Genomic DNA, 72089 nt, shown 5'->3' on the forward strand with positions numbered 1-72089 from the left:
CAAGATACTACACTCATTGCCAGGACCATTCAGTGCACCGCAGCTTCGCATTTTCTATCCAGAAAAACCGAGTCAACACGACAAGTTTCGGCAGCATGCTGTCATCATCAGGCGCTTTACAGTTACATGTACCTCAATCTGAAGTGTGATGAGCTTTATCTGCTTGGTGTGCCAGTGAGTTTATGTACTAAAATTCAAATTTAGTGTACAAGTTAAATGTGTTGTATGTTCAAATCATCTCACTTGATATTCGTACTTAAATTTTTGCTGGTTATATATTTGCCTGACACCCGAAGCACAGTAACAAACGGGACACCATCACTTAACACTTTCACGTTCAGTAGTTTACATTCCAAAGGCTCTTAACTGTTAAGATAAATATATTTCAATTGCAAAGATACCATAACAATAAAAATATACCATTTTTATATAGAAAATTAATTGAAGATTCCAGTTTTAGTATCGTAGCAAATATAAGCTTATTTATACTTCTGTATTAATAAATAAGCAAATAGATAAGCATATATTGCTAGTCCTACTGCATTATCAGATAAATATGAGTACTACAAAAAACTTATTGCCCAAAAGTAAATAAAAAATATATATATATCAAGTAGATAGCTACCAGGAAGACGTTAGGCAGCTTGGCTGTTTTTCTTGTTTTATTTATAGAGGTTCTAATACAAATACCATAGAGGCCTATATCTTCCCTGACGAAAGTCGAAATATCTGTTAGCACACCTTATTCCATTTGGCATGAACACATATTCTCTATAAGCAAGTCTAAATTGTTCCAACAACTCTTCCAAATTGGGTTTATAATACCAGAGTTCTTCCAGTACAATTACTGCTGCAGAATAATTAATTTTATTTCCATAGAACGTAATCGCCAACTCGTCGATGCGTTGCTCCGTAGTAGGGACGAGGAATGCAAGGCGGAGATCATCAGGATAATTCCTTATGTGCTCCCAGTTTGCATAGAAAAACGCCAACGCAGACATAGACTGTAATAAAATAAACTTTATTCAGAACGTGACCGTTCCTTTACGCTTACAAAAGGTCATATATACACGGTTCCGTACATTAAATGTAACATATTTAACTTCACTCAGGACAATATCATTTTTTTCAGGTTCATCACCAGCAACCTGAACACCTATATAATATGGATTAGTTCCTTGAAACATTTTATTTTTACATTTACACTGGTTTTCAAGATCAACCCATGACTTTACTTTACTAATGTCTGCACTACTCTCCGGTTTACTATATGTAACAAATTTGAATGCAAGACGCCTACTATACTTCCTCCACGGTACACCCGCGGATTTATCCGGTTTCAGACTGAAGGCACCAAGCTTATTACTACATGCAATCCTCACCCTTTCTAGGGCTCCTTGATCTTCAAATATTTTTTTGTTAGCTCTCTCGTCTAATGTTAGTCTTTCTATCCTTACATTTACTCTATAGATATATGTTACAACTTTATTAATAATAACACCAGCATATTTATTAGCAAAAAACTTGAATTCATCAGATATGTCATAGTGCTTCAATGTTGACAGGTTCTTTGCACTCTCATCACTCTTCTCCTGACTACCCATCTTCCCATACTCAAATGCTTAGTAGACCGTATTTCTCCCGTATGTGTAAATGGCGTACAGAGTACACGCAGTCGGATGGCGTTAGATTTGAGTATGGGAAGATGGGTAGTCAGGAGAAGAGTGATGAGAGTGCAAAGAACCTGTCAACATTGAAGCACTATGACATATCTGATGAATTCAAGTTTTTCGCTAATAAATATGCTGGTGCTGGTGCTTAGTAGACCGTATTTCTCCCGTATGTGTAAATGGCGTACAGAGTACACGCAGTCGGATGGCGTTAGATTTGAGTATGGGAAGATGGGTAGTCAGGAGAAGAGTGATGAGAGTGCAAAGAACCTGTCAACATTGAAGCACTATGACATATCTGATGAATTCAAGTTTTTCGCTAATAAATATGCTGGTGTTATTATTAATAAAGTTGTAACATATATCTATAGAGTAAATGTAAGGATAGAAAGACTAACATTAGACGAGAGAGCTAACAAAAAAATATTTGAAGATCAAGGAGCCCTAGAATCTATCTTTTTTAAGACCATTTCAACAGCTGTAAGCCTTTTTTTTAATAGCATACTGTATATTTTTATGCTATAATCCACCTCCTATCCTCAAACCCTGTTCAAAACCGTGTATCAGCGTACCATTCACGTAAACATGTCACTGAATCCGGAACACAGAACAGACTTTGACTCTGCTGTACTAGTTCACAGTGCAGGTTCCTGGGATACCGTAACCAATCTACTTGTTGAAATTGACGGTACGCAAATGGAAAGGTAATTACGTTTCTGCTAATTCACATTCTCCACACATGAGTATCTTTTCTGTAAGGTGCTTTCAAACGAAAACAAGACAGACGGAATGAAGTAAGTAAACTATTTATATTTCAAAAGCAATCACTGTAACTGTTAGTATGTTTATCTAACTGTGAGAAAAGACGACCAGTGTCTTCATGGAAAAAAGTTTGCGGTTGTCTACGGAACCGTTATTGTACCCAGGCGTACACCTCTTCTTCATAAGAAAATCGACGGCCGTGAATGTCTTTCTTTAGGACTCCTGAAATACAGAATTCGCTCGGGAAGAGATTGGGACCGTATGGAAGACGTTTAAGGGTTTCCCAGCGAAACTTCTGCTGTGTAGTCGAAACAGTCCCTTACACATCCTCCGTACAGTCTTGATTTCTCCCCAGGCAATTTTCACGTTTTTGGAGCCATGAAGGAAGACATCCATGGCAGTCGACTTGCTTCTGACGAAAAGGTACATGCCTGGGCACAATGATCGCTCCGTAGGGACTGCAAACATTTTTCCACGAAGACAATAAGTGTCTTGTCTCTCAGTGGGATAAATGTAGTAACACTTATGGCTATTACTTTTGATGTAATAAACAGTTTACTTACTTTTTCCCATCGGTTTCGTATTCATTTGACTGCCCCTTATGCCTTGTACATTGTACTCACACCAACCTTCAACTGAAGACATTTGACTGAACGACCGGTTTGCTTTATCCTCGGGTTTGGTATCAATCTTTTACTTGCAAGGTTTCTAGATTAGTTTTAGAATTCAGGGTCTGCGAAGCGAGCTCTATGTTTTCCCTCGATGTCTCATACTTCACATCTGCAGTTTGGACATTTTTCAAACAGCAGTCTTATTAGTGGATCTATTACATCAACAGAGGTGCTGAGAGCAAGCACTGTGACATTTGGTTGCCAGTTGCATTGCCGTTGCTACAGCACTCTTTGAGAAGTAAGTGAGTTAGTCGGGTATTGGTCACACTACTGAACGGTACGAAAATTGCTAACAGGGCGAACAGAGGATATTGAATTTTGGAAATATGGTATGGTGAAGATTAATTTGGTAAGTGCGAAGATTTTCAGGTAACATTGTTTTTCCGCTGCTTCCTTGGGCGTAAATTATGTGTGTTAGAAAAAAGGGAAGTTTTAACAGAATTTCTTCTTTATTGGTTCAGCTTACTGTGATTTTTGAGACGAGATCAAGTAAAATTATCTATTCACATGGCCTGCATTCGGAAGTTACTGATTTAGCATTCCTTTGGCATTTCAGCATTAATTTCATGGCACAGAAATAATTTTGTAACGATGGTTGTGATAGTCAAAGAATAAGTTTCATTATTCACAGTATACTTTTTGAGTAATGGTCTCTATTTAATCATTGAGTAAATGCAGTATCTTCCAACGCCTCCTCACGAATTTCACTTTTTGGTTATGGGTATCGTCGCATTGCCCTGAGTGGGACACAGTTTCTTAAAAGTGAAGTACCACTTGCTTAGCACTGTTGCGCGTCCTTGTATTGATAGCACTGCTCGAGACTTTCTTGTATTTAGCTGGTTTGCTGTTGCGCTGTATTCATCACTCTCTAGCAATACTGAATTTCTGTTGCCACACATAAGCAACATATATTTGTTAGTGCCAGTTTAAATTACAGTCAGAGCATAGTAAGATCATTTACTTAAGCACTGCATCTCAAAATTAATATCAGGTTTATTTAAAGTAAAGTTCAGTGCAGAGTTCACTTACTTTGTCAGAAAGTCTCATTCTTACAGTGCAGTGTTACATTTACTCCTGTTCTAAACAGACTGTCTACACCACACTTGTCCATCCTGTTTTGGAGTAGTGCTGCACGGTGTTGCATCCTTACCAGATAGGATTAACGGAGTACATCGGTAAAGTTGAAGGAAGAGCAGCACGTTTTGTATTACCAAGAAATAGGGAAGAGACTGTCACAGATATGAGACAAGAATTGGGGTGGACATCACTAAAACAAAGAAATTTCCCTCTGAAATGAGAAAATACTTTGTTGACTCCAATCTACATAGGGAAAAACGATCATCATAATAAAATAAGGGAAATCGTAGCTCGCACGGAAAGATATACAAACCTACACTGTTCGAACTGGCCTTGAAGGCCATTGTGTCATCCTCAGTCCTTAGGCATCTCCAGATGATGGCAAGGAGGGGCATGTGGTCAGCACACCACTCTCCCAGCTGTTGTCAGTTTTCGTGAACGGTGTCCCTGCTTCGCAACAGGTACCTCCTCAAGTGGCCTCACAAGGGCTGAGTGCACTTGGCAGACCCGGACGGTGACCCAGCCAAGAGCTAGCCAACATCGACATGCTTAACTTCGATTGTGTGTAGGAATTGCAAGTCACGTACTGTGACGTCACACACTGTAGCACTGTTCACTGCACTGTACAATTCCGAACTGCAAAGGATTGTTTCTTTAATTCACAGTTTTGGTTTCTAATTCATTTGGTTGATGTTAATGGCAACTGTTATAAAGCTATACAGTCTCATGTAGTTTAGCGACTATAGTTAAATCAGATAGCGTTTCCATAAGAATACCACCTGCATTGTTCAGGATTACAATACAGACATACAAACGAAGATAAAGATGGGAAACGAGTTAAGTTCAGTACAGTTATAGTTTACACTATTCAACTTACAGGGAGTCCCACGCAAACCTTCCTGATTTTGAAGACCCAGGGGGGGGGGGGGGGGGGGGGAACCAGACTCGATGCGACAATGAAAAATGCACCACATTGTAGACCATCTCAAAGAATTTATTAATCATCAATACACCTTTACATGTGAACCATTTTTAGCATGAAGAATATCGAATATATATTCAATTTCTTGCCAAATTCTTTGTAACATTTTCTCTGTTATTGTTGCAATTGCATCAGTGATACGTTGTCGCAGTGTAAGAATATCGTCTACTTTGGTGGCATACACGCGGTTTTACGAATCCCGACATGAAGAAATCAAGCGATGTAATGTTGGGTGAATAAGGTGACTAGACAATGAGTCCTCCGCTTCCGATCCAACGATTAGGGAATTTCCTATCCAGGAACTTGTAAACAGCTGTTGACCAATGCGGTGGAGCTCCATCTTGTTGAAAAATGATATTGGGTTGCAAGTCTTGTATCTGATGGTACACAAACTGCTATAACATGTCCAGATACACTGACCCATTCACTGTTTATTCCACAAGGAAGAGGGGTCCAACAATCCTGTCGTGCATTAGCCCGCACTAGGCATTTAGTTTATTGCTATCACGAACATGTTCACTGACAACGTGCTGATTTTGCGAACCCCAAATCCGAACATTATGACTATTAACCCTTCCTGATAGATGAAAGGTTTCCTTGTCTAAGAATAAATATCTTTCCAGGAAGCTGGCATCCATATCAATACACTGCATCATATCCGCAGCAAATTGTTCTGGGCGTGGTTTATCGTTCGGCTTCAGATGTTGCGGAATTTGCACTTTGTAAGCAGACATACGAAGACGGTGGTGAACTACACGATGCAATGTTGATCGAGATACACGAAGTTGCCTAGATGCTTGACGAATTGAATTACGTGGGCTTCCGAGAAACGTTTGTCTGATATCTTCCACTGTCTCTTCTGAAACTCCGTAAGGTTCACCTCGAGAATGTTTCAGAATACTTCCTGTTGCCAGAAGCTTCCTGTACCATTCCTCAGTTGTTTTCACATCAGGTGGACCACATTCATACTCATGACGAAAATTTCTTCGCACAGTAATTGGTGATTTTGTTTCTGCAAACTACACTACTGCTTGCGCGTGCTGCTGTGGAGTCGCCATTTTCACTTCATGCGACGATACTTGAAACTTCTCACACGGGAATATAAATTCTTTGAGACGCTCTACAATGTGGCGCATGTTTCATTGTTGTATTTACTGCGATTTTTCCCTCCTGGGTTCTTGAAATCAGGAAAGTTTGAGTGGGACACCCTGTATTATTTAACATTTATCAGAAAAATTGCATACTTTATGGTAAAGCGTAGAGTCATAAAGGTTTGTTGCACATTCGGCGTCGACGGTATGTATCGTGACCGCATACGTCTCGCCATGCACAACTCCGCGCCGTCGTGTTTTCAGCGCCACTCCAGCAGCGCCGGGCCGCGCGGGATTAGCCGAGCGGTCTCAGGCGCAGCAGTCATGGTCTGTGCGGCTGGTTCCGGCGGAGGTTCGAGTCCTCCCTCGGGCATGGGTGTGTGTGTTTGTCCTTAAGATAATTTAGGTTAAGTAGTGTGTAAGCTTAGGGACTGACGACCGTAGCAGTGAAGTATTTGGAGACCCTTACCTTCCTTCCATGTAATGAGATCGATTTCGTTGTAACAGAATTCTAATAAAGATTTATGACTATTTCTCTTTCCAAACTTGAGAAACTCTTATTCGTTTACTCTCGCTTAATTACCTCTTTCGTCCTTGAATGCGTGCATCAGCTGGTGTAGATGTTTCGCCATCGACAAAGCATATGCACATATGAGCACCGGAAGCGACAATTATTTTAATTGAGGTAATAAGCTAAGAGGGTGTGCGGACGCAGGGGCGGCGCGGCAGAAGAACACGTGCTCTTTAGCGGACGGCTGTCAGCGCGGCCATCTGATAGCGCGGGAACAGCGCGCCGTGACGGGCCACGTAATTTGGGGCGCATTCCCGGACGCCGTGTTCCCGTGTGACGCGCGCCTCGCTCCCTAATGACGTCTAAATTCAGGCCCGGAACCCGGCGCTCCGCACCTGCACCAGATACGCGGCCGACACAAATCAGTCAGGGCCCTCTGCCACCTGGTAATGACATCGCAAGCGGAGCCACCAACGTCCGCTCGCTACAGTAACGACGTTCGTACAGCACTGAGCTCAACAACATCAGCCACAATAGTGTTTGGAGCACTATTTTTTCCACTTTGGGGCAAAGTGAAGAGGCATTACGGCAAGGAATAATTTCGCGTATGTACCAAACACAATATTAAGGACACAACTGCAGAATATCCACTATACATGACAAACTGAATCTGTGACTTAAAACGGCGATTTATCTGGGTTAAATATGCAACCAGTCGCTTTCTCGGATTTTAGGTGCCATTTATTAAACCGTTAACTACTTTTCGAGCTGCTGCAGGCTCTTCATCAGACGGAGGTATTACAGGAACACTATATCGTGGAGCAAGTGTAGCTAGGCGTTGTGGTGCTGAAGATGGCGAAAATGACGGAAATTTAGCAATCGATGAAGAGACGCTTTTGAAACGGAAATGTTGTTACGTTTTGGATGCCTACAGAGGACTGCACCGTAGTACCCATAGCAGATGTATTCCCGTATGCTCATTATCAGATGAACACACAAATATACATAGTATTTCGCTGCATTTTTTTCACACTTATTCACAGAATGTAAACACTGGATGCAAGTTCAAAAATATGTATGCAATAGATATAACACTTTGGTACATCATTATCTTTGGCCTGAGATGCATTGTACAACAAAATAAATATTTACAAGTACATATAACATACCTAAGTGAATCTTGCAGGCTGTGGACGTGTTCCTATATTGACGACATGGTTAGGAAGGGAGTGAGACAGGTTTGTAGCCTATCCCCGATGTTATTCAATCTGTATATTGAGCAAGCAGTAAAGGAAACAAAAGAAAAATTCGGAGTAGGTATCAGAATCCACGGAGAAGAAATAAAAACGTTGAGGTTTGGCGATGACATTGTAATTCTGTCAGAGACAGCAAAGAACCTGGAAGAGCAGCTGAACGGAGTGGACAGTGTCTTGAAAGGAGGATATAAGATGAACATCAACAAAATCCAAACGAGGCTAATGGATTGTAGTCGAATTAAATCGGGTGACGCTGAGGGAATTAGATCAGGAAATAAGACGCTTAAAGTAGTAAATGACTTTTGTTATTTGGGGAGCAAAATAACTGATGATGGTCTAAGTAGAGAGAATATCAAATGTAGGCTGACAAAGGCAAGGAAAGCGTATCTGAAGAAGAGAAATTTGTTAACATCGAGTATAGATTTAAGAGTCAGGAAGTCTTTTCAGAAAGTATTTGTATGGATTGTGGTCATGTATGGAAGTGAAAAGTGGACGATAAATATTTTAGACAAAAAGAGAATAGAAGCTTTCGAAATGTGGTGCTTCAGAAGAATGCTGAAGGTTAGATGGGTAGACCACATAACTAATGAGGGGAGAATAGAAATTTGTGGCACAACTTGACTAGAAGAAGGGATCGGTTGGTAGGACAAATTTTGAGGCATGAAGGGATCACCAATTTAGTATTGGAGGGCAGCGCGAAGGGTAAAAATCGTAGAGGGAGACCAAGAGACGAATACACTAAACAGATTCAGAAGGATGTAGGTTGCAGTAGGTACTGGGAGATGAAGAAGCTTGCACAGAAAGAGTAGCATGGAGAGCTGCATCAAACCAGTCTCTGGACTGAAGACCACAACAACAATAACAGGGAAATGGGTTAAAAAGTACAGAAAAGATAGATAAATAGAGTGAAATGTTTACTGTCTAATGAAAGAATTAATGAGTTAAGGCATAGGCTAAATGTATCAAACAGTGCACAGTACCAAAGAGAGCGCAGTATGTGTTTCCGACAGTTGACTAATTTATCAGCTCGCCAGTGACGTAGCTGTGTTCAGTGTGGTATCAGAAACACTTCGTAGAAATTGTGTGAAGAAATCTCGTGTTTCCGAAGTCAAACAGGTTAGGATCACTTTTCAGCTTTCTTGATATAACTCTGGTACTCAGTTGCATAAGCTATACACGAACAATAGTCTTCAATTCTTTATTGCATTTTGAAAGGCTGGCTTACAATTTAGCATACTGCATCCACATGTTTTGCAAATGCCACGTGTGCCGCCATCTGTTGACTTCGCTTGGAACCATTGTTCCTGTACGAAAGAGCGCATATGTAAATTCCCCAAAGAGTGCGTGCGTTCTCTATAGGATTGGTGGTTTGGTCGATTTGGGGGAGGGGATCCAACAGTGAGGTCATTGATCCCATTGGATTATGGAAGGACGGGGAAGGAAGTCGGTCGTGCCCTTTCAAAGGAACCGTCCCGTCATTTGCCTGGATCGATTTACGGAAATCACGGAAAACCGAAATCAGGATGGCCAGACGCGGATTTGAACCGTCGTCCTTCCGAATGCGAGTTCATTATGCTAACCAGTGAACTACCTCGCTCGGTCTCTCTTAGGGGACAACTGCAAATTTGTGCCCCTTGAGTGCGTAATGCAGTCTGAAGGATAGATTTCATTTCTGAATTATTTCAAATTAAGTACGAAAATCGGACAGGAAGCTCTTCTAAACTGAAGAGATGCTTAATGAGACCAGACAACGAACTGAAAATGGAGAAAGCAAACGAAGATTGCCGCTGCTATTGGTACGAAGGAGTGTATTTTAAGGAAAAGACTGGAAGCCGTGAGTAGATAACATAGATTTTGGCATTTCAAGAGGACTGGATCCAGTGCATTAAGTGTGGAAGATGGTGGCATGAACAGTGCTCTTCATTTGAGTGTGATATTGCGAGCATTTGTGACATCTGCTAAATGCGTACTCTTGTGGGTAGGTCTTGCGTACTCTTAAGCGCAGGTTTTTTGTACTTTTGAGAAGTTCAATAAAAGTATTACTTCTCTGCAGCAGTAGTTTTCTGAGTATTTAGATTTTGTATTAATAAATATAAACCTAATATGATTTTGTTTTCCTATTGATTATAACCCAAATATTTACCGTTATTCCTTAAATGCGCACTCTTAGGTGTGGTCCCCTATGACTAAGAGAGTGAAAAAGAGTGAATGAGTTACAGAATGCCTTGTTGTAACGAGATCGAAGAAAAACAATTTGTGCAAGTGAGTGAATATATCATAGTATTGTCTTTTTTGGTGTCTTGGTGCCAGGATGTCTTGGAAATTCTGGAAGAAAAATTCTACATTGATTCATTTTGCTCCTTAAGAAGTTTTCCGGGTGACTTTCGGTTGTGAATATAAACCTCTAATTGTTCAGTTAGACTGATTTGTAACACTTTTCCTGCAATGTGTAGAGCAGGAAGATTGTTGTTTATATTACCAACTGAGTGTTCATGATGAACAATATGTAATGCAAAGATGGAATAATTTAAGTTTTTGAATCGAAAGTCTTCACTTTCTACTTGTTTGTCCTACATAGAGAATACAGAAAAAATAACAGATAAAGTAAAAAAATGCCGTTTTCTGCTGATCAGTAATGAAGCCCAGTGTTGTGCTGTAATGAATCCACAAGCTCCCAATCTAAGTCTCAGCCTAAGTTTCACAAATGCTGTTGTCCTCTACACCAGAATCTAAAGCCATAAACAGTTCAGGATGCAAATTTACCCGAAAATTTCAAGATAGAGTGAAAACTTACACCTCTGAAAATAGCTTTTCAACTAAGAAAACCTTTAAGTTAATCAGCAATATAAAAGATTTTATAGTTGCAGATACAGCAACTTTTGCTTCATTTGACATAGTAAACCACTACACAAATATTCCCTAGAAACACACACTCTCAATAATATATAAGAATTTAATCAAATACAAAATGCCAACAAATATGGAAATTTATGAACTCATGATGTTACTCAATCAGTCCTCTCACATAAATACTTGTCATTCAACTTCAAGTTGTACACGGAAAACAGTGGTCTAGCAATAGGTAGAGGCCTTGCAGGCCTGCTTGCTGACATATCTATAAATAGCCTAGGAAAAGTTTTTTTCTCAACTCATCCACAGTTTACAGATAGAATTATGTACTACAAAAGATTTGTGGATGGAACAAGAATACGACTGTTTCGAGTCACAATAACAACCATGTTTTCCAGTTATATACAATAGCCACTACCAGTGATGTTGAGATTAACTGTATCTCATGCTACCTCAAACAACATAAAACTACTTTCATCAGGTCATCCATAAACTGTATGCTACACATCCTCATCAGTGAGGCAGACGCGCGTAACGTACTTTAAACTACAGCCCAAAATAATGGGTACAACACCTCGCTCATAAACATCATATATGAAAAAATGGTAAGTAAATTTAAAGCAACCACCATCATCAATAAAAGATAAGAAAGAAATACCACATCTGTCAGTCTTTCATTCCTTGGCAAAGAGTCATATAAACCTACAAATTTTTTCAGACCATTTAACATAAAAGTACTCTTTTACAGAGACAAAAATATACAGAATAAAACTGTTCTCAATAGAAAATCCACCGAAGATTGGCATTAGATATCTTGCCCACTATATAGGACAAACTGGCAGAAACTTTGTAACCTACTTCAAAGAAGATATGCAGGTCCTTCGAATCAAAAACTTAAATAACACACTTCAAAAAAAGCTTTGCGTCACCTCAGTTCAACAAGTTCCGGAAACTGTACAGAAAATTGTAATAGAGATCAACATAAACATCATTTCCGCCCATGAAAACCACACATTGCATGTTATACCACCATTCAGCGAGACTTTCAGAGGTGGTGGCCCAGATTGCCGTACACATTGGTACCTCTAATACCCAGTAGCACGTCCTCTTGCATTGACGCACTCCGGTGTTCGTCGTGGCATACTATCCACAAGTTCATCAAGGCACTGTTGGTCCAGAATCTTCCACTCCTCAACGGTGATTCGGCGTAGATGGCTCAGAATGGTTGGTAGGTCACGTCGTCCATAAATAGCCCTTTTCAGTCTATCCAAGGCATGTCGATAGGGTTCATGTCTGGAGAACATGCTGGCCACTCTAGTCGAGCGATGTCGTTATCCTGAAGGAAGTCATTCACAAGATGTGCACGGCGGGACCCGAATTGTTGTCCATGAAGACGAATGCCTCGCCAGTATGCTGCTTATATGTTTTCACTATCGGTGGAAGATGGCGTTCACGTATCGGACAGCCGTTAGGCGCCTTTCATGACCATCAGCGGTGTAAGTTGGCCCCACATATGCCACCCCAAAACAGCGGGGAACCTCCACCTTGCTGCACTCACTGGACAGTGTGTCTAAGGCGTTCAGCCTGACCGGGTTGCCTCGAAACACGTCTCCGACGATTGTCTGGCTGAAAGCATATGCGATACCCATCGGTGAAGAGAACGCGATGAAATTCCTGAGCGGTTCATTTGGCATGTTGTGGGGCCCATCTGTACCGCGCTGTACGGTGTCGTGATTGCAAAGATGGACCTCGTCATGGACGTCGGGAGTGAAGTTGCGCATCATGTACCCTATTGCGCACAGTTTGAGTTGTAACACGACGACCTGTGGCTGCACGAAAAGCATTGCTCAACATGGTGGCGTTGCTGTCAGGGTTTCTTCGAGCCATAATCCATAGGTAGAAGTCATCCACTGTAGTATTAGCCCTTGGAAGACCTGAGCGAGGCATTTCATCGACAGTTCCTGTCTCTCTGTATCCGCTCCATGTGCGAACAACATCACTTTGGTTCACACCGAGACGCCTGGACACTTCCCTTGTTGCGAACCCTTCCTGGCACAAAGTAACAATATGGACGCCATTGAACCGCGGTATTGAGCGTATAGACATGGTTTAACTATAGGAACACGAGCTTTGTACCTCCTTCCTGGTGGAATGACTGGGACTAATTGGCTGTCGGACCCCCTCCGTCTAATAGGCGCTGCTCTTTCATGGTTGTTTACATCTCTGTGCGGGTTTAGTGGCGTCTCTGAAGAGTCAAAGGGACTGTGTCTGTGATACAATATCCACTGTCAACGTCTATCTTCAGGAGTTCTGGGAACAGGGGTGATGCAAAACTTCTTTTGATGTGTGTATTTCAGCTTTCACATATTGCTCATCATGAACACTCAGTTGGGGATATCAGCGACTGTGTCTCCGTCCTACACATACCTGAAAAAAGTTTACAGCTGGATCTCTTTGAAGAATTAAAGATTTACCTTCACAAGCTACAATCAAGCGTCAAGGAAACTGCTATGGGCATACGTTTTCGAATGCAAAGATATGCAAACAGGCAGGATACGGCGCTGCAGTCGGCAACGCCTATGTAAGACAAATGTCCGGCACAGTTGTTAGATCGGTTACTGCTGCTAAAATTGTAGGTTATCAAGACTTAAGAGCCGGCCGGTGTGGCCGTGCGGTTCTAGGCGCGTCAGTCTGGAACTGTGAGACCGCTACGGTCGCAGGTTCGAATCCTGTCTCGGGCATGGATGTGTGTGATGTCCTTAGGTTAGTTAGGTTTAAGTAGTTCTAAGTTCTAGGGGACTGATGATCTTAGCTGTTAAGTCCCATAGTGCTCAGAGCCATTTGAGCCAAGACTTAAGAGAGTTTGAACATGCTGTTACAGATGTCGCACGAGCGGTGGGTCACAGCATAGCTGATGTAGAGATAATTTGGGGATTTTCCCGTATGACCATTTCACGAGTGTACCATGAGTATCAGGAATCCGGTGAAAACATCACATCTCCGACATTGTTGTGGTCGGAAGAAGACCCAGCAAGGATGTTGTCCAGTGTCCTATTCCCTTGTAATATGTCATTTCTGCACTCAACAAGAAGTGCATGGAGTTGTGGGAGGAAGAATGGCTGGCGGTGACGGCCAATAAATTGCGATTGGTGAAGTCGGTCATGACGTTCCTCCTGCCGGTTGCTCAGGCGGGAGGAAGTGACCCTCACGCGTCTTCGGATTGGGCACTGTCCTCTCACACATAGCTTTCTATTACGGTGCGAGGATCCCCCGTTTTGTGATGCTTGTGGTGTGCACATGTCTGTCTTCCACATTTTAACAGACTGCATTTTATACCGTGATGCAAGGCCGGAAGCACAAGTTGATGGGGATCTGCCCTGTGTTTACCTAATGATGAGATGCGTGTGTCTAGGGTTTTTAAGTTTTGTGATGTGTCTGGACTCTCGCCTGCACTTTTAGGCTGGAGGTTTTAGTGTATTGCAAAGTGGCTGGCTCCTCCCTTTTTTCCTTGCGGTCAGCCGGCCACTTCCATCTGCTATATTGTTTTAGCTCCCTCTACCACTATCTTCTTGTGTTGTCCACGTTTTACTGCTGATGGCATGCTTCGTCCCACGTTTCGGTGTGGGTAGGCACATATTTTTCCAACCTTGTTACGTGTGTTTTACGTTCTGTTTTATCTTACTGTTCTGATTATTTTCTTGACACCCGTCCCAATCTGTTAATGAGCGGGCGCTGAAGACCTTGCCGTCGTGCGCCCATACAACCCTCTCCATCATCATCACCATCACCTCGCGTGGGCCCAGCAACACCGACATTGGACTGTTCATAAATGGAAACATATTGTCTGGTCGGACGAGTCTCGTTTGAAATTGTATCGAGCAGGTGGACGTGTACGGGTATGGAAGAGGCGCATGAATCCATGGACTCTGCATGTCAACACAGAACTGTTCAAGCTGGCGAAAGCTCTTTAATGGTGAGGGTGTGTGCAGTTGAAGTGATGCGGAATCTCTGATACGTCTAGATACGACTCTGACTGTTGACACGTACGTAAGCACCCTGTCTGATCACCTGCGTCCATTCACGGCCATTGTGCATGCCGACGGACTTGGACAATTCTAGGACAATGCGACACCCCACATGTCCTGAATTGCTACAGAGTGGCTCCACAACCACTCTACTGAGTTTAAACTTTTGAACTGGCCATCAAACTCCCCATACATGAACATTCTTGAGCATATCTGGGATATCTTGTAACGTGCTGTTCAGAAGAGATTTCCATTCCCTCGTACTCTTACGGATGTATGGACAGTCCTGTAGGATTCCCCATACATCAACATTCTTGAGCATATCTGGGATATCTTGTAACGTGCTGTTCAGAAGAGCTTTCCATTCCCTCGTACTCTTACGGATGTATGGACAGTCCTGTAGGATTCGTGGTCTCAGTTCCCTCCAGCACTACTTCAGACGTTAGTCGAGTTCATGCCACGTCGTGCTACGGCACTTCTGCTGCGAGATGAGAGGAGGGGGGGGGGAGGGTCTCACACGATATGAGGCAGGTCTACTAGTTGCTTTGGCTCATCAGAGTAAAATCACCTCAAAAAATCCTTTACGAACAAACTGAATCAATTCTGAGCTTTTTATTCCAAAATTTCCGAGACATTCTTGCACCAAAACACCAAAAAGCAAAGTAATAATATATATTCATCCTCCTGAATAAATTACATTCTCTCAGTCTTATAAGCCGGCCGCTGTGGCCCAGCGGTTCTAGGCGCTTCAGTCCGGAACCGTGATGCTGCTATGGTCGCAGGTTCGAATCCTGCCTCGGGGCATGGAAGTGTGTGATGTCCTTAGGTTAATCAGGTTTAAGTCGTTCTAAGTTTAGGGGACTGATGAACTCAGATGTTAAGTCCCATAGTGCTTAGAGCCATTTGAACCATCAGTCTTGTAACAACAAAGTCTTGTAACAACAAGGTATTGTGTAACTCGTTCATTCTTTAATTACATAGTAAACTGACTCCATTTGTTTATCGTTAGTGTATATAATGCATATTACTTGTATAGTGTCAATATAAAAACGAACCTACAGCCTACTAAGATTCACTTCATACAGATAACATATTTAAGTTAATCTTCTAGCTGTAGGTGCTTTCTTATATTGACAATACAAAAGTAACGTGCATTATGTACACAAAAGATAAACAATTAGAGTCATCTATTTGCTCTTTAAGTAAAGAGTGAAAGAGTTACAGAATTCCTTGTTGTTACAAGACCTGAGAGAATGTGATTTATGCAGGAGGATGAATATGTCTTATTATTATCATTTTTGACATTTTGGTGCTAGAATGTCTTGGAATTTCTAGAAGGAAAAGATCAGCATTGATTTAGTTTGTTCGTAAAGGACTTTTTGAGTTGATTTTACTCTGAAGAACAAAAGAAACTGGTACACCTGCCTAATATCGTATAGGGCCCCCGCCAGCACGCAAAAGTGCCGCAACACGACGTGGCATGAACTCCACTAATGTCTGAAGTTGTGCTGGAGGGAAGTGACACCATGAATCCTACAGGGCTGTTGGTAAGTCCGTAAGAGTACTAGGGCGCGGAAATCTCTTCTGAACAGCACGTTGCAAGGCATCCCAGGTAGGCTCAATGATGTTCATGACTGGGGAGTTGGGTGGCCAGCGGAAGTGCTTAAACTCATAAGTGTGTTCCTGGAGCCACTCTGTAGCAATTGTGGACGTGTGGAGTGTCGCATTGTCCTGCTGGAATTGTCCAAGTCCGTCGGAACGCACAGTGGACATGAATGGATGTACGTGATCACACTGGATGCTTACGCAAGTGTCAAAATATTTATTTTGTAATACAATGTATCTCAGGCCAAAGATCATGATGTAGCTAACCTTTATATCTTTTGTATACATATTCTTTGTCTTTACATCCATTCTGTGAATAAATGTGAAAAAGAGTGCAGGCAGATAATGTGCATATTTGTGTGTACACCTCATAATGTACATTATAAGAAAAGATTTACTGTTGATACCACGGTGCGGTGAGCTGTAAATGTGCAAACCGTAACAACATTTCCGTTTTATAAACATATCGTTAGCGATAACTGAATTCCCGTCATTTTCGATAGCTCCATCACCACAGTGTCTAGCTATAAATGTTCCACGACATTTAGATAACGTGTGCAAAATTTTCGTATTCTCTCCGTTGCTACGCGCAAAGTATTAGTTCAACAGAGAAAATGAAACTGATCTTTTTGTAGGAAATTTAATGTAGTTAACTTTTTTACCGGGGTACGTATTCTCTAGAGGACGTACTTCTGGAATTATTGAAGACAAACGTGCAAAAGTTATCTACTTAAGCGTTTTTTTTTTAATAACTCAAGAACTGTGGCCATCAGCGAAAACGTATCCGAGCACCAAATTTCCTACAAAAAGTACCGTTATTTTTCGTGGAGGACTAGCAGTTTGCGCTCAGTGAGCGAGAGAGTATGAAAATCTAGAATGTGGTTTTTGAAGGTATCGCAGGTTGTATAAAACCAATACGTAGGGGCAGTTGAATCAGCTTGTATACTTCCTTACCAACTCAACAGGAAGCATTCAATCCCACCGTTATCAGTGGTAATATCGTTCTACCTCATCAGTGTGCAAACGTTGTAATTAAGTTACTGTTTTAATTTTATTTTCAAACAGAATGAATAAAAATAATTTAAATAATATGAGTTAAGATGGGTGGTATGATTTGCACTTCAGCGCCACAGTCACAAGCACTAGGCTCTTACCAAGTATACTGGTAGAAAACGGAAGTACATTTCCGTACACCATAGTGATTGCTGTTAGAATAGGTTCTGGTAGAGCGAGTGAAGTTGATAACTGGTTTTACACCAAGTTTATCTGATGACGCCCACTTTCAACACTGGCCGACATGCTAGATTAGCAATTACCATGACGACTTGCAACTTTTTGCTGAAGATCACAGATGTTGATGTAGCTCTGAGATTTGAGACCATTTTGGTATCCACGTTTCAGCTGGCGCGAAAGGCGTGCCAATTAATTATAGGCCGATCTTCTAGGCAGGTTCACGAGATTTTTTGGTGTCATTGCTGCTCTTTCCTAGTCTATAGGATGAGAGTAGTGCTTCAGTATAACGAAATTTGATAAAGCATTTTGATGGAATGAGGCTGAATCTATCTCAATAGAAGTAACCACTGGACAGGAAAAAAGAAGTGTGTGAAATCTTATCGGACTTAACTGCTAAGGTCATCAGTGCGTAAGCTTACACACTGCTTAACCTAAATTATCCTAAGGGCAAACACACACACCCATGCGCGAGGGAGGTCTCGAACCTCCGCCAGGACCAGCCGCACAGTCCATGACTGCAGCGCCCTAGACCGCTCGGTTAATCCCGCGCGGCACAGGACAGGACTAAGGATTAATAGATTACGTAGGATTATCATCGTATGTTGTAGTTGGACATTAACCACCGGGGTGTGAGAGTTATTCAACCACACAAAATATCAATATTTAGCTGGCGAATATTCTAATGCAAGTGTGGTTGTCCATTGGAGGCTCAGATGCTATGTGTATTGGCGGAAACATATTTAATTGTTAACCAACAATATGGGCAAACTTCTTAAACTAACAATACAAATACAGCATGAAGTCAATGGTTCCTATGCTTCATCTAATCACTAATGTACGTTATCGTTGCTCCGACACCTACGGAAGCTTCTAGCAGTAATGGTCTGTTCCTTCCAGGGAAGGCGGGATTCAGTGAATATGTGCGCATATTCCTAACAAAAGGTGTTACTCATAGAAACCAGTGAGATGATATAAATTGTAAAAAGTTAGCTGATGGGCTTTTTCCCATTCTGTAAATTGTCAAAATTAAAATTGGAGACCAGCTGATTATACACTCCTGGAAATTGAAATAAGAACACCGTGAATTCATTGTCCCAGGAAGGGGAAACTTTATTGACACATTCCTGGGGTCAGATACATCACATGATCACACTGACAGAACCACAGGCACATAGACACAGGCAACAGAGCATGCACAATGTCGGCACTAGTACAGTGTATATCCACCTTTCGCAGCAATGCAGGCTGCTATTCTCCCATGGAGACGATCGTAGAGATGCTGGATGTAGTCCTGTGGAACGGCTTGCCATGCCATTTCCACCTGGCGCCTCAGTTGGACCAGCGTTCGTGCTGGACGCGCAGACCGCGTGAGACGACGCTTCATCCAGTCCCAAACATGCTCAATGGGGGACAGATCCGGAGATCTTGCTGGCCAGGGTAGTTGACTTACACCTTCTAGAGCACGTTGGGTGGCACGGGATACATGCGGACGTTCATTGTCCTGTTGGAACAGCAAGTTCCCTTGCCAGTCTAGGAATGGTAGAACGATGGGTTCGATGACGGTTTGGATGTACCGTGCACTATTCAGTGTCCCCTCGACGATCACCAGTGGTGTACGGCCAGTGTAGGAGATCGCTCCCCACACCATGATGCCGGGTGTTGGCCCTGTGTGCCTCGGTCGTATGCAGTCCTGATTGTGGCGCTCACCTGAACGGCGCCAAACACGCATACGACCATCATTGGCACCAAGGCAGAAGCGACTCTCATCGCTGAAGACGACACGTCTCCATTCGTCCCTCCATTCACGCCTGTCGCGACACCACTGGAGGCGGGCTGCACGATGTTGGGGCGTGAGCGGAAGACGGCCTAACGGTGTGCGGGACCGTAGCCCAGCTTCATGGAGACGGTTGCGAATGGTCCTCGCCGATACCCCAGGAGCAACAGTGTCCCTAATTTGCTGGGAAGTGGCGGTGCGGTCCCCTACGGCACTGCGTAGGATCCTACGGTCTTGGCGTGCATCCGTGCGTCGCTGCGGTCCGGTCCCAGGTCGACGGGCACGTGCACCTTCCGCCGACCACTGGCGACAACATCGATGTACTGTGGAGACCTCACGCCCCACGTGTTGAGCAATTCGGCGGTACGTCCACTCGGCCTCCCGCATGCCCACTATACGCCCTCGCTCAAAGTCCGTCAACTGCACATACGGTTGACGTCCACGCTGTCGCGGCATGCTACCAGTGTTAAAGACTGCGATGGAGCTCCGTATGCCACGGCAAACTGGCTGACACTGACGGCGGCGGTGCACAAATGTTGCGCAGCTAGCGCCATTCGACGGCCAACACCGCGGTTCCTGGTGTGTCCGCTGTGCCGTGCGTGTGATCATTGCTTGTACAGCCCTCTCGCAGTGTCCGGAGCAAGTATGGTGGGTCTGACACACCGGTGTCAATGTGTTCTTTTTTCCATTTCCAGGAGTGTATTTTCTCGTGTTTTTATCGTGACACAGTAGTGTAGTGTTGCTGTTACCATCCAGGATAAATCATAAGATTAGTTGTGTGGCACAGTTAGATGTAGCGCTTCCAGAGGATTCTTATCTAGAGCTTCAGTTATTTTTTCATATATTTCTGACGTGATCTATTTTGAGCCTCAAACGGACAATAAAGCCTGTTAATCCAACTAAGAACTTCACAGGTTTTGACAATAGAAGTTTCGTCAATGCCTCCGCTGATGTTAGCTGTTTGTTAATTACGGATATCTTTAATCGATCGACTAATCGCCTAATAGCAAGTCATCGGTCAAATGAAGACTGACAGGCAGTGACTGGCGTGCGCCCAGCGGGGCACGGTCCCTTCTGTCACGCCGGCTGATTACGCTGACGAAGAAAAATTGAGCTCCTTAATGCGGCCCTAATCCCTGGCTGCGAACAACATACGCACCGCAGCGGCGACTCCAACAAGCGCCGGCAGTCCGCCGCGTGCTCCCGAAATTAAAAAAAGGAAAGGGCGCGCTTTAATCAGTCCCTCAAAGAGCAGAGCAGCAGGGATTATGACTGTCTCGCGGGGCCCGCCCACCGTGACGGTCGCAGCACTTCACGCTGACGTTGACACCCTGACGAGATGGGAGTTTCGTGTTGCTTTTGATGCCCACTAGGTTGGACGCTCATACTGTTAACCACATTCTAGAGGTATGAAAAGTTGGTGTTACGGTTTCAGCCGCACGTCATTTCAGTGGTGATCGCTGTCTTATGTCCAGTCTTCTATACTCAAGATATACCGGGTGATCAAAAAGTCAGTATAGATTTGAAAACTTAATAAACCACGGAATAATGTAGCTAGAGAGATAAAAATTGACACACATGCTTGGAATGACATGAGGTTTTATTAGAACAGAAAAAAACCAAAGTTCACAGAATGTCCGGCAGATGGCGCTGGACAGCAAAACGTCAGTAACTGCTACCATGACGGGTGAGAGGTACACCGATATGTTACAGAATCGCATCATTCCCAAGGTCTCTGATAAACACCTGCTGGAACGTACGATGTTTATGCAGGATCTCTTGCGCGCGCCGTTTGGTGATGATCGTGTGCTCAGCCGCCACTTTCGTCATGCTTGGCCTCCCAGATCCCCAGACCCCAGTCCGTGCGATTATTGGCTTTGGGGTTACCAGAAGTCGCAAGTGTATCGTGATCGACCGACATCTCTAGGGATGCTAAAAGACAACATCCGACGCCAATGCCTCACCATAACTCCGGACATGATTTACAGTGCTGTTCACAACGTTATTCCTCGACTACAGTTATTGTTGAGGAATGATGGTGGACATATTGAGCATTTCCTGTCAAGAACATCATCTTTGCTTTTTCTTACTTTGTTATGCTAATTATTGCTATTCTCAACAGATGAAGTGCCATCTGTCGGACATTTTTGAACTTTTGTATTTTTTTGGTTCTAATAAAACCCCATGTCATTCCAAGCATGTGTGTCAATTTGTACCTCTCTATCTACATTATTCCGTGATTTATTCAGTTTTCAAATTTATACTGACTTTCTTGATCACCCGGTACATGTAAACCTGAAACTTTTCTGTGGCATATAACACACTTGTAGAAGCCTCATCAGCTGTGCAGTACTGTTGCAATTTTTATGTCCAAACTCTCTGTAACCTATTTTTAGAACGAAATATGCAGATCCCAGTTGTCAGTACAGTCAGTTCATTAACGCTGCAAGGTAACTGCAGACAATATTCACTGTTGCCTTGAACATCACCGCTAATTACCTCTTCCTCTCTTTTCTTTTAATGTTGAGAGGGTGCCTGTTATTTCAGCAGCCTTGGGAACTTACTTCAGCTGGCTCGTGACAGGAAGTTAACTTAGAAGCGTCACAAACTCGGTGTGCGTATACAACAGGGAAATGGTAGTCTCCAGTGCCCTCGCAGACTGCGTTCCATAAAAACTGTATTGTGCAAGATCTAAAAGGAATCCTTTTGGCTTGTAAGATCTGAAGGCCAAGTTAAAACACAGAGTTTCAGACCGTACCGCGAGCTGTTGGATGCTCCTGTGCCACACAAGAATATTTGTCTAAATCCAAGTAAGAGCTTCTTTGATTGACTCACTGTAATTATTTCGATAGCAGGAGTTATTTCCCACTTCTGTCTACGTGCAAGGTTTTGGTTGGCTGTGGCTGGAAATCTGTCACGCATTAGAGCAGAGTTTCTGCCTTCTTTCCCATGCCAGGCGTTTGGTTAAAAATGACAGAAGCCGCAAAAGCAGGAAATTGTGAAACTTTTTTATGAAAGTATTAGTGAACAGAACTCACAAGATCTCCTGCAATTGGCTGGCGCGATTCAGACTCTGGCAAAAACCAACTAAGATGAAGTGAAGTCATAGTGTACTTGCTGCCGGGTCATTGAAGACTACTATTGGTTCAGGGATATCACTGCGAACGCACTTCAGCTTAGGCAGACGTAGAAGATATTCGCACAGAGAGATGTCTCCGACTTCGAGAGTAAAGTAAGAGGCTGGGCTGACTCTGAATTTCCATCCGTCTTTTCCACCAACAGCGTTTAAGAGTGGGAAGTATGTGCCACTGATGCATCCACAGAGGTATCTCCTCAAAACACAAGCAGCTACGTACGACAATTGACAGCTGAAACCAGTTATACCGTGTTACTAGCTTGTGATTATTGCCCGTTATTAAACAATATAAACAAAATAAAATACTTGAATTAAGGGAAATAGTGAAGTATTCAATAAACTGAATCCTCATCTCGATACCACAGTATGATTGCAGATTGAGAAACATGATGAAGACGAACCCACTTCCTTATTTAGAATGAAATTTATTTTGTGATAGCCGCGTGGTTTGAGACACCATGTCACGGATTGTGCTTCCCCTCCCGCCTCGGGCATTTTTGTGTGTATTGTTGTTAGCATAAGTTAGTTTAAGTAGTGTGTATGTCTAGGGACCGATGACCTCAGCAGTTTGGTCCCTTAGGAATCCACACACACACTATTTTGTGATAGTTTGTCACCGTGTTTCCAATTTTATTCATCACACCGGAAATGGAGCCTTTGTCATATTCTGAGTAATACACGGTTATGGAGGCAATCATTTCCTCACTTGATCTACACTGTTTCCCTATGAGACAAATTTTCAAGTTTGCGTGAGGCAGACGAATCGCCGGCCGCGGTGGTCTTGCGGTTCTAGGCGCTCAGTCAGGAACCGCGCGGCTGCTACGGTCGCAGGTTCGAATCCTGCCTCGGGCATGGATATGTGTGATGTCCTTATGTTGGTTAGGTTTGATTAGTTCTAAGTTCTAGGGGACTGATGACCGCAGATGTTAAGTCCCATAGTGCTCAGAGCCATTTGAACCATTTGAACCAGACGAATCAAGAATCGTTTAGAATCTCCGCTGATGATTTTTATTCAACTGATGAGACACTTGTTTTTATGGCAGTAAGAAACATTGGAACCTGATTTTACTTGCGTGATACTTTAAGACTATTATATTAAAAATGACGATGAGAACGATAACAGCAGTTTTGAAAACATGATTTGGCGTAGTTTTGGATGCATCAAAGGAAGAAACAATTTCAGTAGTTCCACTGACAGTACAATAATTGATGTCACTTGGAATAACAGTAATAAGAATTGGTAATAACGATAGTCATGTTCAAGCTACAAGACGTCCTGGTTTGGCGGGTACATTTCCGACTTTTGGAGTCCATTTCCCTTATCCCGTCCGCCTCTGCTGAGACCCCTTCATTTTCTGATTTTTAGAAATTTGATCAAATTGTTGGTCATGTGATGTTTGAACGTAACTGTTTTCTATATTTTTAGCATTGTAAAAGTATCTATACTTTATTTCAGTATCGGCCAAACGCAGCAGTCAAGCTTGTCTTTTCTTTCGTACGGACATCTGAGAAAACTCAAATGAAAGGAGAGCCTTCGAAAGAAATACTGATTGTAAAAGTTAATCTGAAATACAATTGTTAATTCTATGACTTCTTAAACTTAAAGGGACGTCAACTTCTGCTTTATCAAGTTCTTTCATGATGGAAGTTGAAACGGCCCCTTTGAAAAATTGTACAAGACTGTGCTTAAACTGATATACAATATTTTTAGCGCAACGCAATCTGACTTGCAAAAATCCCTGCAAAAGAATGGCCCTGAGTAACATTAAACTATACCTTTCAGAAATCACTTACCTCACAAAAATCTTCATTACTCGAACTACTGCAGTACAGCGAGCGCCACTACTGCCAGCTAAATAAAAGATTCAAACTACGGAAGGCACTAACTACTGATAGGGATAGTTAGCAAATGAAAGATATTAATAGAGAACAAACAATGTATTTACCTTAGTATCATCAAAAGTCATAATATATAGCAGTTCATGACAAATTACAAAACTCCGCCATCTCTGTCCCCACATCCACCACTGCTGGCGGCTCACCTCCAACTGCGCAACGCTACGCGCTGTTCACATCCAGCTGCCGCTGCCCAACACTACAATGGCGAGTATTACAACAATGAAAAGCAGCCACAGACTGCACACAGCACAGCCAGTGATTTTCATACAGAGGTGGCGTTACCAATAAAAAAACCTAAACAGCCTACTTACATAGCCCCCATGCTCCCCACAAAAAATTTTACAAATTGTTTTGGGCAGTGGGCAATACATATTTGTTAAAATTTTTCATAATCGTAATTACAATAACAAAGAAATCAAATGCACACACTTATTGATACAATGTTGGTCAAAAGCTAAAATTTTCTCACAGTCCATAAAGACAGTTCTGATCATTCATCATAATAGTAATTACAGTTTTTTTTTACAAAGTCTCGTTAGGAAAAGAGAATGCACACAGAAGTAGTGGATTTCCATGCAGTCTTGAAGAAGTAGTGTCCTTCCATCGGAAAGACAGTGCTGACTCTTGACATGCTGACAGGTAATGGGTCACAACAGAGCAAACCCACAGCAGAGTCATTCGACGTTTTGAAGCACATTGGTAGGTAGGTCATCACAAAGTAGACCCACTGCAGTCCTGGTAGAGATTACGGTATTGGTGGGCCATCAAAGATGCAGACCCACTGTAGTCCTTGTAGAGATAATGGTATTGGTGGGCCACCAGAGGTGCAGACCCACTGTAGTCCTTGTAGAAATGTTCAGCAGCCATCTGTTGCGATTGTGCAGGTGCACATTCACCACCGAAGAGTCTTGCAGAGAATATAGCAAGTCCATAAACCACCACTTCTGCACTCACGAAGTTTTTGGAATTGTCCTTAGAACCAGCAATGCTGTTATCCAGTCCCTTGCTGAATTAGTAACACACGTGCAAACACTAACAGTCCCAACTTCTCACATATTGTCCATATACTATGACCAACAGAAACGTGTGCAGTGAAATGTAACTTAATTTGAAGAACTGGTGTCTATACAATTATAAATTTACAACATGAAAATAAAATTACAAAGGTACAAAATACATCATTAAAGAACATAACAATACAGATAATATTTGTAGTACAGGCTTTACAAAAGAATCGAAATAACATATCCATCAGAGTTACAGGAATTGTGACATAAGTAAATATATAAAATAATGAGAGTAGTTTTCGAAACATTAATTTCACACATGAACATTGAAACAGAACAGAATTGTAAACAACTTTACAAAGAAAATAACATATTATTAACGCAACTTATATTTGAGGATAACAGTATTCCTCCTCATAGTGAATATAGCTTAGTACTAGAAAAATTCTACAACATAAATCGTATTAGCTAAACACATAAAGCCAGGAATATGAAACGTCCCCTTTGAAAAATTGTACAAGACTGTGCTTAAACTGATATACAATATTTTTAGCGCAACGCAATCTGACTTTCAAAAATCCCTGCAAAAGAATGGCCCTGAGTAACATTAAACTATACCCTTCAGAAATCACTTACCTCACAAAAATCTTCATTACTCGAACTACTGCAGTACAGCGAGCGCCACTACTGCCAGCTAAATAAAAGATTCAAACTACGGAAGGCACTAACTACTGATAGGGATAGTTAGCAAATGAAAGATATTAATAGAGAACAAACAATGTATTTACCTTAGTATCATCAAAAGTCATAATATATAGCAGTTCATGACAAATTACAAAACTCCGCCATCTCTGTCCCCACATCCACCACTGCTGGCGGCTCACCTCCAACTGCGCAACGCTACGCGCTGTTCACATCCAGCTGCCGCTGCCCAACACTACAATGGCGAGTATTACAACAATGCAAAGCAGCCACAGACTGCACACAGCACAGCCAGTGATTTTCATACAGAGGTGGCGTTACCAATAAAAAAACCTAAACAGCCTACTTACAAAGTGTGGGGTATAAACAACTGAATGCTATAAGTTGGGTGCAGTTACTGAAGCAAGTCGGTCCTGTTCACAAACTTTTATGATTTAAAGATGTTATAATTATTCAGTAACTGTGAATGTGGTTCAAATTGGTTCAAATGTGTCTGAGCCCTATGGGACTTAACTGATGAGGTCATCAGTCTCCTAGAACTTAGAACTACTTAAATCTAACTAACGTAATGACATCATGCACATCAATGCCCGAGGCTGGATTCGAACCTGCGACCGTAGCGGGCGCGCGGTTCCAGACTGAAGCGCCTAGAACCGCTCGGCCATTCCGGCCGGCAACTGTGAACATGCCTATGTTTTAGATTACGTTTGTTGTATTACTATTTGGTGCCTAGTATTCACTGTGTTGTAAACTTCCGTAATCAATAACAATTACAGAGTGTTGACGCATTCCGAGCAGTTATAAAATTGGTTCCAGCTTCCAGTCCCAGAAACATGGTCACCTTAGCTTTGTTAGTACTAGTACCGACATTGTATAGTAGCAGTAGGTCGCTAGAGTAAACAAACGTGACAGTTCGAATGGTGAAGATGGGCACGAAGAACCAAGCCTCTTGCAAGGCTGGCAGCGCACGTGCTGTGCTCGCGCGACGCAGGTCTGACATAGTGGCCATATGGATCTCCGATTCCTTTTAATGTTGTGAGGGTACGTATAGTTATCTCACTCATTTAGAAGTAAGGAATTAAAATAACATACAAGGCACAGCAAAAAGCAAAGCGGGATACATAAAGCAGCCAGTAACACCTCAGTTCAACTGTTTTCTGAGCTACGCAGCGCCGTAAACGGAGTAGTGCAGGTCCACTACCTTAAACAGCCCTCAATCGCTCAGTATTCACTGCGCAATGGAAATGCCGTGTGGCTAGGGCCTCCCGTCGGGTAGACCGTTCGCCTGGTGCAAGTCTTTCGAGCTGACGCCACTGGGGATGGGGATGAAATGATGATGATAAGGACAACACAACACCCATTCCCTGAGCGGAGAAAATCTCCGACCCAGCCGGGAATCGAACCTGGGCCGTTAGGTATGACATTCCGTCGCTCTGACCACTCAGCTACCAGGGCCGGACACATTGTGTTAATATGTTGCATGAATGTACGAGGATAAACGGCGATATATTAATGCGCAGTATTTGTGCCTGGGATGCGTTACATGGAATTCTGCCTTCGTAGGGAACAAGGCTGCGCTGGACGGTGTTGCGATTGAGTTGTTTGCCTTGCGCAGCACAAGCAGAAATAATGCTGAACGGGCGAAGCAAGTCTGAAAAGTTTCCATTAAACATGTAAGTGCACCAGGGACTCATTCACAGCAACAAACATTCGTAAAGCACTACGACAACTAATTCCGTAATAAACGAGTAAGTGTATAATTTTTCGTGTACATGTGGTGTCTTCTAAGCGTTTTTCTACTGCAACAGCTGCTGCAATACGAAATAAAACAATTATTTTTTGATTACTGGTTGAAAGCTTACATGTCCGGTCTGTGACAGCAGCTGCAAGAGAAAAAAATATATATTCTCACTGGGCAGATTGACCTGATCTTATCTGCCCATCCTGAAAACTGTTCCAAATAAAATAAACATTTCCGCTTATTGTCATGACACCATAGTCTCCAGCTTCCTCTACTATTATAGACAACAAGATATCTGGCGTTTACTAAATCAAGCCGGCCGCAGTGGTCTAGCGGTTAAGGCGCTCAGTCCGGAACCGCGCGACTGCTACGGTCGCAGGTTCGAATCCTGCCTCGGGCATGGATGTGTGTGATGTCCTTAGGTTAGTTAGGTTTAAGTAGTTCTAAGTTCTAGGGGACTGATGACCACAGATGTTAAGTCCCATAGTGCTCAGAGCCATTTTTTTGAGCCATACTAAATCAATAAGAAATTTCGTTTCTCAAACTTCCACGTGGTGTCTTAATACACGTCGTCCACCTCACTTCCTGATCATTTGTCATTTACTTCTTTTCGGTTTTTTGTGAAAACTCGTCCCTAGCGAGCAGAATTTCGGTCTGCATTGGCAGGAGCCGCAGCTATCTGCGCAGTACCACACTTACACTATGGCCATTAAAATTCCTACACCACCAAGATGACGTGCTACAGACGCGAAATTTAACCGACAGGAAGAGGATGCTGTGATATACAAATGATTAGCTTTTCAGAGCATTCACACAAGGTTGGCGCCGGTGGCGACACCTACAACGAGCTGACATGAGGAAAGCCTCCAAACAATTTCTCATACACAAACAGCAGTTGACCGGGGTTGCATGGTGAAACGTTGTTGTGATGCCTCGTGTAAGGAGGAGAAATGCGTACCATCACGTTTCCGACTTTGATAAAGGTCGGATTGTAGCCTATCGCGATTGTGGTTTATCGTACTGCGACATTGCTGCTCGTGTTGGTCGAGATCTAATGACTGTTAGCAGAATATGGAATCGGTGGGTTCAGGAGGGTAACACGGAACGCCGTGCTGGATCCCAACGGCCTCGTATCACTAGCAGTCGAGATGACAGGTATCTTATCCGCATGGCTGTAACGGATCGTGCAGCCATGTCTCGATCCCTGAGTCAACAGATGGAGACATTTGCAAGACAACAACCATCTGCACGAACAGTTCGACGACGTTTGCAGCAGCATGGACTATAAGCTCGGAGACTATGGCTGCGGTTACCCTTTACGCTGCATCACAGACAGGAGCGACTGCGATTGTGTACTCATCGACAGAAATGGGTACACGAATGGCAAAACGTCATTTTTTCGGATGAAACCAGGTTCTGTTTACAGCATCATGATGGTCGCATCCGTGTTTGGCGACATCGCGGTGAACGCACATTGGAAGCGTGTATTCGTCATCGCCATACTGGCGTATCACCCGGCGTGATCGTATAGGGTGCCATTGGTTACACGTCTCGGTCACCTCTTGTTCGCATTGACGGCACTTTGAGCAGTGGACGTTACATTTCAAATGTGTTACGACCCGTGGCTCTACCCCTCATTCGATCCCTGCGAAACCCTACATTTCAGCAGGATAATGCACGACCGCATGTTGCAGGTCCTGTATGGGCCTTTCTGGATACAGAAAATGTTTGACAGCTGCCCTGGCCAGCACATTCTCCAGATCTCTTACCAACTGAAAACGTCTGGTCAATGGTGGCCGAGCAACTGGCTCGTCACAATACGCCAGTCCCTACTCTTGATTAACTGTGGTATTGTGTTGAAGCTGCATGGGCAGCTGTACCTGTACACGCCATCCAAGCTCTGTTTTACTCAATGTCCAGGCGTATCAAGGCCGTTATTACTGCCAGAGGTGGTTGTTCTGGGTACTGATTTCTCAGGATCTATGCACCCAAATATCGTGAAAATGTTATCACATGTCAGTTCTAGTACAACATATTTGTCCAATGAATACCCGTTTAACATCTGCATTTTTCCTTGGTGTAGCAACTTTAATGGCCAGTAGTGTATATTGTACAACATATTGTGCAATATACGTATTGGGCGAGGGTCAGTATATATTTAAAGCTCTGCAGTGTTCTTCAGTATTTTAAGCAAACTGTCAATGCCGCCTTCTGACGGTCAGTATTACTAATCAATAAATACTGAGCGTGAGAGAGCCCCTTTCGCCAACATGTTTCAAAACACCCCACCTAAAACAGTCACGTTACAGTGTCCACGTAACACTACTACTGCTATTACTGCTAGGAATAATAATAACAGATTGTTTCAGGTAACGTTTTTGCTACATATGAAAGTATCGTTGCATACAGGAGTAAAATCTTCTGCCGCGCGGGATTAGCCGAGCGGTCTTGGGGGCTGCAGTCATGGACTGTGAGGCTGATCCCGGCAGAGGTTCGAGTTATCCCTTTGGCGTGGGTTTGTGTGTTTGTCCTTAGGATAATTCAGGTTAAGTAGTGTGTAAGCTTAGGGACTGATGATTTTAACAGTTAAGTCCCATAAGATTTCACACAGATTTGAACATTTTTTAAAAAATCTTTTAGTGACGTGTATTGTGCTTTCAAAATTGACGGTAGATATTATTTTCGCTCAGAGTAAGTGAAACCAGCCTTCTTTCGAAGCCAAAGATCTGTTCTGGCCCTGCTTACTGCTGTGCTCTTGCTATAGGAAATGATGGATCTCGGATGGTTATGAGGACGCGTGAGAAGGAAAGGATTTTGCTCGTGTGGGAATGAGCGTTTCCGCTATGGTGATCAGACAGAGTGATTAAGTCGAGGGGGGTTAAAATGACTAAACAGTTTGGTCTGACGGTAAAACAGTCAGAGTGCAGGATATCTGTATGCTAGACCGTAGATAGCCGTGTTTAATAGCGCGAGACAAGATCAAAATGAAAAACTCGTTACCTAGTGGTACATGTTATTTTGTTTATGAAAGAAATCCTAAGGCATTCGATGGTGTGCTTCTTGACGTCTAGAACGTGTTTGAAACGTCACCTACTGAAGGAAATACAGTTTTATGGAACAACTTCTGCAATGTATACTTCTTTGCAGATGTCGCATTTACGTATTTTGTATTTGTCCCTGAACCTTAAAAATATGTAACGAAAAGTTCACAACGTGCCAGAATGCTGCAAAACTTGACAACTGACTCTAAATGAATGAAATAATCTGTACTTGAAGGCAAGTAAGTATAACGGCATTTGAAAGACTCTCTACAAGCAAGAAATATAAGGTAATACAAATACCTGGCAGTACACATGCGTGAAATATAGTACAATATGATGTCACTGCTTCATTGTGGGCAAAACAAATTGTGTCTTCTATCTTCTTGCAGCGTACAGGATAATTACTGCAGTTCGTCCTTAGGCAGATTGTCTTCAGAAAAATGTTAGAACTTAATTGCCGATTAACACGGGGCCTCTAGCGTGGGTAAAGTAGGACAGCACACATTTCGAAACGGTTTGGTTCATAGAACGGTTTGATTCATAGAACGAGTTGAAAGAAATGTACCAGAAAATGGACAATTATGCACAGAAGGTAGGGGTCAAAGTGAATCGAGACAAATCAGAGTTCATGCAATTAGGAAGAAGACAAGAGCGGATAGAATTTCTTGAGATAGATGGCAAGAGGTTCAAGAGAGTAGACCAGTTCAAATACTTGGGATCGTGGTTTACCACGGACAGCGATATAAAAATGGACATCAAGGGAAGAATAGCAGTGGGAACGAAATGCGTACATTCCCTCAGAGAGACGATTGGCTCTAAATTGATCTCAGTGAACACTAAGATGAAAATCTGCAACACAGTGATATGCCCAGCAGTAATGTACGGTTCAGAAATATGAAGCATGACTAAGCAAGAAAGGGAAAAACCATTAATATTTGAAAGAAGAGTAATGATGAAGATATGGGGACCAGTTTTAGGTAATGGAGAATGGAGGAGGAGGAAAAACGAGGAAATATACTTTCTGATGCGACAACAAACTATCCTACAGAAGATAAAGATCAAAAGAATACAATGGGTGGGTCATGTAGCCCGTATGCCAGATGGAAGACAGGGAAAGATGGCACTAGCGGGGAAACCAAAAACCAAACGCCCCATTGGACGACCAAGGCAGCGCTGGATGGACGACCTGGCGAAGGACCTAGCAGCCCTGGGAACTGAAGACACCTGGAGGAACCTGGCTCAAAACAGGAAGGAATGGAGGCAGTTTGTGGAAGCAGCGCGTGTCCTGCAGGGCTTGCGATCGCTGAATGTCTATCTTGATTCATAGAAGATATGGCGTTAATTCCTTACTATACGTACAAGTTTCTTTAAATATCATCGGCAACTTGCGTATAAAATTCCAAGAACATATTAAAATAAAAATAGGAATATTGTTCATCTTTCTTCATATAGCTCCCTTAGATTTGTAAGGGGAGGGTCTGATTGTGTGTTGCCAATTTTGATCAAGTTTTACAAGGACGTTCTACATCGAAAATAAAAAGACATGTTTTTCGCCTTTTGGTAGACACTTCCTAATTTTTGAAAAAATGTGGGTCAAAGTTGACGACGGAAAATCGTATTTTCAATGTTATACATCGAAAGATCGTCTAAAAACAAAGGTTTCTATCCTGTGGTATGGGGTCCAAAGAAAATAAAGTTCTAGTTATTAACGTTTCTGTGTCTTCATGCTGTAGCTTGGGTATCCATCATTCTATACATATAGCACGACGAGGTCGGCGTTCGAGTTGTAAGTGGGCTGCTTCTGTGTTGGCAGCGCTGTGTAGCACTATGCATTGGATCTCTGACTGCACTTTGTAGGAGACTCTGTGGCTGGTCGGACTCGTTATTGGAAGTTCAGCGCCAGTACTGTTGGGCAGTTGGAAGTTAGCCGCCGGCAGTGATGGAAGTACTGTTGGGCAGTTGGAGGTGAACAGCCAGCAGTGATGGATGTTAAATGTGAGAAGTTAGTACTGATGGAGGGTAGAGGTCTGAAGTGTTAGCGTAGGCTAACGATCTGGATGTATCCGACTTGGAGATTGAAAATTATTCGTGATCATATATCTTTGTATTGGATGTCGATGACGATTATTTTATATTCGTGTTTGAATTGGATGTCACATTATTAAGGTAAGAAAATATATTATTTGGTTTGCAACAAAATGGCCCCTTTGCTAACCACATGCCTATTAGTAGTTAGTGGCTTTAGTAGTTAGACTCTTATTTAGCTGGCAGTATTTACGCTCACTGTATTGCAGTAGTTCGCGTAATGAAGACTTTTATGAGGTAAGTGCTTAATGAAATGTATAGGTTTATTATTAAAATTTCCTTTTAGTCGGGGCCATTCTTTAGTATTAATTATTGGAAGTCAGGTTGTAATTTTATTTGAGGAGTTGCATTGTGTTGCGCTAGAATATTGTCGGTCAGTGTTGACATGACAAGAAAAAGTAAAGAGAAAGTAGGCTCAGTAAGTTCAGTTTTACTCAGCTGTTTCAGAATCAAATAATGTAAAAGTTTCATCTTCTCAGTCATTCAGCAATTTAAGTACAGATTCACAAATTTAAATAAAGAAGTTTGAGAGTGGTGACGGCACATTAATTCAGCGCGTTCGGTCAGAGGGTTAGCTGCTCTCTGTAATAAAAAAGCTGAATGAATGGATCAACAATGCACTTGAACAGGTGTTGTAAGTAGCGTGAATAAAAGGACGCTATGTGCAAGAAGCATGAAGCGCCCTTTGAATGTATCCTGATAGCTAAAAGAGCCACGCGCACTTTGAATAAGAAAATGCTACTTGACACTGAAATCAATATAAAAGATAGGGTCGCCACCAACCCTAGCGACACGACAAAGAAGAAGTAGCACTGAGTCGGAAAATTACTTAATTTATTAATAAGAAAAACTCACAAAAGAACATTCATTGTAAGGTCATTGATAAAGAATGGGATGTAGTTATTAATGTGATCCAGGCATTCTTCCCGTGAATCAAATATTGAGTAAAGTAAATAGGTCGTGAACACCATGCGTAAGTGCAGCCTGCAGCAAAATTCGTGAAGACACGATCTATTCCAGAGCATTTGTTTCAGATAAAAAAAGGGACACTAATCACTACACCTGTGCACATGGAAACGCTATAGGTGGGCCAACAAGGAAAACTACAAGGTAAATGGCGAAGGTAACGGCGACGTAACATCGGTACACAAGATAAGATTGAAGGCAAAATTATTTATTCCTTAAAACATTGATGTAGTGCATCTATAGACTGCTGTTGCATGCTAACTATGTACAATTGCTTGTGAAATACTATACGTTTCATAACAGACTCGCGTGCCCACTCGGTCCACGGAGACAATTTCTATGGACCGTGGCCAAATTTTAATCACATGAGACAAAGAAAATTCACAAATACACAAAAATTACCAAGATCCGGAAAAGATTAGAAGCATACACACACAGTTGTAGGCACATAAACACTCACACTGAACCGAGGGCACTTCAACATATGCAACTCCCTTGTGCTGCGTTCCTCTCACGGATCAAAGTCAAGACTGCATTGGGAATCAAACTGAAAGTCTACAAAAGCCTTGCATTCCCTGCTGCAACCCAGCAAGTAAATCTTTATAAGACGAAATTCGACGCCAAAAGCTAAAAGCTCCCCTCTCTATGTGACAACGCGCCACGCGGTCAGTCCAACTCACCCTTCTTCAACTGGAGCACAGCTGTGTACGCTTCCCGTACCGGCGGCAGACTGCCTCCCGCTTCTCCAGCCTCTTCCACGCTCCGCGTGGACCGGAAAACCCCAGGATGCCATTTCTGCCACCAACCTACCGCAGGTGGATTTCTCCCAAGTAGCGGAGACCTCTTTGCCGACTTGACCACTACGAGAGTTGGCAATGAAAGGTGGCTACAGGACCCTTTCAGTGTCACGGAACGTCCGCCGCGAACTAACAATAACGAACAAAATTTGTGCGGGAAAAGTAAGTGGTCAAGGCGATAGACTACCAAAGCACTGATCCTTGTTAGGATATTGGTTAACACCTTTTTTTCATTCGATATTTTTTCGCTGTACCTTAGAATATTCTGACAACTGAAATACATTTATTTGCCTTTTTTGAATATGAAACATCGGGAAGTATGATTAATTATCAAACAACTATATATAATTCATTGACAGTTATTTTCTTCGTGATAAGTACATGACGCGCTACAATAGGACTTTCATAGGTAATCATGCTCAACCATCTGCATCGTGAAAGTGATAGCACCGAAGTGTACCTCTCTTCGTCATCCATGTGACGTTTACGTTTTCCAGGAGGTACAGAATTTCATCGCAAGACTTCAGATTCATGTGACATCACCGTGGGACAGAGAATTGCCGGCCGGTGTGGCCGAGCGGTTCTAGGCTCTTCAGTCTGGAACCGCGCGACCGCTACGGTCGCAGGTTCGAATCCTGCCTCGGGCATGGATGTGTGTGTGTGATGTCCTTAGTTAGGTTTAAGTAATTCTAAGTTCTATGGGACTGATGACCTCAGATGTTAAGTCCAATAGTGCTCAGAGCCATTTGAACCATTTGCACAGAGAATTACAATACTGTGCGGAAGCTATAAAACTTCATGCCTTATTGCATAACGAGTTGCCCGCGACTGTCTTTCAAGATGTGGTTTTGTACGCTTGGTACGCATGCATATTGATGTCTGGCAGATATGGTTTTAGCAACGTGAATCAGATAAGTTTTTCACTAACAACGTACCGGAAAACATGTCTTTGCAGCGAGATTTCGTTCGTATGTTGCGCATAGTGCAAGAAATATTTATGTTTTGGCTGCTCTTACAATAAGTTTCATCCCACTGATTGCGATAACGCTCACCAATAGACGATCAGTGAGGATTACGCAATGGTATACTTAAGGTGTGTTTTTACACAAAGTATCACGATGAAAATAACTGTCAGTGTCTTACATACACATAATTGAATATTAATTGCACCTCCCTACAGTGTCTTACATACACATAATTGAATATTAATTGCACCTCCCGACGTTCCACTTAAAAAAAAAGCAAAGGAAAGTATTCAGAGTATCAGAGTATTATGAGATACGCCGAGAAAAAATATCTGATCAGAAACGGCAAACATCAGGAATCGAAAACAGATCAGCGGTTTGGTAGTTCAGTGCTTTGACCTCTCGCCCGCCGACTTCGCTTTACTAGACGGGTATTCAAGGTACAGTATGAAAACACAGAAATATTAATTACTCGAACATTATTAACTTTTAACCATATATTATATAAATAAAAAATTGTTTTGGGCCTATATATCGATGAATAGCAGTGAAAATACGATTTTCCGTTATCAACTTTGACCTCGATTTTTTTCAATAACTAGGGAGAGTCTAGCAATAACCTGAAATACGTGTCTCTTTATTTTATAGAACGTCCTTGTGAAACTTGATTAAAAGCTGTGACCCAAATGTCAGACCCTCTCCTTGTTAGATCAAAGCCAGCTCTCACATGCTTACGAAGTTTCTACTTTCCATCAAGATAAGCTGCGACATTCATGTAACTATTTGTTAAGATGGAAAACTTTCGTGATGTTTGAGACTTATTAAGCAGCTGAGCATTTACAAACAAGTATCGAACAATGCAAAACTAGTCTGTGAAAATGGTGTGGCTATTTCCAGTTGACAGGTTTCGTAATCCCAACAACATTTTGCAACAGCTGCAGCTTTGCTTCGGACATAATTGCAGTAGTGAAACAAGTGATCGATGTTTACTGCTGTCATTGCAAAGAAGACAGCTACATCTTTTGCGCTAAGTGATCCATGTCCGACGCTAATTTACTTGTTTTTATTTGATCGTCGTGGTAACAATTTTACAGCAGACCAGGCGAAACAGCTCGGGCTCTCCGAAGGGTCATGAATCATTCGCATACTTACGATGTGCCCGTAAGAGGGCCATCACATCTTTTTCCCTTTTTTCCACTGGTAGTTCCTCAAATATCCATCAAGCTGTCGAAACCAGCCGGTGCATTTGCTAGCGCTCTCACTTAATGGAAAGCAATTTTCTCGATTTCTGTGATTAATTAATTGATAACATAATTTATGGCCCCCTGTAAAATTAAGACGACATCTTAATGACAGCGAACAGCCACGGCCGAGCTTGAGTTACGACCTCAATTAGCTGGCGGCCTCCGCAAAAAGGCTCTTCCGAAGCGTTATTTATGCGTTTAGAACAAACTTGGATGTGTCTGGATATAATGCATTCACTGCCTGGAAATAATAATTATAGATCCGGCAGAGGAGATAAATCAGGGCACGCCGATCGACGCCGGGCCACGGCGGTAACGATGTCATTCATCATGCTCCAATTAAAGCGGGCCCATGAATAATCATGGTGGGCCTCTGGCTCGCCGCGCCGGTGAGAGCGAATACGTGTGCGCTACTCTGGTAATGGTCCGAGCACCGGCTGAGGTAGGGCGTCCCGTAACGGCTCCACCCGAAACACAGCGCCGTGTTCGCACCTCTCCGCTACAACTTGCGGACCACCCTGCGAGATAAAAGGAAAAAGAAATAGGGTCCCTTCACGCCCGCACTTGCGTGGTTACCAGCACAAAAAATTCCACAGCGTCCTCTGCGAAAGAGTTAGTTTGCTATTTTCGATTCACAGGATATGGGACTGGGCGTTGTCCATGTTGTGTACGACTTCGTACATAGTGTTAAGGAGAAGTGAGCAACAGAGTTGTGCTGCATCTGTCGTCGTAGGAAAGCTGGTCAGGAGCAGTAATGTTTAGAGAACAAGTTAACACAGTAAACAAAAGATTTCATTAACTTGTCTTTCTCCAAGCTGACAAAAATCCGTTACAGATAACGCAGCAAGAAATAAAATCCAGCTCTCAATTCAACAAAGATGAAGCACTATGCAGTCTACAAGAAAGTAGCAACATCAGAAGACTCGTACGTACTCCAGGAGGACCTGCAGAGGATTAATGCATGGTGCGACAGCTGGCAGCTTTCCCTAAACGTAGATAAATGTAATATAATGCGCATACATAGGGGCAGAAATCCATTCCAGTACGATTATGCCATAGGTGGTAAATCATTGGAAGCGGTAACGACCGTAAAATACTTAGGAGTTACTATCCGGAGCGATCTGAAGTGGAATGATCACATAAAACAAATAGTGGGAAAAGCAGGCGCCAGGTTGAGATTCATAGGAAGAATTCTAAGAAAATGTGACTCATCGACGAAAGAAGTAGCTTACAAAACGCTTGTTCGTCCGATTCTTGAGTATTGCTCATCAGTATGGGACCCTTACCAGGTTGGATTAATAGAAGAGATAGACATGATCCAGCGAAAAGCAGCGCGATTCGTCATGGGGACATTTAGTCAGCGCGAGAGCGTTACGGAGATGTTGAACAAGCTCCAGTGGCGGACACTTCAAGAAAGGCGTTACGCAATACGGAGAGGTTTATTATCAAAATTACGAGAGAGCACATTCCGGGAAGAGATGGGTAACATATTACTACCGCCCACATATATCTCGCGTAATGATCACAACGAAAAGATCCGAGAAATTAGAGCAAATACGGAGACTTACAAGCAGTCGTTCTTCCCACGCGCAATTCGTGAATGGAACAGGGAAGGGGGGATCAGATAGTGGTACAATAAGTACCCTCCGCCACACACCGTAAGGTGGCTCGCGGAGTATAGATGTAGATGTAGATGTAGATGTAAAGCACGAATGATGGTGTCAGAGCCGAAGCTAGGTGGCATCTGCATAGCGTCACATAGCGAAATGGCTTCGAGTTTGAGTGGGGTGTGTGGCTTTTGCTGGCCGTCTTATATTGTGACAGCAGAGTGCGCTCGTAGTCCAGATCTGCTGGAGGTGTAACAAAATGGTTCAAATGGCTCTGAGAACTATGGGACTTAACAGCTATGGCCATAAGTCCGCTAGAACTTAGAACTACTTAAACCTAACTAACCTAAGGACATCACACAACACCCAGTCATCACGAGGCAGAGAAAATCCCTGATCCCGCCGGGAATCGAACCCGGGAACCCCGGCGCGGGAAGCGAGAACGCTACCGCACGACCACGAGCTGCGGACGAGGTGCAGCACAGCGGGCGTGCACCGCTGGGGCTGCCGGATCCCGCACGACTGCTATCGGCATCTAACGGAAACTTTCAGTTCCATCGCCAACTCTGAGAGGCCCATGGAATGGTTTCGATACGTGATAGCACAGTCCATATTTCTGATTGTGGTCACACACCAATATGGGCTGGTCTATGAGGTTTAAAACGGACAGTTTTGAAGGGTATAAGATGGTGTCTCCTGGCCCTTTATTCTCACGGAACAGCGAGTGGTATCGCCAAGAGTGAGCAAATTGATTCCGTATGTCCAGAGTTCCAGAAGGCTTTTGATACTCTTCAAAAATGGTTCAGATGGCTCTGAGCACTATGGGACTTAACTTCTGAGGTCATCAGTCCCCTACAACTTAGAACTACTTAAACCTAACTAACCTGAGGACATCACACACATCCATGCCCGAGGCAGGATTCGAACCTGCGACCGCAGCGGTCGCGCGTTTCCAGACTGTGCCGCCTAGAACCGCTCGGTTTGATACTGTTCCTCAAAAGCGATTTTTACTCGCATCACATACCTATGGAGTATCGTCTCAGTTGTGTGACTTGATTCGGGATTTCTTGTCAGAAAGAACACAGTTCTTAGTAACCGATGGAAAGTCATCAAGGGAAACAGAAGTCATATCTGGCGTTGCACAGGGAAGTGTTATAGAACCCTCCGCTGTTTGTTATCTGTTTAAACTACCCAGCTGGAAAAAAAAAAAATAGGCAGCTGGAAAGACGAGGTCAATTTTGATCCGATGGTGGCACATGCCACCTGCGGGATAGTAGACGTACTGATAATGATTTCAACGTTGTCCGCCAACAGATGGCGTAGTGGTGAAGCTAGCAAAGCGCAATCTGTGTCTACCCTTAGAAGGGAATGCTCACAGCCTGAAGACTATATGTGGTGCAGACGTGTGAAGCAAGCAGGCAGCTATGTCGCAGAGATGCACTCGTGCTTCCTGCAGCCCACTGAGTGAGCTTCAAAGGACTCAAATTGTAGCCTGCTGACGGGTGGGATGCCAGCACAGACAACCGCCAGGATCGTCGCATTGTGGTGGTTCGTACAGGTACCACAACTCTGATAAGAGGGCTTGTGAGCCCAGATGTGTCAATACGAACTGTTACTAACTGGTTATTAGGAGTGGGACTACCGGCACGCACACCTCTAGGCCATCTTCCGCTCACGCCACAGCACCGACATGCACGGCTCGACTGGTGCCCTTAGAGCATCACTTGGAATGTGGAATGGCGCGCCGTTATCTTCAGATTCTGCTTGCCCGCAAGTGACGGTCATTTATATGTGACGTGGTGAACGCTGTCTTGTAGAGGGTATTCATCCAATATACACTGGCCCGACCTCATGCCATATGGAGTTCGATAAGCTACAATTGTCGTTCACCTTTGGTATATCTGGTGGGAACACTAAACAGCGCTCCGTACATGCAGAATGTTGCTTTACCCGTTTTTCCCCCATTCTTGCAACAGGAACGCGGTGTGTTGTTTCACCAGGATAATGCTCGCTCACACACTGCCCGTGAAACTCAACATGCTCTGCAAGACGTGCAGTAGCCTCCCTGGCCAGCATGATCTCCAGACTTGTTTCCAATCGAGCACGTGTGGGCTATGATGGGACGAGAAGTGACTCGTACGATTCGACAGTCAACAGCTCTTGCAGAACTACCTGAACAGGTCTAACAGGCATGGCATAACGTGTCCCAGGACGGTATTCGCCGTCTGTACGACCGACTGCATGCCATAGTCAGCGCCTACATTGCCGCCCGTGGAGGCTGTACCAAGTACTAATATGGGTGTTTCATGTGGGTTAATATCTAGTACCTCAGACCGACTTATGCTATTGACATGTATAATCATTTCATGTAGTCCATATGCACTGTTGCAACAATAAATCTTCAGCTTATTGGAAGCCTCTAAAAATCTATACTAACTTTTTTCTGGCATTGTGTTTGGGAAGTAATGTGAACAGCCCTCTGAGACTGTTTGACCCTGAACAGTATCATGTATTGGGTCCTTCATAAGAGTACTAAAAAGAATCCGTTAATTTTCGGTTATACAATAAATAATACAAAATTTAAGGTTGCCGATTCAGTTCAATAGGTAGGGATTACGATGACAAAAACTTAAATAGAAATGATCACGTAGACAATGTTGTGGGGACAGTAAATTAAAGACTGCGTTTCCTCGATAGAACACTTAGAAATGGCTCTGAGCACTATGGAACTTAACTTCTGAGGTCATCAGTCCCCTAGAACTTAGAACTAACTAAACCTAACTAACCTAAGGACATCACACACATCCATGCCCGAGGCAGGATTCGAACCTGCGACCGTAGCGGTCGCGCGGTTCCAGACTGTAGCGCCTAGAAACGCTCGGCCACTCCGGTCGGAAGAACACTTAGAAAATCAAACAGGTCACTAAAGAGACTACCTACAATACCTCTGTCCATCCTCTACTCGAATCTCGCTGCACAGTACGGGATCCTTACTATATAGAATTGACGGTGGACATTGAAAAAGTCCAAAGAAGGACAGTTCGTTTTGTGTTATTGCGAAATAGGGGAGCGAGTGTGACGAACGTGATAAGCGAGTTGGGGTGGCAATCATCGGAAAAGGGCGTTTTTGAAAAAAAAACAAAAAAAAACGATATTCCGTTTGCAGAGACGGTGATTGGCTTATTGTAAGGTATTGTATTTTATTTTTGATACAATCGCTCTTTTATTATACAATCATAACCGGTTTCACCCTTCAAAGGCCGTATTCAGATGCTACAACAGATAACTGAAAAGCTTAAATTAAGATCTGAAACATGGCAAGTATTTCCGCTAGGTATACTTGTGAGCTTATTAAATTGCTATTAACATGCATGTGCTTCATACCTATGAACGATATTTGATGAAAAAGTGTTGATGCGTTGTCAACTTACTATAAATCAGAAATATATACATACATACAAGTGTACTTTTCCTTCTCTACTCTCTGCGCTAGATGCGCGTGTCCTGTATAAGAAAATCTTCAATCGTAAAACTGCAAAATATGACAACTATTAAATAATATTCAATCAGATATTCATCAAATATGAAGGTAATTACGGGTCGTTAAAGCAATAAAATATATTTAGAATAAGGGTTGCTAGTCTGTCTCTTTTATTGTAAACATCTGACTTTGTCCTTGTGCTTATATCATAAAAAAGTGATAGTGTTAAGAATAAAAAAATAGTGCCTTACAAAAGAGTTTCTCATTGTGGCAAGATCTTCTCACAGTAGTTCAATCGACATTTTTCTTATCCGAATGCGAAAATCTTTTGTTGACTCCGACCTACATAGGGTGAAACTGTTATCACAAGGAAAGAAGAGAAATAATAACTCGCATGGAAAGATTTGTGTGTTCGTTTTTGCCACTTCCTATTCGAGAGTGGAACTGTCGAGAAATAGTCAGCAAATGGTTCTGACAAATCTCCGCCTAGCATTGGGATATGAATTGTCGAACAGCAATGTAGTTTTAGGCGTTGATGTAGAGAGAGCTGACGGTAAAAAGTGCCACTGCAGTCAGTGGGAAAAAGTCCTCTGCGACATCCTAGACAGATCTTTGGGCTGCGTGTGAATTATGCTGCCAACATTGACAATTCATGCATGAGTACTAGGACTGTGATTAATTGGGAATTTACCATAATTACTAGACACTAAAGATTTCTGCTGGGCCAGTATCAGCGCTCCAAACATGGGCTCTAAAATTCATACCGTACGAGCTATGAGCACTTGTTCATCTTCGATAGTGTGAAATACATTTCTGCTATTACAAGCTGTTTGGTTTTCACATTTTTGGAGGAGGTAAAAAAAGTCCAGTAAATATGGGCTCTCAAATATATACCTAAAGAACTACGGGTACTTGTCCAGCAGAAGAAATATGTTTCGCAGTAGCGAAGATGAATAAGTGCTCATAGCTCATAAGGAATGCATTTTAGAAACCGCATTTACTGGATATTTTTCTTGTTTTGGTCTATCCTACCACCTTTGAAAGCTGACTGCACTATAGACCTACTCCTACCAACAATAATACAGGTACATGTATTCCACTGTCAGAGATATCAGAAAATTTCGCTTGAAACTTTCAACTAAATCGTTACCGCGCCAGGGTCCCTTAGCTCAGACGGGCTGATTTGTCCTTCTCCATCATCGCTGGAATTTTTAATATTTTCACGGAATCACCCTGTATTATCCGCACACGAAAACGCTTTGTTAGGATGTCGTCTACTAGTATATCTCAAGATTGACAATACAACCTAGAACGTAATGGTGTAAAGTTAAACTTCGTAAGCTCTTTTTCTTCGGCTGTAGCTTATTTTCGTAACGCAAAGTTAAACTAAACCTATAACACTCACGGATTAGGCCTTAGTCTTGTTCCCAATGGTCGAGAGCTGCCTAGAAGGCTGTACGAGGAGTCAACCACGATCGTGGGTACCTGGTGAACAAGTCCCCAACGCCTCCAACCGTTGATACCAGCAGATGAATCCAGATAATACCGCTACTTCTTTATTCAAGGAGCTGCTCATCTGGCCTCATCAGACTGAGTGGACCCAGTTCCAGACCTTCCTGTCTCAGAAAAACTCTGACGAAGTACCTGAAGTCGAACCAAGGCCTTCGGCATCATTTGCAACGACTTGGCTCCACCACGTTTTGTATGAAAGTAACGTACAACTGTTCTTACTACAACGCACAACAGCTAGTGCCAGGACAACAACTATACTACGCCAGCAAAGAGCCTTTCGTTGACTCCGTGCGCAACAGAGTAGCCATAGCTTGATTGTTATCACAGAGGTGTTGCGGAGTCTTACGCCTGCCACGCCAACTTATCCGCTCTAGTCTACACCATTATTTCTTCTTTGCCGTATAGGTACAACTATTAAAATGAATGAGAGAACAGTCACAGGTTTACTTTTTCACTGATTGCTTTTGAGGTTCTTATTGTTAATGGTTACATCTGAGTTATTACAAGTACTGCTCCATAATACAACAATGTCAATGAATCGAGGCTTACATAGGCCAATTTTTAAATAAAACAAACTGGTCCATCAGTAATTTAGCTGTAACTAAATAGATGTTAAAACTTTCCATTGCAGTCAGTTATGCAGCATGTGGAATGTTATTTGACCAATGCAGTCACGGACATGGTCATATTTCACGTCTTCCCTGTATAAACGTTTATGTTGTCATGGTTTCGACACCTAGTAAACATTCCGCACCCGATTTTATATACAGGGACAATGGCGCTCTTCACTGCTATTGCATTTTCTTATTCGTTCTTTTTATTCTTTCATTAAGTTTCGTAGATTCGCTTTATGAAGTAGATATTTCAAAGTTTTACAGTGAAACGAGGTAATGTATAAAGTTTCGGATCTCAGACCGTCTGTCATTTTAATATGATATTTAAAATTTCAAGTGTGAAGATGAAATCGTAGTTAAAATAAACGTGTTTTTGGGAGACCTTAGAAGAATATTGTTTTGAGATAGCATTTCTAAGAGACATGCACCTTGAGCTTCATTGTACAATGTTCAACGTGAAGAAATAATGATCAACTAAAGGTTTTCAGAAATAACAGCAACCAGGCGTCTTTCTTGACGGTGGCCATTTTATTGTCTCAATAACGGTTCAAGCCTCCTGCAGCTCATCACTAGATATCACAGTATGAATCCCTTTAGGACGTAATGTGTAGCAAATACCTAATAACATAAAGATAAAGAATTTTTAAAATAATGGCGACAACATCGGAGACAAACATATTTAGGAAACCAGTTTTGTAACCATGTATTAACAATTACGAATCCCAGAACCACTCGATTGTACTTGTGCTCACGAAAGTTGCAAGTAAACACGAGAAAATTAGCTTGGAAGGCCGTTGGTTTGGAAAAGAAAATGCTACTTTCTTTGTTGCTCTAAATATCTACTATTTGTCTAAACTGCTTGCAGAAATTTACATGACTAAACTAATCTACATCTACGTCTACATATATTCTCCGCTAGCCACCAAGTGGTGTGTGGCGGAGGGCACAATTCGCGTCGAAGTCATATTTCCCCCCTCTGTTCCACTCGCGGACCGCGCGACGGAAAAACGACTGTCTGAACGCCTCAGTACGAGCTCTTATTTCCCTTATCTTTGAATGATGATCATTCCTCGATTTGAAATTTGGTGGTAATAATATATGCTCTACATCCCCGGTGAAGATTGGATTTCGGAATTTAGTGAGCAGCCCCTTCTGTTTAGCGCTTCGTCTATCTGCAAGTGTGTCCAACTTCAAACTTTCTATGAGATTTGTAACGCTCTAGTGCCCAAAAATAACAGTAAGAAGCAAAACCTATACGCAATAAAATCGTTAGTATCATGGTGCTGGCACTTATTTGAGTTTCTTTACCACATTTACTAGAGGAAGTGCTGAATAATATGGTTCCTTTTTTAAACTGTCTTTTCAATATGTGAGAATTTATGTCCGTTGACCGCTGATTAAACAGTTACGCATCATCACCCTAGCCTAGAATGACAAGTTTGCATGAATATTATTTTTGTACTTTTCATGTCGGTCATGTTAACCACAGCTTATCAGAAACGGTTTCTTTATTAATAACAAAGGGCAACGGACACTAGAGGTCACATTGAATGGATGTAAGAAATTACTCATACCTTCTGTTAACAATTTTTGACTTGTTTTATTTTGGTTAGTAAGCTTTTTATCTGCTCCATTACTTCAGAAGATAGTTACACCAAAGTAAATGGAAAGAAAGTAAGCAAAATAAGTGGCATAGAGTCAATACAACAGCAGATATTACCGCATGCAAGGGATGCCGAACTCAGTTTCCCAGTTAGTTTGTCAATAAGAGTATGTCTACTAAACTTCATCTTCTTGTTCTATTGTTAGCTAAGGCATTTTACACAAGACTTTTATGAGGTCAGTGAACTTTCTTATCTACTTCTGGTAACAGCCGACCGGAGTGGCCGAGCGGTTCTGGGCGCTACAGACTGGAACCGAGCGACCGCTACAGTCGCAGGTTCGAATCCTGCCTCGGGCATGGATGTGTGTGATGTACTTAGGTTAGTTAGGTTTATGTAGTTCTGAGTTCTAGGGGACTGATGACCACTGATGTTAAGTCCCATAGTGCTCAGAGCCAGTTCTGGTAACAGCAGATTAATTAAATAAACCTTCGTGATACTATCTAAACGTCTACTCAATTATCATCACGCTGTGTCTGGTGGCAATTTTCTCTGGAAAGTCAGTTAAGCAAGTTAAGAAGAAAAGTGGAACCAGCACCCTGTCAGTCTCCACAATTATGCGTGCCTCATTTTAAATGTGTTTCCAATCTCGCTACTGGAACTGGAACGTCGGATGACAGTCCGGGTGCCTCTGTTTACATTTTCGTCTTTCTCATGGTGCTTTTTCTTTTCTATAAGATCATGGTGAGCGTAATAAAACAGTTAAAGGTTCTCTCAAAGGCTAGTTCTGCGAAGTAACCTAACGACAGATCAGCGTTAAAAGTCATGTCGACAACGAAATCGCTAGAGACGGACCAAAAGTTATTTTTTTTTTCTTCAGAGAAACCATTTCGATGATTTCCTCAAGCAGTTTAGGGAAACAAAGAAAAATCTGGGTGGGCTAGCTGGGATTTCAGCGCCAGTCCTTCGGAATACTTACTCAGTGTTTCTACCACGACACTAAACGACAAGCGTCTTGTACACCATCTATTCGGCAGCTATTTTACATATTTTACTTATGTATATCCGTCCCACTTCTTTATACTGCTTCTAACGTTACGTCTAGACGTCTAAGCGATGTGATGGATTCAGACCATATACGGTGTAGTCTGAAGCTACCTAACTGGTTCTCCTCTTCATATGCACCCATCTAAATTTAGCTCAAGCTGCAGTGTTTTACACGAAAGACTGACTTTCACTACAATTTCTCGAGAATTAATTTTTCATGAACGCACCGTCGTCCGCATAAGATTTGAGTGTGTTTCAATACTGGCTGACAGTTTGTTGACTTATATTCTAAATAAGAACGGTAGTATGATGTTTCCTGTGGCTCTCACTAATTTACTTTTGTAATCAATAGCAGTAGAGGTGTAGGATACGGTGATAGCTGCTGTTTGATCACCAACCACCAAAGATATATGTCTGAAAATAATGTTCCGAGAAAATCTGCAGGCATTATAAAAGTGAGGGCAGTTATAACGGGACCCGAAATCGCAAACAATCATCATAAACAATGAAACGTTTCCACCTTTGTACCTATTTGCTTAGTAATCCGTGCACTATTTCTTATGTTCGCTGTTCTTTCTTCTCAGATTACATTTTCTTAAACTTTGAACGTAGACGTTTATGACTAAGCGGGAAACACGTTGCTTTTCACTGGACACTGTTGACAGTATTGAGCAGATATCTCTCTTCTATTCACTGTTAATTCTGGAAAATTTCGCCAGTAGCACTTCTGAGACTGACTTTATGAGAACGGTAATCCGAAGAAACTTCATCAGCGTACCTAGAATTAGAATACAAAGATTAACGTGTCTGTATATCGTTGAGTACTCTTGCTGCTTAATATTTAGCTGGTGGGTGGGTAGTGACTAATACTGGGTGGTAGGAGCCACCTTGATGTTTGTCAAAGGCGCTCAGCTCCTGCCTAGAGCGTCCTGTGTTCGTTGATTTTGAGGGAGACAGGAGTGACTCCAGAATGAAGCGCCGTAGGAAGGCATGGGTAAAGTGAGAAAATATCAGTTCTTTATTATTCTCTTAGACTTGGACAGTTATATGTGCACTTCCCCCTCGGTCCGTGTTGTCCCCGCATCATAGCGACATGCGTAGCATACATGCCGGCGGTGTACGCGCACAGCTGTAACTTAACACTGCCTTGCCGATGACTAACTCGACTCTACTGGGGGCTTGGATGCGGCTGTCTGCGGCTGACCCCATGGAAGATGTACCACTGCTCCATTCCTCTGCCACGCCGAAGTTGTCCGAACGGGAGCCAGGATACTACACTACTGGCTGTCGCCATGTGGAAACAGGTCGGTGCGGAAGCAAGCACGCGGCAGAAGCTTGCTCTGTGGGCATGTCACTGGCAGCTGCTGTTGGTGCTCTAGATACGGCACTGCGTCCTGGTTTTGGCCAGTACCATTACAATATAGAAATGTCTTATACAAGGTAGAAAAAGTTGTAAGTGTTGCTCGTTTCACTCCTTTTTATTTAAGTTTCAAATTCGCGATTGTTATTAACCTTTGAAAATCTCCAAAGGGACATACATGACGCTGAGACACATAATTTGCTGTAAGACACATGTGGCCGCAGATTTCGGGAAATACCTCAAACGTGAATGAGAAATGTTGAACATGTGACGCCACCAGATGACGTACCTCGCAGCACATACAGTGGTTCAGCCAGCGTATCGGTCTGTCACATCTGAACATCCCAATACCAATCAAGTATTCGCGTCGGTGTGGTTGCAGGTCCGCGTGCACGATTTCAGCGTGCCGGGCTACGGGCTCGAGTCTTGCATCTGGCAGGCAGAGTTTTTCTTATTGAGTTACACAATTGGGTGTTTACATTGAGAGACGATTTATTATTTTATTATCCAATTACACTGAGGTAAGATCTTATTTTATTGCCTGTCTCACTGTCTCCGCTGGTTTGTTGCAAACTGCAGTACAACAAATACTCACCTTATAGTGTCACAGGTAAATGAGTATAAGCTTCAGAATTCTATCGTTAGCAGTAAATGGTCCACGTTTTCTTTACTAAATAATGTCTGTAAACAGAACAAGAAAGGAAGTCAGGAAAGAAACACGAAATGAGAACAGCCTTTCCTCCGTCACTGCAGGGACAATGATTTTGTAACTTCACTGTTTATCACAGGCCACATGTACAAAAAGTGTTCTAAATTTGCAATGTTTACTCGAATGCAAGCATTGCATCACTCAATCATCTCTTGACGCCCAAGCCCAAACGCTCCACGTGCTGAGAGCTACGTCATTTGGTTACGTCACATATTCTATATTTCTCATCCACTTTTGGAGAATTTCCCAACATTTGCGGCCTCATGTGTCTGATTATAGAATACTTGCCTCAGCGTCATCTACCACGTCTTCGAGAATTTTTAAACGCTATTAAGAATCAAAAATGGTTCAAATGGCTCTGAGCACTATGGGACTCAACTTCTGAGGTCATCAGTCCCCTAGAACTTAAAACTACTTAAACCTAACTAACCTAGAGACATCACACACATCCATGCCCGAGGCAGGATTCGAACCTGCGACCCTAGCGGTCTCGCGGCTCCAGACTGTAGCGCCTAGAACCGCACGGCCACTCCAGCCGGCTATTAAGAATCACTCTGTATATTGTTCTGTGCTGTCTTTCTGTTTCTTGGTGTTGGAGTAGTCTTTACTTGTACAAGAAGATGGAGAGATTCGAAGACCAAATTCAGTATTTTTCTAGTATTTGTGTTTGTTATGGCTACGTGATCTATTTACAATTCTTCCCATACGTTTTTCTGCTTACTGTTTTGAGTTTTTATCTTGGCTTTTGAAACTGCGTTGACATAATTTTTAGTGAACATTTCGACATTACTGTATGGGATGTTCCCCATTTTTGTTCGTCCATTTCTGTGCTGTGCATGAATCTGTGATTTGCTTCTACTTCTTCTCTTTGCCTCGTTATCCACTGAAACCTTTTAATACAATTTTAACACGTCTTTATGGTATATTATTTGTTATTTCTTCCATGTCTTCCCAGAAGTCTTCGACTTCTTGCGGTTTCTTTCTGTCATGACCATTTGTCGATGCGTGTGAGTTAATTAGAGTGTATTTTTCGTTTCCTGATTTGTATGTTCCTGTGGAGATTCTTTCTAATATTGAATTTAAAACTAGAATGCTGTCTATGACTGCACTGCTAATTCTGTTCCAAATATTGTAGGTGTTTCCATCTCACAGCAGGTTTTCCTTTGTTTATCCAGCCGTTTTCTGTGTTTTCATTTGTGAAACGCGCCACTGGGGTGTACTGTGAGGATTCCAAATTTTTCTCGTACATCAGGAAGCTGTTCATAACGCAAAGAATTGTGCTCAACCTCCCATGAAACGCTAACGTAGATGGCGGAAAGCAGCTTGTGATCAGGCCAATGAACGTATGATCCAGGCATGGAAGAAGTTTAGCAGTAACAGAACAACAGAGACATGGCAGGATCACTGCAAAAGTCCAGAAACGACCTTCGAAAGATATTTGAAGAGTGAAAAGGATATGCGACAAACGCAGACTAAATTAAATCGAGCAAGACCTCAAGAGAAATAACACGAGAAATTTCCAAAGAATATTCGGAGAAAATATACAAGGTTATCAAGCTTCAAATATCTGCTTCGGAGAACAGATGGATCTCTAGAAACAAATACTAAAGAAAATTGTAAAATTCTTTAAAAATAATTTGCTTAACTACTCAACTGCAAAAAGCATACAGAAACATTACACTTGAGAAAAAAATATCAAATCAATATTATAAACCACCTACAGTTACAGAGGTAGAGGAAACTGTAAAACAACTAAAAAACAGCGGAACCCTAGGAAAAGATGGAATTAACTCTTTTTGAGATCTCCAAACTCCAAGACCAAAACATCACAAACAAATTCATAAAACTCTTAGAGAAATATGGATTACAGAGCAAAATTCCACAGGAAATCAAACGTACGTTGATCCACTCACTCCCCCAAAAAGTTAACTAGACAGACTTTAATAACTACAGATGTATCTCATCATTACCGTTCCCCTACAAAATTTTCGGCAATGTATTACTCAAGAGACTAGAACCACAAGCTGATACAGAGATAGTTGAATACCAAGCGGCATTCAGAAAAGTAAGATTTGTGTTGAACAGATCTCTAACCAGCGAACGATGGTGAAGGTCAGACTGACGAACAATACGCTATCCATATTCGTTGACGTTAAGAAGTCCTACGACTACATAGACGGGCAGACTTGAAGACTATGAATTAAACAGAAAAACTATGGCACTCATACAATAGGCACTCCCAGACATTACATCAAAATAATATTTATGGAAGGAATCTCAGAAACATTGGAGATACATACAGGTGTCAGACAAGGAGATGGTTTCTCACGAATTATATTCAAAATTCTCTTTGATAAAATTTTCAAATAACAGGAAGAAAAAGTAAAAGGGGTTCAGTTAGGAAGAACAAGACAATCCTAGAATGCCTGGCATTTTCAGATGACCTGACAGCACTCAGCAACGATAGACAAAAAGCACAAGATAAACTGAAATACTTACATGAAGTCTCTACCAAAACAATTCCACAGGTATCGTATGAGAAAAAACAGAGGGCAAATTTGAAGTAAAAGCAAGGTAGAAGGCATGGAAAACATGGATACAGCAAAGAACACAGGAACATAGTAAGAGAATGAAGAGATGGTAGATAAAAGGGAGAAGGAAACAGAAACAAATTCAATAATCACGTAACATTCAATTTAAACACTGTCTTAAAGACAAAAATCTATAATAAATAATCTGGGCGTAGAAACGCATACGAAGTTACATAAAGGGTTACATTACATCATCATGAGTCCGTGGTCAATGTGATGGTTGATCCATGTGGATTCTGACCTTCTTATAGCAGCTACTGAAATTTAATTAAATACACATCTGTGAAGGGACGTTTAGACTGAAAGTAGAGACAACAACAATCAGAAAATTTTAGTTTTAATTATAGTAATGACATGGGATAACCAACATGAAGCTGAGAAAACCTGATAGTTAAAATAAGTACAGACTGGATACAAACGCAAATTTAGGATTTGCTTTCAGTTCTTTGAAATGTAAGAATATTTAGTCCACTTGACTGAAATAGGACTACAAAAACACCTCACAATGAAAATAAATTTGTTTTGAGCTCATGTCAAATAAAAAATTAAAAATGCCTTATTTGAATAAAAGAATTCTAGAAAAAACTTAAGCTGATCTGGAACTAAAACAAAACTGCCTTCCGGCCTCAGGGAATAATCTTTTATTAAAATGATACTGATGCAGCTAAATACAAATAAAGATGGGTATGTATTTGTTGTTTCCTTAACGAATTCTTAGTGTGTGGCCACGAAGTCAGGACCAGATGCACACCATCTTGTGGCAGTCCCTTACTGCGACTGCGAAGATTTATAGGTCAGTACACGGATGCTACATTATGCCTTCCCACACTATAAAGCGTGGACTCGCATTCGGGAGGACGACGGTTCAATCCCGCGACCGGCCGTCCTGATTTAGGTTTTCCGTGATTTCCCTAAATCGCTTCAGGAAAATACCGGGATGGTTCCTTAGAAAGGGCACGGCCGATTTCCTTCCCCATCCTTCCCTAATCCGATATTGCGCTCCGTCTCTAATGACCTCGTCGTTGACGGGACGTTAAACAGTAATCTCCCCCTCCTCACTATAAAGCGTGGGCCATTAAAACTATGATGTTTGACAAGGATCCTAGATGAGTTACGGGTTCCCACCTTTCGCCATGTGAGGATAGGTCCAGAATCACTGCTCAGACTGAATCTGCTTCCATCCGACAAGAGCACGTGATCCACTCCTCGTTGGTCCAGTCTCTATGCTCTTGGTACCATCACAAACAGCACTGCCTATTTGCGAGTGTCAACAGATCACTGGGTACTGGTCATCAGGCAAAGTCCCAAAGTCCCTAGCAGTCCCATGCCACTGTGGGGCGACAGATCGTGTGCCGTGGAGTCATGTTACATGTAGTTGCAATTGCACCCGCTGTTTGACGTGGATTGCATGTTGCCTGTTGCAGTATGTGGCCATCATCTGCTGCTGTAGTTCATCATAGTTGACCGCTCCTCTTCTCCGGCCAGCAGTGCCTGTGATTCGCAATGTTCATCGTGCACGTGGAACAATGATGTGAGCAATACCACATTTCTGGGCTACACTGTTCACAGCTCGTCCTTTTTCCAGTTTCCCTGTGTAATGCCATCTAAATGTTATCTCCGGGCCATGCTGTAATGAAAAACAGCACTACAGGGTGCTGTAACTGCTCGTTGAATGACATACATTGTTTTTTCCCGTTCCTTCAGTTGCCTCGTGTTACTGGGACGGCCTAGTTTGGTGCTAAAGCCACGCTAAGCTCATGCTATGTGAAACCCTGCTTTCTGTGCATGATTGAGAGACTTCTGGCAACATGCTCCCATATTTTAATTCATCTCCACCAAGTAGTTAATGTGCTGTGTCGCTTTATTTATCTCGTACTTATGTTTTGCAGAGTAGTGTTGCTCGCTATATGACCGACCCCTAAGACACTAAAAGCTCTCAGTTCATTATCCCACTAGGTTCTTAACGATACCTTCGAAGTTGCAACAAATTTTAAGTTCAGACCCTTATAATACTCACGCCTGACAGCACTAAATTATCTCCTCCTTTGCTAGCCTGTCCACCAGGTCGCTGCTGCGAAATCCACAGGGTCCTTTTGCAGAAATAGCTTTTAAAAATAACGTTTAACTTCACCGTTGTTGTGCCGTAGAACATGCACTTGCTGTATTGTCTCGAACAGTGGAGGACTGTTGTGGCACTGACTACCGTGATGCCACAGTACTATCTGTACTGCTTGCGAATCAGACAGCATCACCGCAACCATGAAGTGTTTTTTGTGGCAGATTTCAATGCCACCAGCTAGCTGTAAATTCTTCCGGCGTGATAGATACAGCTTTTAATGCACATAATACAGAGTAACTCGTATTTTCTCGATGTCCGGACATTTGCCACACCGGACATTTGCCACACCGGACATTTGCCACGGTTTTACCTGCTCCGAAGGGTTCGGTCCCTTGTCTCCCCTCCCCCTCCCTCCACCGCCTCCTGCTCGCCCACCCGCCCAGTTTGCTTTCGAAGCTCCTAACGTGACCATCAGTATGGAAGTTATTACAACAAACAAGGGCAGGCCTCCTGCTCATTACAAAGGTTACGCGTATCTTAAACAGAGGGAATCTAAAGAAGGCGTTGTTACATGGATGTGCTTACGCTGAAAAGCGGATCATTGCAAGGGAAAGCTGCTTTCGAGGAACGGAGAAGTGTTGAGCGTAGTAGAACATCTCTGTGGACCACCTGACGATCCAGCTCTGAAAGTGAGAAAGCAAGTGGAAAGAGCGAAGAGAAGGTCTCGAGAAGAAACTACACAGTTATCGGAGATATACGCAGATGAAATGGGAAATCTACATAATAAAGTTTATGACTTTGTTGCAGTGATGCCTAATTCAGAATCTATGAAGAGAACCGTGCGTCGTCGATGGAGTCAAGAGTGGGGGAACCAACAAGAGCCTAAGAACTCTTATGAAATTGATCTTCATGACGATCTATTAAAAATGAGAGATGGCAGTAATTTCCTTCTCGAAGACGATAGATTAGAGGTGAGAATAATGATTTTTAGTGGAAGCAAAGGAAAAGAAAGTTTAAAAACATGTTCCCATTTTTTGATGGATGTAACATTTAAGAGATGCAGCAAGCAGTTTGCACAGATCTACACCATACACGTAGACTTACGAGGCCCTATTAAAGAAACAAACATTCTTCCTACTGTATTTGCACTGCTCCCTAATAAGAAGAAAGACACATATGTTCATCTGTTTCGTCTGATAAAACAGGCAGTCTCTGAGTGGTGTCCTAAACAAGTAAAGATGGACTTTGAGGCAGCTGCGATATCGGCCATTCGTCAAGTTTTTCCCACAACTGAAATAAATGGATTCTATTTCCATATGAAGAAGAGTTTATGGAGAAGAACTCGAGTTCTCGGTCAAACTGAGGAGTACCGCTAGAACGAGGATTTAAGACTTCACGTCGGCATGTGTGCAGCGCTGGCAGTTTGAGATTCATGCAGAAGCTCCTGATAACGGAAGGTTCTCTCAGTTTTTTGACTACTTTGTGGATAACTGGCTAGAGAATGAGGATATCGCCATAGAAATGTGGGACTGTTACGGAAAAACGCACCGAACGACGAATGCTGTTGAAGGGTGGCACAACAAAATAAATAGTATTATTGGAAACCCTCACCCTAAAATCAACTATTTGGTGGAGTGCTTGAAAAAGGAAGCAGACCTCACAAACTGCTTGTACATGAAATTGGAAATGAATCGTGAAGGTAAGAAGAGGAAGAAGAAGTACTTGAAGCTGGACGACAGGATAGATAGAATCATAAAGAATTATGAAGAGACTGCCAACATTAGGCCTTCCTTGAAAGCCATTGCCCATATTCAGAAACTGGACTAAAATTCGTTAAAAATAATCTATTGAAAACTATGAAGACCACCGAGTCCTCGCAGGTTACTGACATAAAATTATAAAAACATTGAAGCAGCGTTATCGGAGCTAATATTAAGTTGTAATTGTAAATAGAGTGTACATTAGTTCAGCGTGTTTAGGCTGATTTCACACACGCCAGAATGGTAGATAGTCATTTATCATTTTCACGGTTCAAAGCCTGTGCAAAGTGTGATGCGAATCAGCCTTTAATGTAAAAATTAAAAAGTGTTTCAAGCCTCACAAAAGTATCCCTGTTGTTGTCACGTTAAGATTTTTTTCTGCCTTCCAATATTATGGCCATACTATTAAATAATTGTGAGTTCTAAAATAATTTTCTGAAGCTTCAGAATCGCAACTATCACCTAAAATATCATGGTTTGTTAAACTGATACTACATGCTTTCATAAAAGAAAATGGGAACTGAACCTTTGAATTGCACCTAAAATTGACATCCCAAAACTGATCTGATGCTAAGGTAGACAATTTTGGCACATCAAATATTTTTTATGTAAGTTTAGCTGCAAACATTTGTAGCAGATGTAAATCTACTTAAGTACATTTAGATACAATCCTTTAAAAATTAAAATTTCTTACTAAATTGTTGATTATCTTTAAACAGGTCAGTAAAACCAAGGGGCAACCGTAAATTAATTGTTACTAAAGAACATCAGAAACAAATGTATTAGACCTACTTTTCTCATACATTAGAGACTTTTTGAAAAGATATTTGATCATTTCCTCTGTCACTGACAGTGTAATTTCAGTTGCTTTGCAACTCCAGGGATGTCTTCAGTCCTGAGACTGGTTTCATGCAGCTCTCCATGCTACTCTATCCTGTGCAAGCTTCATCATCTCCCAGTACCTACTGCAGCCTACATCCTTCTGAATCTGCTTAGTGTATTCATCTCTTGGTCTCCCTCTACGATTTTTACCCTCCACGATACCCTCCAGTACTAAATTGGTGATCCCTTGATGCCTCAGAACATGTCCACCCACCGATCCCTTCTTCTAGTCAAGTTGTGCCACAAACTCCTCTTCTCCCCAATTCTATTCAATACCTCCTCATTAGTTATGTGATCTACCCATCTAATCTTCAGCATTATACTGTAGCACCACATTTCGAAAGCTTCTATTCTCTTCTTGTCCAAATAATTTATCGTCCACGTTTCACTTCCATACATGGCTACACTCCATTCAAATACTTTCAGAAACGACTTCCTGACACTTAAATCTATACTCCATGTTAACAAATTTCTCTTCTTCAGAAACGCTTCCCTTATCATTGCCAGTCTACATTTTATATCCTCTCTACTTCGACCATCATCAGTTATTTTGCTCCTCAAATAGCAAAACTCCTTTACTACTTTAAGTGTCTCATTTCCTAATCTAATTCCCTCGGCATCACCTGACTTAATTCGACTACATTCCATTATCCTCGTTTTGCTTTCGTTGATGTTCATCTTATCCGCTCCTTTCAAGACACTGTCTATTCCGTTCAACTGCTCTTCCAAGTCCTTTGCTGTCTCTGACAGAATTACAATGTCATCGGGGAACCTCAAAGTTTTTATTTCTTCTCCACTGATTTTAATACCTACTCCGAACTTTTCGTTTGTTTCCTTTATCGCTTGCTCAATATACAGATTGAATAACATCGGGGATAGGCTACAACACTGTCTCACTCCCTTCCCAACCACTGCTTCCCTTTCATACCCCTCGACTCTTATAACTGCCCTCTGCTTTCTGTACAATTTGTAAATAGCCTTTCGCTCCCAGTATTTTACCCCTGCCACCTTTAGAATTTCAAAGAGAGTATTCCAATCAACATTGTCAAAAGCTTTCTCTAAGTCTACAAATGCTAGAAACGTGGGTTTGCCTTTCCTTAATCTTTCTTCTAAGATAAGTCGTAGGGTCAGTATTGCCTCACGTGTTCCAACATTTCTACGGAATCCAAACTGATCTTCCCCGAGGTCAGCTTCTATCAATTTTTCCATTCGCCTGTAAAGAATTCGCGTTAGTATTTTGCAGCTGTGACTTATTAAACTGATAGTTCGGTAATTTTCACATCTGTCAACACCTGCTTTCTTTGGGATTGGAATTATTATATTCTTCTTGAAGTCTGAGGGTATTTCACCTGTCTTATACATCTTGCTCACCAGATGGTAGAGTTTTGTCAGGACTGGCTCTCCCAAGGCCGTCAGTAGTTCTAATGGAATGTTGTCTACTCCCGGGTCCTTGTTTCGACTCAGGTCTTTCAGTGCTCTGTCAAACTCTTCACGCAGTATCGTATCTCCCATTTCATCTTCATCTACATCCTCTTCCATTTCCATAATATTGTCCTCAAGTATATCTCCCTTGTATACACCCTCTGTATACTCCTTCCACCTTTCTGCTTTCCCTTCTTTGCTAAGAACTGGGTTTCCATGTGAGCTCTTGATATTCATACAAGTCATTCTCTTTTCTCCAAAGGTCTCTTTAATTTTCCTGTAGGCAGTATCTATCTTGCCCCTAGTGAGATAAGCCTCTACATCCTTACATTTGTCCTCTAGCCATCCCTGCTTAGCTATTTTGCACTTCCTGTCGATCTCATTTTTGAGAAGTTTGTATTCCTTTTTGCCTGCTTCATTTACTGCATTTTTGTATTTTCTCCGTTCATCAATTAAATTCAATATTTCTTCTGTTACCCAAGGGTTTCTACTAGCCCTCATCTTTTTACCTATTTGATCCTCTGCTGCCTTCATTATTTCATACCTCAAAGTTACCCATTCTTCTTCTTCTACTTCTACTTCTACTTCGTTCCCCCATTCCTGTCAATTGCTCCCTTATGCTCTCCCTGAAACTCTGTACAACCTCTGGTTCTTTCAGTTTATCCAGGTCCCATCTCCTTAAATTCCCACCTTTTGGCAGTTTCTTCAGTTTTAATCTATAGTTCATAACCGATAGATTGTGGTCAGTGTCCACATCTGCCCCTGGAAATGTCTTACAATTTAAAACCTAGTTCCTAAATCTCTGTCTTACCATTATATAATCTGTCTGATACCTTCTAGTATCTACATTCAGAAAACTAAACTATTTTGCGTTACTTGCTGAACGGCCGGCCGGTGTGGCCGTGCGGTTAAAGGCGCTTCAGTCTGGAACCGCGTGACCGCTACGGTCGCAGGTTCGAATTCCGCCTCGGGCATGGATGTGTGTGATGTCCTTAGGTTAGTTAGGTTTAATTAGTTCAAAGTTCTAGGCGACTGATGACCTCCGAAGTTGAGTCGCATAGTGCTCAGAGCCATTTGAACCATTTTGAACTTGCTGAACGCCCCTCGTAAGTTGCAACAGTTATACAGAAATAAAGAAACTTGCAAACGATAAACTAAATCGAGAACTTCGGGCCGAAACGTGGATGGTACAGGTAGTAGTTTGACAGAGCAGCCCTGCTGGCTATACGGACAACGGTAAACAGCTAAGCGTTGCAGGAAGTGCGGTGGGGGAGCGACAGGTGTGCAGAGTTTGGGCGTACCCGGAAGGCTGCCGCCGTATAATCCCGCGTCTTATTACTGGCTGTGCGGCCCACTCGTTCAGGGAGGAAAGGTCACACAGCTGTCTCGCCCGGCTCTCAAAGCCGACCGCGACCAGTTCCCCCACCTCCCTCACAAACTCCCCGCCATTACCGCCAACAACACTGCTAGCCTTATGTTTTATGGGACCCCCGACATAAACCAGCGGTCTTATTGGGCGCGTATAAAACCCAGCAAGAGACAAATGTTACAGCGGTCCCAATAGAAATAGATGCCATCAGATAAACCTATTATTTGAAAGCGGCCAGCGGGACGACGATAATTTATGTGGTGGCTCGGGCTAATCTTGTAGCGCGATTCAATTTACAACTCGGCCGGCGCCACAAGTTTCTCCTAATTGACTCTATCTGGGAGTAGGGAAACAGGTAGCGCGCTTGTCGCGCCGGGCGCAGCATGGCCGCCAGGGTTGTCCCTCGGTATGGCCCTTCAAGGCGTCCGTCCATATAAGCCGCTGCCACTCTTCCCGTCATAACACCTCCTCGTTATCAGTCGCGAATTCTGTAAAGCAAAGTAGATTATTACTAAGGAGTACGTTCCTCCACACTCGTTATTAACGCAGCGCATATAGGAGGCGCGTTCAGTTAGTAATGCAACAGACTTTTTTTGGAAAGCAGGTTGGTTTTATCCAGGATTCCAATGCACCATATTATTCCCCATCATTCTGGCTGCTAAATCCAAATTTTTCTTCGTAACCTCCGTTCAATGTGACGGACTTACGCCACCTTTGTGGGAGAGCCTGTGTGCCCACACGGTACCTCTCCACTGTTCGATGTAGGATCCAATGTCTTGCTGCATCGCTGCATCAGTAGCTTTCACATCATCCACATACTGCTTCCTGAGGAGTGTATTCTTCATTCGGCTAAACAAATGGAGTGCCTGATGGGCACACACCATTGTGTCCCCCAACAGCTGGACAGGTGGACGGGTGTGACAGCATTGCTAACAGAGAGGTCTGGTTGCATAGCGAGGTGTTTGATTATGATCTGTCACTCACCCCGAATAAGAGTGTCCGCACGTTCCAACATTGCAGGAGTCGCAACCATGTGTGGACAGCTAGCACGCTGGATATCGCACAGGATTGCGCGACCTTGTTGCGATAATAACAGACTCCTCGTACAATGACTCACCTTGCTTTTGTTCATTGCCAAGTCTCCGTAGACATTCTGTAAGCGCCTTTGAATGTCTGTGATTCTCTACCATAAGAAACTCAATAACATCTAAAGATTTAGAACATGACTGCACTTCAGCAACTGTGCACGCAAGAGCTTCAATACATCGGAAACAGCAGCCAACCGGTTCCCAAACACAGGTTTATCAAACCTTGACCATTGTTTCGACAGCTTTAAAACTATATTCTTCAGAAAGTATTGTACATAGAATCGCATCGTTGGCACTCTCTAGTACATATATGTGTTATCCACTTAATCACCATTTAAAACACATGATTTAAAAGTAGTAGGTCTCTACCATTCCCACATTGGAAACAGATAATGTGATTCTACATACAATACCTTCTGAGAAGGCCGCGGTGGCCCAGTGGTTGTAGGCGCTTCAGTCCGGAACCGCGCTGCTGCTACGGTCGCAGCTTCGAATCCTGCCTCGGGCATGGATGTTTGTGCTGTCCTTAGGTTAGTCTCGGAGACTGATGACCTCAGATGTTAAGTCCCGTAGTGCTTAGAGCCATTTGAACGATTTTTGAACCTTCTGAAGAACACAGTCGAAACCATGGTCAAGATTTAATAGACCTGTATTTGGTAATAGTTTGGTTGTTGTTTTCAGTCCACTGAAGCTCAGTGACAGCTCTATGCTTGAAACGCACCTCTGTCACAGACGCCATTTTGAAGGCTACATATAGCGCCTCCACCTATCGGAACTTCATAACACTATAGGTGCTGAAGCGGGAATATTCCAGGATGCTCCACAACAAATTTCGCATTTTTTCAGTATGTTGTATCTCAAGGTAGAAAAATCTTCAGATGTAAAAGTAACTCTCCCAGGGATCGTTTGAGACCATTAATTTCCACAGTATTTAAAACGATCTAGTGCATGATCTCGGTAATTGCATGAGGCTTTTTGCCGATGATGCTGTCGCATTCAAAGAAGCCCCAATGTCAGAAAACCGTAGGGAAATATAGAAAGACCAGCACGGCTTCGACGCTTGTTTGTAGTTTTAACAATTGATCTTTAACTAAAACAATCCAACGATTGTGCACAAACAGGCAAAATGGCACATTATTGTATTATTATATGACTGCAGCACATCCACAAAACTTTTTAGGAGTATAAATCGCTATAGATGCAAAGTGATCACATAAAACGTAGTGCAAGCGAGGCAGATACCCGACTGAGATTAAGTGGAAGGATCATAAGGAGTTGTGGTCCACCTTCAAAGCAGGTAGGTTACAAAACCCTCTTTCGGCCAATATTTAAATATTTCTCATCAGCCCACGATCCGCGCCAGATACGACAGATAGAAGAAATAGAAAAGATCCAAAAAAGAGCAGATTAATTTACTAAGCCCAAAGGCCTCACGCAGACGCTCAGGCAACTCCAGTGGCAGGTGGCGTAAGAGAGGCGTTCTGAGTAGTGGTTTGGTTTATTACGAAAGCTCCAAGAGCGCGCGATCCTAGATGGGTCACCAAATATATTGCTTCCTCATACGTGTATCTCGCGAAAAGGCCGTGAAGGTAAAATCTGAGAGATTAGAGGTCACACGGAGGCTTATCAACAATCGTTCTTCCCGTGAACCATTCGTGACTGAAAGAGAAACCTGCCAAAGTGGCAGTTGTGCACAAAGTACCCTCCATCACACTCGATAAAGTGGCTTGTGGACTATGGATGTAGATGTAGAAGACGTATTCCCGCTGAGTTGTCCATTATCAGTTTTTTGCTCAGCTGTCGAACTCTTTAGCTACTGAAATCTAGTCCAAAAATAACTGTGTCGATAGTTGTAAGCAAAAACATGGAAGTGCACTATTTATCTGTTAATATGCCGGCAGTATTAGAGGGCCAACTAGACACATTTTTGTGTCAATTTTGTGTATGCGTACAACATGCCCAAGGTGCCCAATTCGCACTCCTTGTTAAAACTGGCATGTCCTCCACATTTAAGCAAGCTTGACATCGGCTTACAGACCTCTATCAGACTCGTTGGAAAAACTCAGCGTTGTTCAAATGTGTTATAGACTGTGAGGCTCCTTGTCAGTTGATTTTCTTCGTTATCAACACATAAGACGTTTCATCCAATCCAGCAAGATGAAATTAAATGAACGTGAGATCAGGTGAACAACTGCTCAAGAGACTGGCCAATTCGTGTTGTAAACCTACAGGTTGGTTCATGTCAGGATCCAGCATTAAGTTCGAGAGGGGGGGAGGGGGGGAGAGGGGAGGGGGGGAGGGGGGAGTAAGTTGTGAAAGGATGCTATTGTGTCTCAGAAGCTCCTTCCATCACCCCCCCCCATCTCCCACCCCCTCCTCTGCCAAAACTGTAACTTGATGTAACCCACAGATTTAACATGGCGTAGGTGGATACATTATTAAAAATAATGTGGGTAAGTCCCATGTTGCATGGCGTCCACTATACTCAAGATTTGGAAAATTTTGTTTAACTAATTTTGCAGCTGGATGACCTTCGTGCCATCACAGTTGTCAAGAAGGTAACCTAAGGGAGGAAAGCCGTGTGTGCCACCTGTCTGTGAATAGTGCAAGCTTTATTCTATGTGTAATAGTATTTCGCGTGTTTGTGTATCGTATTTTCTGATGCGGACAGTGGGAACCAGACAAGCATTTACCTAAACGAGTGTGGAAAGCCGCTGAAAAACACACTCGTCTAGCCGGTGCGTGGGTCACGGTCGTTTATCATCTGAGCGGTCCTAGTTCTGATCTGGCTCAAATTCCTGCCTTCCAACCTAGCACGCTGCAAATGATGCTATATGAGCAAGATATACGATTTTAATAAACAATAAACTAAATAAATTATTTTAATAATTTGTACTTCGAACATCACTTTAGCATAACTTGTAAGAAATTGCTGTTGAGAGAAGTACAGCATTTGGGAAGCATGTGTCCGAAAACTTGAGAAGCACATACATTATGCAATTAGACTAATTTAAAACAACAGCAGCTACTGACGCCCATAACGTCGATAACGTCATAATTTAATTGATGTGTGAAGTTATGATTATTGAGTTACCTGTAATTTCCCGGTTCACCTGTGGACTCACGAACCATGTCGGATTTGTTGGTGACTGCACGCAGGGTGAGCTTGTGATGAACTGTCCTTCCTTGGCTGGGACACTTTCTGCAGCTGATCACACCATACGACCATTCAAGGAGGCTAACCCTCACACAAGAAAGTTTCAGCTACCCTGTTTTAAACAATGTTTGTAATTTTTTAAAGTTCTTGCCATATTGTAGACTCTTTAGTTTTCATTCGACTTTCTTTTCCAAATGTTAGTTCAAAAATTTGGAAATTTACGAGATAAAAGTAGAAATATAAACCCTCTTTATTTCAATATTACCAAGGTAACACTGTCTGTTACGCTTTCACGACTAAGCAACTGAACAGATTTTGATGTAATTTGGTATGGAGATAGCTTGAACGCCGAAGAAGAACACAGGCTACTGCAGACTGTGTGTAGTAGGCCTACATGATATTTATTGATTTGAAGAATATAACGCAAAATATGGAATAATAATTACTCTTTGAAGAAGCTGTTTACTCTTTGACTTTTGAACTTTATACCTAAAGGAACGCTTTTATCTTTTGGTATGTCCTGCGTAATTCCATTCAAAGTGATGAACACAATGCTTGTACTATCCTCAACGTATTTAATCTATTCATTCACATAAAAGTCAGTCACAAGCTAGCCGCACTTTAGTCTCTGAGCGTCACGCGTCTCTTGCAGCTTCTGAGACAAATGAGGACTCACAGAGACAGCATCATTAAAAATGCTGTACGACAAACAGAGAGACGCCCTGCCTTTACCTATGGGACATGGGAGAGTTTTTGTGAGACTGCATTTAATTATGATATGCAAGCGCAGCCGCGGGTAAAAAGGCAGATACGTGAGGGCAGCTTCCATTACTGCGTGTATAAATACTATGAAAACTGCACTGCATTGAACTAAAACTTATTTATTTTATTTCTCCGTCAGTTTAACGCTGTTCTCGATAATTTTGGGAATTCCGCATTTTATTTTAGTATCTTCACCATTCCTCTTCGGAACGATTTTCGAAGACGAGATCACGGTTTCAATACCCTGCCAGGTCGGAATTTCATTGCTTCACGAAGTATGTGTATGTTGTCCTCATCATCATTTTATCGTCATCATCACCCAAGTCTCCGAAGTGGTGGCAAACAAAAAGTCCTTCATCAATCGGCCGAACATCCCGAACAGGTTCTCCGGGCCATTAAAGCCACGCCCACGTCATTAGCTATTTTTACCTGAACATGTGCACACGTGAGAGCAGTTTCCGCAGCTACACGTACAATAGCTTACTTACTGGCGATGGCTCATCACAACAAAACTACGGTTCGCGAGCGCAGCCGCGGGTAACGACTAGTTTCTAGTAAATAAGCCTATTACAATAGACAGGCATTCTCGAATTGTAACGTTACCTTTATCCACCATTCCTGTAATTCTGTATCACATTCACGGAAATGGCACGCGTAAAACTAAATCCCTCATATGTTGACTGTATTACTCAATGCAGCTTGCTATGGCTGGTGCTTTTCATTGGATAGTTGGTGTTTTTCATTGGCTTTAGACTTGTTATTAGAAGCAGAGAAAGAGAAGCAACATTACACAGGAAAAAGAAAGCTATTATGTACAACTTATTCTTCAAATACTTCTGTTAAAAAGATGGAAATGTGAAGAATGACTACTCATCAACCGCTAACAATTTTTATGTTAGGGTGGCAGCTGTTGACTTCTTATGAAGCTGAAATGAAGGAGTAGTCGTTGATATGGCGTCATTACGTGGTGATGAACACTTGCACGTAAGTGCAGACAACTGCTTCACTGTGTAGATGAGCACAGAAAGGGGAAACTGATCTACCATAGAGATACAACTAAAGACCATTTGGATTTGGATGCTGTGCAGCCTTCCTGTAATTTATGTGTCTCGACTAAACGACTAATTCCAATGTATATCGTGAGGTCAATAACAATTTGACAGTTATTTTCAATATACGTGATCAAAAGTGTTGGCCCACCCTTAGCCTTGATGACAGCTTCCATTCTCCCAGGCATACGTTCAATCAGCTGCTGGAAGGTTTCTTGGGGAATGGCAGCCCATTCTTCACGGAGTGCTGCACTGAGGAAAGGTATCGATGTCGGTTGGTGAGACCTGGCACGAAGTCGGCGTTCCAAAATATCCCAAGGGTGTTCTTTAGGATTCAAGTCAGGACTCTGTGCAGGTCAGTTCATTACAGGGATGCTATTGTCGTGTAACCACTCCGCCACAGGCCGTGCATTATGAATAGGTGCTAGATAGTGTTGAAAGATGCAGTCGCCAACCCCGAATTACTCTTCAACAGTGGAGAGCAATAAGATGCTTAACATATTAATGAACTGTGATAGTGCCACGCAAAGCAACAAGGGGTGCAAGCTCCCTTCATGTAAAACATGGCCGCACCACAACACCACCGCCTCCGAATTTTACTGTTGGCACTACACACGCTGGCAGATGACGTTCACCGGGCATTCGCCAAACCCACACCCTGCCATCGGATCGCCACATTGTGTACCGTGATTCGTTAATCCACACAACGCTTTTCCACTTTTCAATCGTCCAATGTATACGCCCCTTACACCAAGCGAAGCGTCGTTTGGAATTTACCGGCGTGACGTGTGGCTTATAAGCAGTCGATCGATCATGATATCCAAGTTTTCTCACCTCCCGCCTCACTGTCATAGTACTTGCAGTGAATCCTGATGCAGCTTGTGGATAGATCTATGCCTATTACACAATACGTCACTCTTCAACTGTCGGCGGTCTCTGTCAGTCAACAGACGAGGTCGGTCTTTACGCTTTTGTGCTGTACGAGTCCCTCCACGTTTCTGCTTCACTATGATGTGGGAAACAGTGGACCTAGGGACGATTAGGAGTGTGTAAATCTCGAGTACAGACGTATGACACAAGTGACACCCAATCACCTGACCACGTCCAAAGTTCGTGAGTTCCGCGGAGCGCCCCATTCTACACTCTCACGATGTCTAATGAATGACAACTGAAATCGCTGATATGGAGTACCTGGCAGTAGGTGGCAGCACAATGCATCTAATGTGAAAAACATATGTGTTTGTGGGTGTCCGCATACGTTTGGTCACATAGTGTAATATGTAAAAATATGGGTAAATGGGAGGGAGCCTGTATAGAAGTAAACTATACAGAGATGTCATTACTGTGTTCTTGACTTGGAGGAGTGAAACTGATCTGATGTTCAAACATAAATAAAATTGCAAGAGCCGTAATGTTGAACCCAGTCAAGTGGTGACGAAGAGGTACATACTACCAACAGAAAGGAAACGATTGATTCATATTACTTCCGGTCATTTCATGTATCTCCTGAGGTATATGTGACAAAATAGTTTATTTTTCTTTGATCGACTAATAAACCAGAGTGAAATGATTATTAAACTCCTTATGGGAGCGCTAATGTAACATAAAAAAATCTCTCGTGGTTGTGGGTACAGGGAATTCAGATGAGACAAGAGAAATGAAAATCCACCCTTTCTAATAACCGGGACTGAAGGCTCGTGTAATCTGACACAACCGGAAACAATTGCTTGGCACGTTATATTATGGCTACGTGAAGGTTACTCAAGCATCCAAGAGGATCAAAAGCCACCCTTTCGACACTCTATGAGGAGTTATTGAAAAATAACTTTCGGGAAATGACAAGTTAGTGCGTAATTCATTCACAGACGAAACAACAGGAAGTTAATCAAAATACCGAAATTAGTCTGACGAAGGTCTTGCGACTCAGAATGAACATTGCCTCATCTAAACTGACATACAACTCGCTGAGCAGCGCGAACCACTGAGGCCGTCTCGGAAGTCAGCGCTGTCACCCATTAGGCGCTGATTTGCTCTAAGTCCACCAGCAGTGATCGCAACGCCGCTTACATCAAAATCCTATGCCTGCTGCCTCCGGTGCTCGATGCTAGCGTTCTTCTACTTCAGAACAGAATGCCCATTTCGCACTTACTAACAGAGCTCCACCTAGGCTCTGTGTAAGAAAATCAGTAAGTTAGTTTCGTAGCCAATCATGCCTAATAACAATATCATCCACTGATCAAATGGCTCTGAGCACTATGGGACTTCACTGCTGTGGTCATCAGTCCCCTAGAACTTAGAACTACTTAAACCTAATTAACCTAAGGACATCACACACATCCATGCCCGAGGCAGGATTCGAACCTGCGACCGTAGCGGTCACGCGGCTCCAGACTATAGCGCCTAGAACCGCACGGCCACTCTGGCCGGCATCCACCAATCAGGCGACAGACTGTTTTCAACTCATTTCGGAGACCAGTCAATGGGGCAGATAAAGGACGACTCCTCGTCCTCCCCGCCTAACGAAATCGAGGTCTGCCAAGACGAGTTATGCCTTCGGCTCTCCCCCTCAAGGCACTACCAAGCAGGACGGTTCGAGAAGCACCGATTATTGGACAAAGAGCAGGGGCGTCACTGCATCTTGGCATGTCTCCTCCATGTCACCAGCTACCCAGACACCTATAGAAGTGTCTTACCTTCCAGCACGCCTCATCCACCCACATGGAACACGAAACTATGCTTCTTTTGTCAGAGTGACTTCCCATATAGTGCCCACAGCCAGAAGGGCTTGCTTGTCTATTGACAGAGAGGCCAAGTGATTGAGGGCCCTTCTCCTGTGCCCGATGCATTTCTGCCCCACCAAGGACTCGTCAAAGCCGTGCTCTAGCTCAGGTCTGATATCAGAAACTGTCTGTCAATTTCCAGGACTCTTTCAAATAGGTCAGATTTTTCCAACGCTTGCTTAGCTGACATGAAATGATTTACAATTCAGTTGCTCAAACCCATTTTATCTAAAACTGCATTGTATGAGTATTTTCTACCTGGAGTGTGCTGCTCTGGACGATTTCTGAACTTGCTGTTGTTGAGCAAGTTTGGCGAGCTCTGGTCGTTGTTCACTTTGATAAGATGCCAAGTCTTATCCTCTACAGGCGCCACGCAAACGAACGTGTATGGGAGGAAGAAAGCTTTGCACTAACGTCGGGAATGAAGCAAACGAGAAATCAACAAAAATACCCAGTAAGCAGCACCTACATCAATATTCATTCATTAAAACGTATTTTTGAGGTTTAAATATATTTTAAGGTGACAGCCTTGGCTTTTAGTTCACTAGCATGGCTTCCATAAACTGATTTAAATGCAGAGTATCTACTAGTGTTGTCACCAGCGAACGGAGAAAATGAGGTTTTGCGACTTAACCAATTGAACATCCCTAAATCAAGTGAAGACCGAAAACTGTAGAGGTTCTGAGTGCCATATCTCATATTTGTGAGAAGACGCCAAAGGCAAGTTATCTTTCTTTGTAAGTAACTTATTTGTGTTCAAAAAATAGAGAAGGTGTGATACGACAGACTTACGACGACCATCTCATCACTGCAAAACATGAAAAATGTTGGCAAATAAATAACTTATTAAAAATGTTGTAAGTGTAATAGCAGGGAACTGACTGAAGTGCCAATAAGAACGTTTTGTTTCTAGTGCCATTAATACAATGGCACTATGTTTTATCTGTAATGATACAAGTCCAGAAGTACATCAGTAGTATTTTAACTAGTAGAATTTGTAGTACAAAAGAATCTCGTATCTTTTAAATTCGTTACAGGAGAACAAGAAAATTAAATTCAAGGGAAAGAATCTCTCCGTAGTGACCTCTGTTTCTTCCCCCCCATTGTCGGATCACACGTGCTGTTGAGGAAGAAATGGCAACATCGGCAACAGATCTATCTATCTCTTTTGCAGCTGATAAACATTTCTGGGTTGTCACATGACGTATGGCATGGCATGCATGAGCCATTGTCTTACCTCTTTCAGATACATTATGTTTCCATTCTTCTGTTTTAGAGTAAGAATTTATAATAGCTATTTGAGAGGGACGAGTATGAGACACTTTTATCACACTACACTTAGAAATTTTACGCACCTGCTTTGACAACAACGTTTCAATAGCATCCTTGATGGCAGAGGAGACAGTTGTATGCACTGGAATTACGTGGATCTGGTTCATAGTTTTAACGGACTCAACGATCTTGCGCAAATCTTCGTGTTAAGGCCCTTGCTCTCCTTTCTTTGTTTCTCTACAGTTGAAAAATCTCTTTTGCAACTCAAAAAGCTCTGCCCAGTCACAAGAAACTTGTGTGGTATCTCTTCAAACCACCGCGGGCTAAACGGGGAGACTGTGACACATGTTACTTGGAACTCCACAAGAAAGCACTTCTTGGCGCAAAGACCATATAACGCATGGTTAACACGCTGTTACCATAGTTTGGCATCTGGATCAAGTGTAGGGACTTGCAACAGAGTACCGAGATCACAATAGCACTGAAAATGCTTTTCTGAAAAACTTATTCTCAGAACGTTTTCATTTTCTGGTCTTCATTGTTGATGACATTCTCCAGAATGTTCTGAGGAACAGAAAAGTGTGTGCAAAGGTTGTCCCGCACCAAGACCCAAGAAGAAGCGGATGTGACGCCAAAGTTGAAGGACACGCCTAAGAAGATCTTTTCTAGCAGTTTCACATTGTGTACGAAAGCTCTGCGTGTCTTACCGTTTTAATTAAGTATTTACGAGGTGCATTCAAGTTCTAAGGCCTCCGATTTTTTTTCTACGAGGTGCATTCAAGTTCTAAGGCCTCCAATTCTTTTTTCTCCGGACTGGAAAGAGATAGAAACATGCGCATTGTTTTAAAATGAGGCCGCGTTCATTGTCAATACGTCCCAGAGATGGCAGCACCGTACGGCAGATGGAATTTTACCGCCAGTGGCGAGAATGAGAACTGTTTTAAATACTTAAAATGGCGACGTTTTCCATACTTGAACAGCGTGCAATCATTCGTTTTCTTAATTTGCGTGGTGTGAAACTAATTGAAATTCATCGACAGTTGAAGGAGACATGTGGTGATGGAGTTATGGATGTGTCGAAAGTGCATTTGTGGGTGCGACAGTTTAATGAAGGCAGAACATCGTGTGACAACAAACCGAAACAACCTCGGGCTCGCACAAGCCGGTCTGACGACATGATCGAGAAAGTGGAGAGAATTGTTTTGGGGGATCGCCGGATGACTGTCGAACAGATCGCCTCCAGAGTTGGCATTTCTGTGGGTTCTGTGCGCACAATCCTGCATGACGACCTGTAAATGTGAAAAGTGTCATCAAGGTGGGTGCCACAAATGCTGACGGACGACCACATGGCTGCCCATGTAGCATGTTGCCAAGGAATGTTGATGCGCAGTGACAGCATGAATGGGACTTTCTTTTCGTCGGTTGTGACAATGGATGAGACGTGGATGCCATTTTTCAATCCAGAAACAAAGCGCCAGTCAGCTCAATGGAAGCACACAGATTCACCACAACCAAAAAATTTCGGGTAACCGCCAGTGCTGAAAAAATGATGGTGTCCATGTTCTGGGACAGCGAGGGCGTAATCCTTACCCATTGCGTTCCAAAGGGCACTACGGTAACAGGTGCATCCTACGAAAATGTTTTGAAGAACAAATTCCTTCCTGCACTGCAACAAAAACGACCGGGAAGGGCTGCGCGTGTGCTGTTTCACCAAGACAACGCACCCGCACATCGAGCTAACGTTACGCAACAGTTTCTTCGTGATAACAACTTTGAAGTGATTCCTCATGCTCCCTACTCACCTGACCTGGCTCCTACTGACTTTTGGCTTTTTCCAACAATGAAAGACACTCTCCGTGGCCGCACATTCACCAGCTGTGCTGCTATTGCCTCAGCGATTTTCCAATGGTCAAAACGGACTCCTAAAGAAGCCTTCGCCGCTGCCATGGAATCTTGGCGTCAGCGTTGTGAAAAATGTGCACGTCTGCAGGGCGATTACGTCGAGAAGTAACGCCAGTTTCATCGATTTCGGGTGAGTGTGTAATTATCACGTAACACCGAGACTTGGTAGGTATGCTAATGCGTTAATGAGGAACCGATTTAAGATAGAAAAAATAGTTCTAGCTTTTGTGAGCAGGTGAAGACATGGCGCTATGAATACAAGAAAGGTGTATAGAAATGTTTACATGTGTAACGGATTAGGAAAGGGACTTTGGCAGAGAAGATCAAGAAAGTGAGGAAGACATAATGTTAACTTTATTACTAACTTAGTTAATAAGTTTGAGCACCAGAGACGTCGACGAGGTGCTGCATCCGTAAAACGATATGATCAACAGTTACTTGTAGCGATTCTGGTGGTGTCTGAGCAACGTGTTCCAAGAGATCAAGCAGAGACCGAACGGGTCCCTGGAAAATGCGTTCCCTAGATGTCCTCAGAGCCAAACGTATGATACATTTAGATCAGGTGATCTTGCAAGTCCTGCATCTCAAAAACCTTTGAAGATAGCATCTTCGTGGAGCCACATGAGGTGTTGCCCAACTCGCATGAAAACAGGTGTTTGGACAGAGTTGCTCTCTTCGAAAGCAAAAAATTGTTCAAATGGCTCTGAGCACTATGGGACATAGTGAGGTCATCAGTCCCCTAGAATTAACCTGAGGACATCACACACATCCATGCCCGAGGCAGGATTCGAACTTGCGATCGTAGCGGTCGCGCGGTTCCAGACTGTAGCGCCTAGAACCGCTCGGCCACTCCGGCCGGCTCTTCGAAAGCAGGAGTCACGTGATTTACAAGAGAGAGTCTATAATACGCAGAACCTGAGCGTGTATTCTCTTCAAAGAACGGACTAAGAATAAAAGTGCTTGTGAATTCACACC

Source organism: Schistocerca piceifrons, chromosome 4 (genome assembly GCF_021461385.2).
Source record: "Schistocerca piceifrons isolate TAMUIC-IGC-003096 chromosome 4, iqSchPice1.1, whole genome shotgun sequence".
Classification (NCBI taxonomy): domain Eukaryota; kingdom Metazoa; phylum Arthropoda; class Insecta; order Orthoptera; family Acrididae; genus Schistocerca; species Schistocerca piceifrons.